At 45.6% G+C, this 72,089-nt stretch overlaps 1 protein-coding gene across 8 annotated transcripts; it reads right to left on the bottom strand.

Annotated features, from left to right (window-relative positions):
- Positions 1-20,223: 20,223 nt before the first annotated feature.
- Positions 20,224-68,040, bottom strand: P4HA2 (prolyl 4-hydroxylase subunit alpha 2). 8 transcript variants are annotated; one of them, XM_066278415.1, is made up of 16 exons: positions 67,583-67,934; positions 67,264-67,401; positions 58,853-58,952; positions 58,003-58,099; positions 57,471-57,622; positions 54,846-54,983; positions 42,978-43,217; positions 41,653-41,846; positions 40,665-40,841; positions 35,748-35,818; positions 35,421-35,520; positions 29,629-29,682; positions 29,014-29,079; positions 27,169-27,237; positions 26,700-26,796; positions 20,225-24,750 (listed from the first exon to the last, which is right to left on the bottom strand). In XM_066278415.1, exons 3-16 carry the CDS (start codon positions 58,950-58,952, stop codon positions 24,680-24,682), a joined length of 1,626 nt encoding a protein of 541 aa, XP_066134512.1. In that variant the 5' UTR covers positions 67,264-67,401; positions 67,583-67,934; the 3' UTR covers positions 20,225-24,679. The 8 variants fall into 8 exon arrangements, with proteins under 8 accessions (XP_066134514.1, XP_066134512.1, XP_066134515.1 ...); XM_066278418.1 differs by lacking the exons at positions 67,264-67,401; positions 67,583-67,934 and adding exons at positions 29,129-29,188; positions 65,605-65,761; XM_066278411.1 differs by lacking the exons at positions 67,264-67,401; positions 67,583-67,934 and adding an exon at positions 67,958-68,040.
- Positions 68,041-72,089: the final 4,049 nt, after the last annotated feature.

Raw genomic sequence — 72,089 nt, 5'->3', positions numbered from 1 at the left:
TTCAGGAATCCCTATGATTAGGATGTTATTTCTCTTCATGTTGTCACAGAGCTCTCTTAGAGTTTCCTCAGACTTTTTGAGTCTCTTTTCTTTTTTCTGTTCTGCTTCCGTGCCTTTATTTATCGTGTCCTCTAACTCACTGATTCTATTCTCTGCTTCTTCCATCCTGCTTTTAATTCCTTCCATTGTGTTCTTTATTTCAGATACTGTATTTGTCATTTCTGACTGATTCTTTTTTATTATTTCAATGTCCTTTTTTTATATTTGCTATCTCTTTATTTAGGTGTTCGTAATGACCATTTATTGTTGTTCTAATATCTTTTAGCATCCTAACAATTGCTATTTTAAACTTTGCATCTTGTAATTTGGTTATATCTGATTCATTTAGGTCCTTTTCTGGGGATTTCTCTTGGTTCATTTGTGTTGCATTTTTTTTTTTGCCTTCACATTTTCTCTGTGTAAAGGAAGGTTTTGGCCACTGGAGTCCACTGGGTATGGCCTTTGTTCCCTAGGTATGGTCTGTCTGCAGGCCCACCACCCCCTCTTCTGTTGCTGCCTAGGGCTTTTGGGTTTGGGCATTGCCGGTGCCTGCCCACTGGGGATGTTGCTGTGGTTTCCACCTCTCCTTCATGGGAGTGGCTATGATCATGTGCTCGGGTGCACAAGCTTTGGTGGCCTTGGCTTTTGCCCCACCCTTGTGGGTGGCGTTATGCTCAGCTCTGAGGGCAGTGGCAAGCACCTTTGCTCAGCTGCAGGTCTCTGCCTGTTTCCAGGCTTTTGCCCCACTCGTGGAACGGCTGCTAGCCTTGGCTCTACCGGCCGGGCAGGACTACGTGCCCACGCTCAGCTCAGTAGCAGAACTCTGCCTGTTCTGGGCTTTTGGCTCCACCCCATGGGAGGAGCTGGCTCCCAAGTCAGGCCACAAGCCTCGGTTCCACAGGCAGGGCAAGGCTGTGCTTCTGTGCCCTTGCTCAAGGGCTGGCCTCCACCCCTTCTGGGGTTCCCACCCTTCTCCCACAGGCTGCATTACAGGCTGCCTGCGGCTGGACTTGACCGCTTTTGCATGCCTACTCCTCCCCAACCGGGCAAGACTGAGCTCACATGTGAGCTCAGTGGCGGCCAGCAGGCTTCTGCCCCTGCTGACAGAACCGTGCCTCCATGTCCCACCGCCACCCACCTTCCAGCGAGCCCTCAGCTGTGTGGGGTGCAGGCGCTACAGCTCAGACCCTAACACTCACTACTGTAGGCCCAAAAGCTCCCTTCTTCTAAGCAACTCTGCTCTGAGTGCCACGGGGGAGCTTGTTTGGCTGCTCTCCTGCTTCCCTCTGCTGGCATTGCTGTTTCCAGGGTAAATATTCACTTCAGATTTGGGGAGTGACTTGTCCCAGGGGTTAGGGTGGCTGTCTCCCAAAATGTTTCTCCCTGTGCCTCCTAGATTACACTCTCTTCCTGCTACTCCGGTACTCTCCTCTCTTCCTATTCCCCAGAGCCCCGGGTGAGTGGTTGTGAGAGAGGTGTTCTGCGCAGTCCCTTTAAGAAGTATTCTGGGTCTGAGAAATCAGACTCTTTCTCACAAACAGTATTCTGACTTGTTTCCTGCTAAATACTGTCCTTATGCCTCTTCTAGGCTCTGGGGCTGCAGGCTGGGGCTTTGTTCCTGGGACTCAGGACCCTCCCCTCTCTGCTAAACTCACTTTCTGCCACACGAGTCTCCCCCAACTATCATTTGCTCCAGGGAGCTGGGCAGCCCCTTCTGTGTTTCCGCTTTTCCTACCAGTCTCGGTGTGGCTTCTTCAGTGTTCCTTGGTTGAAGAGTTCTCTTAGTTTAGTCCAAAGTTGGTTTTTCCAGATGATAGTTCTTAAAATTATTTTGTAATCCACTTTGGTTCTGGGAGGTGGATGTTGGTACGTCCGCCTACTCCGGCGCCATCTTTTCTTCTATGCAGCCGGCATATTAATAAATCTCCTCCTCTAATAAAACTCTTCAGAATTTATCTGGACTGGGTGTCTCTACATGAACTCAATGAAATGAGATACAGTGCCTTTCAGAATTGGGTGCGGTACTTTATAACACGGGATGTTCTATTACTGTGAGGAAAACAGACCGTAAGCTAACATGCAAATATATCATTTAAGAGGTGGCGGTAAGCACTATAAAAATAGTTCAGCTGGACTGTAAGCAGGGCCTCAGGATTAGCAAAGATTGCAGTGGGTCTTCCCTTCAGGGTACATGCAAGAATAAAACAATGAGTACATGAATAAATAGAACAACAAGTCTCTCTCTCCCCCTTCCTCTCTTTAAAATCAATAGTAAAGCAGGGTTAGGGGCAGGAGATTGAGGACCCAGGCCCTTCTTGGTGCTAAGTAAAAGGCTTGATTAACAAGGTGGTATTTGATCAGTGTGAAGGGATTGAGGGCAGAAACTGTCTATCTGAAGGGAGAATATTCCAAGCAGAGGAATCAGCAAGCAAAGGAAGCAAGTGTGGTGGAAGGCTGTGAAGGGTGCTCTCTGCAACCCAGCTGCAGTGCTCCGTGGGAATGTGAGTCTCCCAAACCTGGTAAGGATAGGATGCCATGCCCACACCCTACGCGGGCATGGGAGGCAGAAGCCACATGTCTTCCCATGCATACCGCCTCTCCACAGCCTAACCAGTGGCCAGGGTGACCAGACTTCCCTGGTGGAACAGTAATATTGGCCCAGGAAGCATACAACTTCCTCTACTACTCTGGGTATTTATGTGTAGGGTTGCCAGATAATACACAGGATGCCCAGATGAATTTGCAGTGGGATGCCCTGGCCTGTTAGCTTAGTGGATAAAGCTCTTAGGTTTCGTTTCTTTAACCCTGCTGGCATGAGTTTCATTTCAGGGCTTACAGCAGATGACCAACCACAAAGGAATGTCTGATGTCACAATCCGAGAAGTCCTGGATGATTGAAAACTGCTAGAAATTAAACATACTCAAACTTTCATAAAAGACCATCCTTTGTCCAGCAGCTAATTGGCTAATGTCCCACAACTCTTCCTACTCCCCCTCCCCTAACCCTTAAAAAAGCATGTCCTAGTCTGTACCTGGCGCGACTCTCCCTTACAAGACTGCCGACAGGTTTCCTTTCAATAAAACCTGTTACGCTGGTCTTTTCAGACTCCAATGGATTCTAAAATATGGTGCCAAAACCCAGAACAGGGTACCAGATGCCTGGACGATCCCCTTTACCAGCCAAACTTACTACCAGGGAAGCAGGGGGCAGTGGCAGCTCATCCCGGGCTGACTCCCTGATTCTGTTTGGCTGTGTGAAAGTAGGTTGATTGACCGGCTACCCAACCCTGTCTCGAACCCCTGCCAGACCAGAGGTAAGATGTTTCTGCTCTTTCCTATCTCTAGAAGGCCCCTATTCATCCCTCACCCTCACTATCTCTCCTGTTGGGGTCACTAATTGGGAGGTCTTTACTCTGGGCAGCCTGTTAACACGGACTTCCTCGAAAGCCTAGGCACCTAGCCAGGCTGCTCCACTCTCCTTTGAAAGCAAGATTCCCAGTGACAACCGGCCTTCTCACCTTCCACATACAGTATAAAGAATAGTTGAAAGAGTCAGAAGACACTCTTCTCTATTCTCCACCCACATGGGCTCCTCCCAGTCCCGACCCTCAGAGACTACTCCTTCAGGATGCCTCTTAAAAAAAATCTCATCAAACTTGGCCTTGCAGATAGCATGGCCCCAATATAAACACTACTTTCGATTACAGTACACTCAAAGATCTCAGTAATTTCTGCCACCGAACTGGGAAGGCCTCAGAGATTCCTTACGTGCAGGCTTTCTTCTACCTTTGCTCCCGTCCTTAATCTCTGTGCCACCTGTTCTACACTCAGGTTGTTTATGGACAGAGAAACCTCACCTAAAACCTCTGTTCCTAATATTTCCTTCTCCGTGGACCCCCAACTCTCTCTCCCTCCTGCCTGACCCTGGGGGCACCCCTATCTCGGGACCTCTCTCTAGCCCTCTGCAAATCTCTTCCACTTGAGTCTCTTCCCTCCAGAAAAGCCCTCTCCCTTCAGGAATCCTGTTTCTCATTCACTTGCAAATGCCTTTCTCTTCTTCGACCCCTCCCTCCCCCTCACAGGCTGCAGCAGTGTCTTTCTCTTCTTCCTCCCTTCCCCTCTCCTCACAGGCAACTGGGCCTTTCTCCTCCTCGCCCCCACCCCTCTCCTCAGAGCTCTAAATCATTTTGACTCCTCTGACCACGTAGCACCACCACAAGCACTTCAACCCCCTCCTCCTCCTCCTGAAGATTGTGACCCTCCTTCTTTCCATCCAGCTGTTCATGCTGTCCATCTGTCTGCTTCCTCTCTTCCTCCCCTCTATGCTGACAACTCCCTGCCATCTCAAAAAGCTTAAAAAGGCAGAGTTGTCTATTAAGCTGTGTAAGTAATCTGTTTTGTCTCTTTGTCAAAAATACCTCTAATATAATTTTAATTGAAACAAGTGAAGCATACTTATTTAAATTTTTTAATTTATAATTTATATGTAAAATTTTTGTTTAATGTGTAACTGTGTCTGTTTCTAAGGCCTTAAACCAATAATTACCCACCTCTTAAACCAGGGGTCCTCAAACTTTTTACACAGGGGGCCAGTTCTCTGTCCCTCAGACCGTTGGAGGGCCAGAGTATAAAAAAAAACTATGAACAAATCCCTATGCACGCTGCACATATCTTATTTTTAAGTAAAAAAACAAAACGGGAACAAATACAATATTTAAAATAAAGAACAAGTAAATTTAAATCAACAAACTGACCAGTATTTCAATGGGAACTATGCTCCTCTCACTGACCACCAATGAAACAGGTGCCCCTTCCAGAAGTGCGGTGGGGGCCGGATAAATGGCCTCAGGGGGCTGCATGTGGCCCGCGGGCCGTAGTTTGGGGACCCCTGTCTTAAACCAAGGTTTACTCATCCCCATGGACTCTCCCTGCAATACTCCCATCCTTCCTGTTCGAAAACCTTCAGGGGCTTATCGCCTCGTACAAGCCTTACACCTAATCAATGAGGCAGTAGTTCCCCTCCATCCAGTAGTCCCTAATCTCTACAAGTTACTGTCACACATTCCCTCAAACACCACTCACTTCACGGTCCTAGACCTCAAGAATGCCTTCTTTGCCATTCCTCTACACCCTAACTCTTACTTTCTGTTTGCCTTTACTTGGACTGACCTGGACACTAATGCAGCTCAGCAATTTACGTGGACTGTCTTACCCCAGGCGTTCAGAAACAGCCCACACCTGTTTGGGCAGGCACTAGCTCAGGATTTAGCAGCATGCAATCTCAAAACCAGTACTCTCTTACAATATGTAAATAACTTACTCCCTTGCAGCCCCTCCCTGCCTGCCTCAAGGAGACACACCATCACCTTTTTAACTTCCTCACCATGAGGGGATATTGTGTCTTCTCTGCTAAGGCTCAACTTCACTCTTAGTCCGTAGTCTATCTGGGCTTCACCTTAACCCCCACCACCCAAGGTCTCACCCTAGATCGAACTCAGACCCTCCGCAGTCTCCAACCACCTACCACTGCAAATCAAATCTTTTCTTTCCTCGGTATAGTAGGCTTCTTTAAACACTGAATTCCCAATTTTTCTCTCTTAGCCAAATCCCTCAATGAGATCTCTTAGGCATGGCTTTTAAGGTCTATAATAACCAAGAGAAACAGGAGAAGGCAGACAGCCCAAAAGAGATCAGGCAAAATACCAGCTCTTGGCAACTGCTCTTAAAAGTCTCCAACACCCCTAAGGGGCCTCGTAAGACTCCACCACAGTCCTGTTTCAAGTGTGGAAAAGAAGGTCATTGGGCACAAAGCCTGTTTGGCTCTTCAGCCCCACCAGGGCCTTGTCCTCACTGTGGGAAAAAGGGACACTGGAAGATAGACTGCCCCCTCGCTCCTCTAAGGGAGGGTTCAGTCTCTTCTAGCCCTACCCCAACCACCTGTGACCCATCACCATCAAAGAGCCTAGGGTAGCCATCCAAGTAGCAGGTAAGCTGATCTCATTTCTTATAGACACAGGGGCCACTTACTCTGCCTTGCCCAAATATTCGGGTCCTGCTCATCCCTTAAAGATCTCTGTTGTGGGTGTTGATGGTCTTATTTCCTTCCTATTGGCCACAGATCCACTGCCTTGTCTAATACATGGTGTCTCCTTTGCACACTCTTTTTCCCTCCTGCCTCGATGCCCTATGCTTATTTTAGGCCAGAACCTACCAAATTCAGAGTCTCTCTTTCCTTTCACTTCCCATCCTCAAAGTCAGCCCTGTTACTGCTGCTCGGCCAGCCAGATTTGCCCAATTCTGTTATAAATTTAGCCCTGGCGGGTTGGCTCAGTGATAGAGCATCAGCCTGGCGTGCAAAAGTCCCGGGTTCGATTCTCGGCCAGGGCACACAGGAGAAGCGCCCATCTGCTTCTCCACTCTTCCCCCTCTCCTTCCTCTCTGTCTCTCTCTTCCCCTCCCGCAGCTGAGGCTCCATTGGAGCAAAGATGGCCCGGGCGCTGGGGATGGCTCCTTGGCCTCTGTCCCAGGCACTAGAGTGGCTCTGGTCGCAAAAGAGCGACACCCCGGAGGGGCAGAGCATCGCCCCCTGGTGGGCAGAGTGTCGCCCTCTGGTGGGCGAGCCAGGTGGATTCCTGTCGGCCGCATGCGGGAGTCTGTCTGACTGTCTCTCCCCGTTTCCAGCTTCAGAAAAATACAAAAATAAATAAATAAATAAAATAAAAAATAAAATAAATTTACCTCTACCACCCAGCATAGTGAATCCCAAGGTTCTCCTCACCACCCCCACAGCTGCAAAACTCTAGGGATAGGCCCCCTAGTTTAATGTCTCCAGGTTAAAGAAAACGGAAGCTCCATCTCCACACATGCCTACAAATGACCCTTCCAGTCTACCTGAATCATCACCCAGATATGCCTGCTCCCCCTTAGTGCCCACCATTTCTGACTAAAATCCCAGAAGAAAAACATCCTGAGCCATGAGTAACTAGATTACCCTTTAATAACAGACAGGATGGAGATTCCAGCTTGTTCTATTCTTTCTTATCTCCTTACCCTTAAAAGCATACTCTGCCTCCATACCTTCCCTCTCAAAATCCTCTCATCTAAAAAAAAACTCTCTTAATATTAATTAAAATCTCATAATCAAGACTAACTCCTCCTATGTAGCCAACTGCTAAATATGTCTGTCCATGTCATCTTCAGCTTACTCAACTCTCCCTATTCCTCTTAATAATATTCATCTCCTTCACATCACTCTCATGTACAAGATTCAGAAAGGGGCCACCTACTGTGAGAGAGTCAGCACTCTCATAGGAGATTACCCCACCTCAACTACAAACTGAGCAAACAAGCTATACTAAACCTACTATTCCCAGTTTGACAAGCTCCTTCCTCAGCCCTTTCCAACCACGGACTCACACCTATCAATCCTCCCTGGGGAACAGGTCTACAGGAAGACATGGGAAAAACCCCTCTCCAGCCTACCTGGACAGGCCCCCATACTGTTATTCTGTCCACCCCTACCACCATCAAAGTGGAAGGAAACTCACACTGGACTCACCTCTCCCACATTAAGCCTCATACCACCAATACCCCTAAAACCTACATCTCCACCTCCACAGGTCCTCTGTCTCTCAAAAGCTCCATATGTTGCCCTATCCAAGAAGAACCAGATCAGTCCATCTCATAATGCTTCTCCAAGAGGCCATATCCCACCTGTTGGGCAGATGAAATATATTATGCTCACTTTGTCAAAGATGGAGCTGCCCACGTGGAAGCTGGTCACCCAGGTGATATTAATGTGTGCTGGGGGCTGGCTGTGGGAAGACAGGATCTTTGTAGCTTGGGGCTTGGTTTTAGGACTAAGCCTTTCCCACCCTTTTTGATGTGGGGTGGACTTTGTATCAGAGACTTCCTTATTTTGTATATTGGATTAAAGGTTTTGGTTTCTGCACTATAAAGTGGGGCAGACCAGGAGCTTGCTTTCTCGGTTCCTGAGATTAGCATTAGAGGATAGAGCAGAAAAGGAGAGCAGAGAAAGGCCACATGGCGGAGGCCAGGAGAAGCAGCCAAGATGGCGAAGTGCTGAAGGAAATGCCAGTTTGTGCAGAGTTTGTGCAGAGAGAAGGAAGGAGATGGGGAACAGAGGTGAATAAGTCTGGTGAGCTAGAAACCTTTGATTCTAGGAAACTCGGACAAGTCAGTCAGTAGCTTTGTGAGCACTGAATGAGTGGGTTTTGGAGCCCAGTGTGTTTTTTTACTTGCCCGCCAGGTGCAAGCTAGGATTAAAATGATGGCCCACCAGTTTTTGGCTCCGTTGTTTCTTTACCGACTGTCCTAATCCAATGTGAACCTGTATGGGCTGGGTGGCTGTGATGGGGGCTGTGGATCCTGGCTTTACACCACCATACTGCCCAGTCCAGCAGGCACTCACAACAGGCAACTGCCAATTACCACCTTGCCAGATTCTTCTACTTCCTTCTTCAGGCCTCTGAGGACCTCTCCTGGTTTAGGCCTCACTCCAGTGAAATTGACAAACTCCTCAATTAAATATGGGACTTGGTCTGACAAGGTTCTCTACTTAAATATTCTCCAAGGAAACAGTGGCTTTTCAATTTCTTCTTCTCTTCCTCTCAGTCACCTCTAAGCCCAACCACCATGCCCCCAGTTCTTGATCTCCTAACACCAGCTCTACTTTCTCTCTTACTGGGCACCACATATGCCTCCCCCATCTCCTCTCTCCTAGAGGCCACATGTATAGAATGCTCTCTTAACCTCACTTGAAGACTTTTAATTAAAGCTAATTCTTCCTATGCAGTTAATTGCTGGATGTGTATGTCTATGTCTTCCTCAGCCTACTCTGCCCTCCCTATCCTAAACAACAACACCCACCTTCTATGGACAGTTCTCATATACCAAACCCAAAAAGGGGCTTCCTTCTTTGAGAGAGCCGACACTCTTATAGGGAATTTATCCCACTTCAGCCGCCAACCGAGCAAATAAGCTAATTAAACCTATTATTCCCAGTTCAAAAAATTAAAATCCCAAATTCCCCCTGCTCGGGGACCAGTCACACTGAACACCACCCTGCTTTCTCCTGCCCCTTTATGCTTCACTGCTCAAGGTACTATCCCAGTGGGTCACCTCCCTTCTAACCTCTGCAACACCACAATAACTACTCAATTTCCCAAAGAATCGAGTCAACTATCAAGTTTCTCCAAAAACAAGTGGATTATTTTCTAATCCCATTCGATTCACAGCTTCACAACATAAATGCTCCTATCCCACCACACAGCTATATCCCTGGCTCACTACCCCTACCACATGGTTGCAATGCTCAAAGCAGGCTTCTAACCATGTTTCCCCCACCCCAGTCAGGGCTGCACTTTCCTCCACCTTGACCGTCTGGAGTTCAGAGTCGGACGGACAAAATCAACCCCTTGTCCATCAATTCTCTATCCACCTCTCATCCTGTATCACCCAATCAGGGGCTTTCTATTTGTGTGGGACCAACACCTATATGTGTCTCCCTACTAATTGAACAGAAACCTGTACCCTAATCTATCTCACCCCAAATATCAACCTAATCCCACCCCATGAGCCTCTTCCAGTTCCTAGTACACTACCCATCAATCTAAGGACCAAATGAGCTATACAGGTAATTCCTCTTCTTGTTGCTTTAAAATTTTCTATAAAACTAGGTCTAGGGTCAGGGGGACTGGCCACTGCCCTGTCTTATTCTCTCTCTCTCTCTCTCTCTCTCTCTCTGAAGCCCAGCAAATTCATAAAAAACAAACCGAGACATGGAATCAGTGGTTTTGCACAAACTGGGTGTCTTGACTATTGCCTTTCATTGGTCCACTCACTTTCCTACTTATTTTTCTAACTTTTGGACCCTGCCTCTTATGTTTGTTTACTAGTTTCTTACAGAACCGCATGCAGACCTTCGCCAATCAGTAAAGTGGAAAAATCTACCTAACCCTACACACCAACCCTGAAACATGCCCTTGCGAAACAAAAAATCTGGAACTCTATAAATATACCCCTACCCAACAAGAAGCCATCACTGCACCTCTCTACCCCTCACTGAGATTGATCCTTAGAGAGGCTATAACCCCTCACCGCCCCTACTCAGCAGGAAGAAGTTACAGAAGATAATGACCTCAGTCCCTTTTCCCTTGAGGCCTCTCTAGGAACCACTTTTTTCTTTTTTTATATATCAAATAGTCAGAAACCTTAGGTTTCATTTCTTTAACCCTGCTGGCACGAGTTTCATTTCAGGGTTTGCGGCAGATGAGCAACCACAAAGGAATGTCTGATGTCACAGTCCGAGAAGTCCTGGATGATTGAAAACCGCTAGAAGTTAAACATACTCAAACGTTCATAAAAGACCATCCTTTGTCCAGCAGCCAATCGGCTAAATGCCCCACGACAAAAAAGCACATCCTAGTCTGTGCCTGGCGCGACTCTCCCTTACGAGGCAGCCAGCAGGTTTCCTTTCACTAAAACCTGTTACGCTGATCTTTTTGGACTCCAATGGATTCTAACAGAAGCATCCCCCGGCCCTGCGTGCTGAGTGTCCGGGTTCAATTCCGGATCAGGGCACACATGAGAAATACCATCTGCTTCTTTTCTCCTTCTTCTCCTCATTTTCTCTCTTCCCCTTCACAACCAGCTGCTCTGCTGGTCCAAGCATTAATTAGCCTTAGGCATAGCTTGGTTGATTCGAGTATCAGCCCCAGACAGGGGTTGCCAGGTAGATCCAGGTTGGGGCACATGTGGGAATCTATCTCCCCTTCTCTAATATAAAATAAAGAATAGAAAAAAAAATTTCAGTGGGAGAAGCAATGAAAAAACTTTTTATAGCTCATGTAAAATTATTCTTTGTTTATCTGAAATTAAAGTTTAACAGGTTGTCCTGTATTTTTATTTGCTAAATCTGGCAACCCTAATGTTAGAGTTCAGATGCCAAGTGGGGAAATTTAAGAACCAAGTTCCAAGCCACATAGTAGTCTGAGGCAAAGGGAAAATGTGTGCCTTTGTTGGGCAGATAAAATATATTATGCTCACTTTGTTAAAGATGGCACTGCCTACGTGGAAGCCTGTCCCCAAGGTGATAATGTTGGTTGCCCTTTTTGCTTGGGGTGGGCGTGATTGTTTAATGTGTGTTGGGGGCAGGCTGTGGGCAGGCAAGATCCTTGTAGCCTGGGGCTTGGTTTTAGGACTAAGCCTTTCCCACCCTTTTTTTTTTTTTTTTTTTTTTTTTTTTTTTTTATTTTTCTGAAGTTGGAAACGGGGAGGCAGTCAGACAGACTCCTGCATGCGCCAAACCGGGATCCACCTGGCATGCCCACCAGGGGCCGATGCTCTGCCCATCTGGGGTGTTGCTCTGTTACAACCAGGGCCATTCTAGCGCCTGAGGCAGAGGCCATGGAGCCATCCTCAGCACCCGGGCCAACTTTGCTCCAATGGAGCCTTGGCTGCGGGAGGGGAAGAGAGAGACAGAGAGGAAGGAGAGGGGGAGGGGTGGAGAAGCAGATGGGCACTTCTCCTGTGTGCCCTGGCCGGGAATTGAACCTGGACTCCTGCACGCCAGGCCGACGCTCTACCACTGAGCCAACCGGCCAGGGCCTTTCCTACCCTTTTTGATGTAGGATGGTGCACTCTCATGAGGGATATCATTATGCCCCAGATAAGTGACTTTATATCAGAGACTTCCTTGTTTGTATATTGGATTAAATATACACTAGAGTTTTGAATCTACACTATAAAGTGGGGCAGACCAGGAGCTTGCTCTCTCTCAGTTCCTGAGATTAGCATTAGAGAGGAGAGCAGAGAAAGGCCACGTGGAGGAGGGCAGAAGCAGCCAAGATGGCGGAGTGCTGAAAGAGAAGCCAGTTAGTGCAGAGTTTGTGCAGAGAGAAGGAGATGGGGAACAGAGGTGAATAAGGCTGGTGAGTTAGAAACTTTTGATTCTAGGAAACTCGGATAAGTCCGTAGTTTTGTGAGCACTGAATGAGTGGATTTTAGAGCCCAGTGTGTGTTTTTACTTGCCCGCCGGGTGCAAGCTAGGATTAAAGGTAATGGCCCACCAGTTCGTGGCTCTGTTGTTTCATTACCGTCTCTCCGAATTCAATGCGAACCTGCATGGGCCAGGCAGCTGTGATGGTGGCCGTGACTACTGGCTTTACAGCCTTATATACACATTTTTGTGTATTTTAAAAAATATTTTATTTATGTATTTTACAGACAGAGGGGGAAGAAAGAGTTGGGGGAAACGAGAACTCATAGTTGCTTCACTTTAGTTGTTCATTGATTGCTTGTCATATGTGCCTTGACTCCGCAAGCTGTGGGTTTAAACTGGCGATATCAGTGTTCCAGGTCGATCTGTGCCACCACAGGCCAGCCTATTCTTGTGTACTTTTTAATAATGTTCCCAAAATAGTAAATTAGTTGAAATGTTGTAAAGTTGAAAATTTGGTTTTAAGTATTATACCAAAAATATACATTTTATTTTCCTGGCTTTAGTGGAAGCAAACTCAACAAAATTTTCCAAATTTACTTCCCTTGACCAAGTGAGATCTTAAGCTTTTTAAATTAACTTCAGTTTACTAAAACTTCTTTTGTAGATTGCCACTGTGGCAGGTATTTTTTGTTGTTGTTTTCAGAGAGAGAGAGAGAGAGAGAGAGAGAGAGAAGCATCAACTCGTAGTTGCGGCACTTAAGTTGTTCATTGATCGCTTCTCATACATGCTTTCACCCAGGGGGCTCCAGCTGAGCCAGTGACCTTGAGCTCAAACCAGCACTCAAGCTGGCAACCTCAGGTTTTGAACCTCAAACCTCAGCATTCTAGGTCCACACTCTATCCCAGTGTTTCCCAACTTTTTTTGTGCCATGCCCCACCTTAACCTTTCTAAAATTTTTATGCCCCCCTATGTAACATACATAATTTTTAACATTAAAAAATTGATTTGTTCACTTAATAAACATAAATGATAGGTTCTAGGAAGAAATCACTATGAAATTGTTAACAAAACACAGTAAGTAAAATTTCAAAACATATAATGAAAAACAGAAATTTAAATTCCAAATAATTTTAATACAGATTTTTCTATATTAATTTATTATTTTAATTTAGTGTGATCCTTGCACTTGATGCTTGCTGCACAGAGATTTTATATTAGGTTCCAATTTGGTTAGCTTTAGTCTCAAGTCTCCACGTTGTGTTATATCCAGCCGATTTCTTTTTTTTACCAGTAAATCATTTACAGCACTAAATCCACATTCAGCTAAAAATGAAGATGGAAACGGTAGCAATAGTTTTCTTGCACATTTGGTTGAATTTGGGTATTTGATTTGTTTCCTCACAAAGCCATGCCATCGCTCCTTTGACATTAAATAAAGCTTTAACTGACTCATCATTTTGCAATTCTGTGAGTTCTTCTTGATACTGCATATTTGATATATCAGACAAATCCACTAACATTGGCTGCATCATCCATGTTGGGAAATCAATTTGTTTTAAATCAGAAAATCTTTCTTTTAAATCAGCTGATAGAATATTCAAATGATTGACAATAACAAGTAAAGCAGTATCAGTTACTTCACATTTTTGGAGCCAATGAAACTGTTTAAAGTTTTTGTTCTTAATATGTTTCTGACATAACTCAATATTGGTAATGAAACCAAATATCTTTGCTTTTGCATCGACAAGAGTTTTATTTGTTCCTTGAAGTTGCTTATTTAATATATTTAGTTTTTCAAAGATATTGGCTAAATAACTCACAAATGCTTTACCATCTATTGTTAACAGATACTTCATTTCAGGTTTGTCGCTTAAAAAATCACTAAGAGTATCAAACAGTTCCATAAATCTTTTCAAACAGTTTCCTTTAGATAGCCATCTTACTTCAGTATGAAGTAAAAGTCTCACATGGTCTTCATTTTGTTCTTCACAAAATAGCTTGAAAAGATGCTCACATTTGGCACTGGCTTTAATAGCATTAACACACTTTATTACTGTATGTAATACTTCATTCAGAACAGGCGAGATGTTTTTAGCTACCAAGTTTTCCCTATGAATAACACAATGCACAAGAATCATTTCTGGATTCGCATCTTTCATCAATTTTAAGCAGCCATTTTTCTTGCCCATCATATTGGGAGCACCATCTGCAGCACAAGATGTTATATTTTTCATTGGTATATCATTGACCTCTAAGTAGTTTTTTAGCTTATTATATATATCTTTGGAGGTAGTGGTGCTTTCTAACCTTTTACAGAACAACATTTCTTCAGCAAAATGTCCTTTATCAATATATCTTATGTAAGTTATCAATACTGCCTCACTGTCTCTCAAAGTTGATTCATCCATTTGCAAGGAGAATTTTCTTGTTTTCAGCTTTTCAATAAGTTGTTTTTCAATATCCTCACTCATTTCGTCTATTCTTCTGCTAACAGTATTGTCACTGAGTGGCATAGTTTTTACATCTTTGTCATCTTTTTCAAGAACCGTTTTAAGAAATGCTGATATTGACGGTTTTATTAAATTCTCTCCTATAGTGTAATTTTCTCCAGTTTTAGCGATGAATAAAGAAATTTGATAACTAGCCTCAAGAACACGATTATTAGTTGAAGTATGAGCAGTAAATAGAGACTTTAATGTTCTTTTTTCAAAATTTTTCTTTAAAGTTTTGAAATAACTCAAATCTGAATTAATATGAGCACTATGTTTCGCCTTCAAATGCACCTCAAGACAACCTCGTTTCATTGATTCGTTGGTCAAGCATTGCTGGCATAAAAGACAAAAAGAAATCCACTCATCATGAACAGCAGGTATGAACCCAAATTTTAAATATTCCTCCGAATATTGACGAGTTTTTTTCTTGCTTGCACCACTCATTTTACTATGGGCTATAATAAAAATAAGATCAATTAAAAACTAATATTAAAATGTGTTAAAATATATTCAATGTGACATAAGTAAACGTATACTAAAAATTCATATTTATTTAAATGTATGTAACATTTACTACACTACCACCTCAAATCAAAAGGTATCTATATTTTTTCCACTTGACAAAATTTTCTGGAAAGTTATGCTTCTAAAATTAAAATTATCGTGCATGCACTATTATAGCCCCAATAATATTTATAAAATATTATTGCTTTCTAGCCCCGATGCAAGAAGTACTTAATAAAGAGTTTAATATTGATAAAGATAAAATCAAATACTTACCAAAAAAAAATTAAATACCAATTATATCTATACAATATATATATGTATATTTATTAAATCAATGAACTTTTACAACAGTTTTGACTGACACTTATTTCAAATTAACACCAACTGAATGATGTGAAACACTACAGAAGTTGCGATGGGCCAATTAGGTGAGAATAACTGCGTTGTTTAGCGAGTTTTTACACTTGATCTTAGCCAAAAGGCCGAGAAGCGATTGTTTAGCGAGTTTTTAAAACGTCTGGGGTTCCCTGCGGCAGATGGCACGCTCCGCGGTGAACCCAGGACGAAGTTTACTTGACGACGCCAATCACCCAGTTGATATTTTGGTCTCGTCAAACAAAATTATACTTAATAATTATTTACCACAATTATTTAAGAATTGCATTTTTTGTTAAATTTGGCACCGATATCTAGCATTGCATTTAAATGGCCCGGGGCGAAAGAGTTAAAGTCCTGTCGAGTCCATTTTCAAATTGCCCCTTTAACTATCGAATTGCTCCCCTGTGGGGCGGTTGGGAAACACCGCTCTATCCACTGCGCCACCACTAGTCAGCACTGGTATTGTTTTTTAAAGTTCCCTAGACCACTTCTGTTACCAAACTCAAGGGGTTTGCTGCTGGGTGTGTTCTATTCAAGAACAAGTTGTGGTTATCATTAAATAGTTTTATTTACTTAGAGCAGGGTCCCCAAACTACAGCCCGCGGCTCGCGGGCTGCATGTGGCCCCCTGAGGCCATTTATCCGGCCCCCACCGCACTTCCAGAAGGGGCACCTCTTTCATTGCTGGTCAGTGAGAGGAGCATAGTTCCCATTGAAATACGGGTCAGTTTGTTGATTTAAATTTACTTGTTCTTTATTTTAAATATTGTATTTGTTCCCGTTTTGGTTTTTTTACTTTAAAATAAGATATGTGCATTGTGCGCAGGGATTTGTTCATAGTTTTTTTTATAGTCCGGCCCTCCAACAGTCTGAGGGACACTGAACTGGCCCCCTGTGTAAAAAATTTGGGGACCCCTTAGAGCAAGTAAAGCAAATGGAATTCACATTCGAAGCTCTGTCTCCTTCAAGGAAGCCTAAGGTATTGCTTACATACACTATTTTGTTAATTGCATGTTGATTTCTTCTTTGCAGTTGGCTAAACTTATCAGGTGTGGTTAGGATCAGGGTCAAGATCATCTGCAAAATACTGCGCTGCATTTTAGCATTTAGCAGGAATAGGGTCTAGTAAAAATCACCTAGACCTTGATACCCTTGTACTATCTAACACTTCCAAACTTGGGTAAGATTGTACTGAGAAAAATCTGTGAATCAGTTTTAGAGAATCCAAATACAGTGTTTATTTTATATTATAAATTATTGATATTGCATGCTCTTAAAACTACTTCAAATGAAACAGTCACAGGATTTAAATCACCTATTAAAAAGCTGCTTTTTTGTAATAGATATACTCACAGAAAATTACTTCTCCAGGTAAAAATTCAAAATAACTGAGGACACATTTGGTTTTCCTTATCTCCATTTCTGGGACATCTATTATCTCTTTAATTTATAGTTGATAAATACTTTCCCTATAATAATTCCTATAGTCATCCAGTGATTTGTACATTTCCAATTTCTTTTCATTTTCAAATTCAGGAAATATATTCCTATCCTTGCTAAAGTTTTACTCTAATAAAACATACTTCCAAATTTACATGTTCTCATTTGTTAGAAGCAAAAGACAGGACTTCTATCAAGCATAGAGCTTTATATATATTCCTAAGTTTTTTATTGCAAACCTTTCACTTTTTTCTACTTAATTCAAAACATCCCATACAGATAAATTGCATTAAAATTTTACAAGCTATTTTTTCTATTTCAGCATATTTTTTCATTTGATGTTTTATCTTTTAATGTTTGACAAACATCTTTTGTGTGAAGCACCTTGATTGCATTTGATCTTGATGCCCCTCAGTTTTCGTATGTATGTTTTAATGTAGTTTTTAAAACAGGTATAATAGTCTATCTACTCACTGAATTCACAAAAATATATCCTTTGAACAATACTAAAAAGGTTTATTTACATTCATTGAAGGCAGCATTTTTTCAGTTTAAGAGAATGAAGTGAGCAAAGCACACATTTGGCATAATCATTTGACTTGTACACCCTTGTATACATACTGCTCTACTTGTACCATTATAACACTGGCTTCAAAGCTTTTTTCATTGTCAATATAATCCTTTTCCAATTTATTAAGAATGTCATAAAATTGCTCATATCCCTTTATCTCATCAATAAAATCAATAAAACTTTCCCCTATTGCTATGACATTCTTAATGCAAACACTCTTGTTAATAATGGGTTGGTTACATCTGGCATACAAAGAACAAAGGTCCTTTGCTTCTTTTATTTTCAATAAAAATTCTCATGTTGAAGTCCTAATTCCCAGTATTTTGGATTTGGAGTTAGGGCCTTAAAGAGGTAATTATGGCAAAATGAGGTCATATGGGTGGGCCCTAATCCAATATGACTGCTGTCCTCATAAGAGGAGATTAAGACACAGATAACACACAGATCAAGGAGTCATCATGAGGTCAGAGTAAGAAAGTCACCATCTGCAAACCAAAGAGAGAGACACTAGAAGAAATCAAACCTTGATCTTAGACTTCTACCCTCAAGAACTGTGAAAATAAATTTTCAGTTGTTTAAGCCATCTAGTCTGTAATATTTTGTTATGACAACCTTAGTAAACTAATACACATTGTAAATTTGTTTTTAATTTTATTAGATAAATAAGGCACAGATTCCTTTTTATAATAATTACAGCAACATTTATAATGACTATACATACAATTAAATTAAAAAACACAGTATTTGGTCTTTCAACTTTTAGAATCAACTTATGTCCAAAGTATAACTGACAAAGATTGGGAAGTAGAAGAGCACATGATAATTTTATATGCCAATTTAGGTAATGGTGATCAGTTGTTTGGTCAAACACTAGTCTAGATCTTCTTCTCACACATTGTCAGAGATTACCTGAGGTTTACAGAACAATCAGGCAACCAAGAGGCAACTAGAAATAATATAACCATCAAAATGGCTAAGGAAGGGAGAGGTAAATTGAAGGATAGTGAATATATCTAGATGATCATTTCTCAAATTTCTAAAGTAGAAAAATCAGGAGACAGCATTCTGTAAGTATATAATTTATAGTCAGAACAGTTAAAAACAAAGTTATAAGAGGTCACAAAAGGGGAGGGGGGGGCTAAGGGAAAAGACCAGTAGGTAGGAAGAATTACTTATGGTAAGCTCTTCTGTTTCTTCTTTTTTAAGCCATGTGTGTGTATTTTAAACTGGGGTAGCAACGAAAGCAATTTCTACTTATGCTTCAAGCCCAAATCTAGTGTTGCCTATTACAGTATAAAAGTAGACCCTCACTCTTACTCAAGCACTAGATCGTCCATGATTAGACCTCTCACATTCCACATATCTATTTATGAATCTCCCCCCCATCACTCTGAATAATTTAAAATTAAAGCAGTATTTTATCATCATGTCCACATCTGATCTTTACTAACTATTGAATAAAAATATATAAATTACGGTTTTAGAGCAAAGGCTTTGGGAAACTGCCAGAACAGCGTTTGATTCCTAGGCCTTGGACTAAACAGCAAAGAGACCTTGTACAATCTCAAGTACATTACCTAACCTTTCTGACCTTCAGCTTCTTCATTACCTAAATTATATATACATAACACATAGATACAGATAACAGGACAGAAAATCCCTGAGGGAAGGGGGAAGAAGGACAAAGGGGATGTAATGGGGGCATGTTGTTGGGGGTGACGGTGTTATATTGAGCAGGACACTTGAATCGATGTTAACACAATAAATTAAAAAATTAATTTAAAAAAAAGAGTTGTGAATTTGAAACAGATTATATAATCTCACACACTATTGAAAGCATACTGAAATGCTCACCTCTTTGGTACCAGACTGAACATGTTAAACACTAAGTAGGTTAATAAAGATCACTGAAAACGGTGCTCTTTCTCTAACGTTATCCTGTGTTTGTCTCCAGGACCACAATGGATTGGCTGGCAGGCACCAACACATAACAAATTCCTTAGTGGGTGATTCCATGTTTAATGAAAGAAATGTCCAAGATGAAGGGGAACATGTTACACTAGATAACTAAGGAAGATATCAAACACAAGGTTTTCTGTATCTATTTTTCACATGAAAATGAATTTTAAAAACTCAAATAAACAAGACTCCTGAGTAAAATGGAATAACTTGTGGTAGACCAACTTTCATATCAAAAGCACCATGAGAGCTGGATAAAATCTCCTAGAAATCTGTTTAAGGCAAAAAGGGCTTGTGCATCAAGATCCTGGAGAAGATGAATCTCAGGTTGAGGAGCCAAAGTCTGTAGCCTCTTTTATCCTTAGATCATTTACTGAGTCTAGACATGGGGTAAGAGACTGATGACCCAAGCAATGGGCAACTGCCAAAAGGCAGAGAAACCTTGGCAGTCTCAAGGGGCACTAAAAGACAAAAATTAGACTGTAGTTTGTTAGAATATTAAATAAGTACAGGTGACAAGTTTAGTCAACCACTCAGCCTGTTTACTCACTAAGAAATTTTCTGAATTCTGCCTGGCCTGTGAGGTACAGTAGATAGAATGTCAACCTGGAACACTGAGGTCACCAGTTCAAAACCCCGGGCTTGCTCAGTCAAGGAACATATGAGAAACAACTATAAGTAGATGCTTCCCGCTCCTCCCCACCCCCCTTTCTCTCTCTCTCTCCTCTCTCTCAATCAATAAAATATTTTTTCAGAAAAAAAAATTCCTGAATTCTGAAGCTATGCAGAATGGAAGGTCAAGAAGCTAAGCAGAAAAACCTCTGAATAAAACAATGAGTTTTAGATCCTGAAACTAAAAGGATTAGAACTGCAGAACTGCTTGGGGGTGGGGGGAAAAGATCCAGTGAATATTTTAGGCTCTCAAGTGGAAAACTCTTATAGGACTATATCTTGTAATGGGGGAAATTAGGGTAAACCAGAGGTAGAGTCTTAAGAAAACTATAACCCAGCCTTGCCTGACCAGGCGGTGGCGCAGTGGATAGAGTGTTGGACTGGGATGCGGAGGACCTAGGTTCGAGACCCCGAGGTTGCCAGCTTGAGCACGGGTTCATCTGGTTTGAGCAAGGCTCACCAGCTTGGACCCAAGGTCGCTGGCTCAAGCAAGGAGTTACTCAGTCTGCTGAAGGCCCACGGTCAAGGCACATATGAGAAAGCAATCAATGAACAACTAAGGTGTCGCAACGAAAAACTGATGATTGATGCTTCTCATCTCTCTCTGTTCCTGTCTGTCTGTCCCTATCTATCCCTCTCTCTGACTCTCTCTCTTAAAAAAAAAAAAAAAAGAAAACTATAACCCAGCCTTAATGAACTCAGGCTCTGATTTGGATTAAAGTGATTAATCCCTACTCTACCTAGTAAAGGAAACAGTGAGCCCTTAGTGGAGGAGGTTATTACCATCCAGAGCCTCTGCAATTTGTCATACAGTGTCCATCATACATTCAGTTAAACATTACCAGGCATACAAACAGAGTGGAACAAATGACCAGATACCAAGGGGAAGAAAGACAACAGAAAACGATCCACAGATAATCTAAACCATGGAGTTATGAGACAAGAAATTTTAAATAACTGATTCATTAGTTCAAAAAAATGGAGAAAGCAAGACATAAATTACCCAGAGAATTAGAACTGATTAAAAATAACTGGATGGATATTCTAGAACTGGAAAATACAAGAACTGAAATTAAAAACTAAACAGATGGGTTCAGTAGAAGAAGAGATAAAGTAGAAGGCAGATCAATATAGAAAATATCTAGTCTGAGCCTGACCAGGCGGTGGCGCAGTGGATAGAGTGTCGGACTGGGATGCAGAGGACCCAGGTCTCAAGACCCTGAGGTCTCCAGCTTGAGTGCGGGTTCATCTGATTTGAGCAAAAGCTCACCAGCTTGGACCCAAGGTCGCTGGCTTGAGCAAGGGGTTACTTGGTCTGCTGAAGGCCCACGGTCAAGACACATATGAGAAAGTAATCAATGAACTAAGGTCTCGCAATGAAAAACTGATGATTGATGCTTCTCATCTCTCTCCATTCCTGTCTGTCTGTCCCTGTCTATCCCTCTCTCTCTCTCTCTCTGTCCCTGTAAAAAAAAAAAAAAAAAAGCATCTGAGGCAAGAGGAAGGGAGACAAATGGACCTGAGATACAATAAAAATTTCTAACATCCAGATTATGGGAGTCCTGGAAAGAGAGACATAAAATAGGACAGAAATAATATTTGAATAATGTCTGAGAAATTTCCAAAATTGATCAAAGACATTAACTCACAAATTCAAGAAGCTCTATAAACTTCATATGAAAAATAACAGAGAAACCCACTCTGAGTATTATCATAGTAAAATCACTGAAACCAAAAAAAGAAAGAAAAATCTTAAAAAGCAGACAACTGGGAATGGGGGAGGAGAAGGAATCAGTTCCAAAGGAACAACAAAAGGACAAGCTACTTAAATTTAAAAAAATATTGTGTAAGCCAGAAAATAATGGAATTACATCTTTAAAGTGTTTAAATAAAAACTCCTAAGTGTAGTTAATAAAAGAGAAAATTTGTCAACTAAACTACCGTTGTAAAAATTACCCAAAAATATAGCATAGATATAAAACACATGAGATAGGTTAAGAAACAAGAATAGTATGATATAGTCCAATTTACATTTAATCAGTCTCAGAAAGAACACAGGAAATACTGAAAGCAAATAATTTAATAATTTTCCAAAACTGATTAAAGATACTATTATACAGATTCAAGAAGCCCACAGACTCTCAAACAAGAAAAAATAATAATAAAGAATAAAACCACCTAGCATGCCAGTCGTTTCTGTTGTTTCTTAGCTCTAAGCTCCTCCTTCTTTACTCTGCTGTTATATTGCAGTTGTGACTCCATAAACTATATTTTTCAGATTTCCTGGCCTGCTGTCCTCCTTTCAGTTTCTGCCAATGGAAGGCACTAGAGGAAAATTAGATGACAGCAGGTAGGTAGCAACTTCCCTAACCCAGTAATTTTTTTTACATGAGACACAGTTTTATATATTAAGGCAGTGAGATTTAGAGATTACTTTATTGCTGCAGCATAAGTCTATCCTATCCTAATAAAATATGCAAAAAAGATTTTTTTTAGCCTGACCAGGCAGTGGCACAGTGGATAGAAGCGGAGGACCCAAGTTCGAGATCCCGAGGTCGCCAGCTTCTGTGTGGGCTCATCTGCCTTGAGCAAAAAGCTCACCAGTTTGGACCTAAGGTCGCTGACTCCAGCAAGGGGTTACTCGGTCTACTGAAGGCCCACGGTCAAGGCACATATGAGAAAGCAATCAATGAACTAAGGTGTCACAACAAAAAACTGACAATTGATGCTTCTCATCTCTCTTCCTCCCTATCTGTCCCTATCTATCCCTCTTGCTGACTCTCTCTCTGTCCCTGTAAAAAAATTTTAAAAATTTTTAAAAATTAAAAAAAAAAATTTTTTTTAAATGGACCCTTGCACTTCATACCACATACAAAATTAAAACCCAGGTGTATTAAAGACCTAAAAGAAAAAGACTAGGTGATAATGCTTTTAGAAAAGAATATAGGAAATATTTTCATGATCTTGGGGTATGGAAGAATTTCTTAAACAAGACATAAAAAGCATATCAAAAAGGAAAAACTTGATAATTTCACATAAAAATTAAGAACTGTTCACCAAAAGACAGAACTAAGGATGAAAAGACAAACTAGAAAAAAAGATATGATTTACAAAACATAACCAACAAAGAGCTTGTGTGTATTATATATTAAAAATTCCTATGAACCAGTAAGAAAAAGACTTGAATAAACATTTAAAGAAACCTAAAGACTAATAAACATACAAAAAGGCATTCAATGTCATTAACAATCATGTTAAAATTAATACTATACATGTAACAAACTAGTAAAAATTCAAAGTGGGACAATACCAGACATTGGAGAAGGCTGGGATAATAAGAACTTATTCCAGGTGAGAATGTGCATAACCACTCTGGAATACATTATATTGTAAAGCTGAGGACTCATCTACTAAGACTCAGCATTTTCACTTCTAGATATACATACTACAGAAATATGTGTTTATGAACACCAGAATCATGTATAAATCTGAAAATAGCATTATTCATAATGTACAAAAACTAAAACCAACTCAAATGTCTATGAGCAGTATACTGGCAATATTATGGTATTGCCCTAGAATATCCAGTAACAAAACTGAATAAACTATACAAACTATATAAAACAATCTACAGCTACAAACAACATAGTTGAATCTTAAAAACAACTATTGAATGAAGGAAGCCAAACACCAAAAAAAATTTCTCTGATTCCATTTACAAAAATTTCAAAATCCTGGACAACAAAATGACTACTTGTTTAGGGATGCAGACACAGTAAAACTATAAAGAAAAGCGAAGGAGTGACTGCCACACATTATTAGAAAACGGTTACCACCAACGTACTGGGGTGGGATAGGAGACATGATCCAGGGGCTCTCATGGGTGCCTGAGCTGTGGGTTGGAAAATCATCTGGGTGGTGGTGCTCGCACCTACCTTCAATTCTTTAAACTGTACATCTGTGTATCATGAACAATTCTGTGTGACTATCTCATAATTTAAAAATAACATGTTGTAACAGCATCATAGTCACTAACATACATGATCTTGATACTCCTAGATCAGGAGAGACTATTTCCCTCACTTTCCAGAAAGGACACCAAAGCTTGGAGGAGCTGTAAGTGTTTAAACCAGATCTAGTCCTCAAGGTCAGGGTTTTGCCACTCAGGTAGTCAATACCCAGAGTCTGCCTCCAAAAGGAGATGTACAGAACACAAGATGGAAAACTTGGTAAAAGCTCCCATGTCTTAAAAAATACTCCAAAGAAGGCTCTTTAAGGCTTCTGGCAGGGACATTTTATTTTTTGGTTAAAGCCACATTAATAGAAACGCCATAAAAACAAACATGTAAACAAGGTATCAGAACTTTGGTTCACTGAGACATCTCATATCGAAAGCTTCTGAGGTACAAAAGGCACCTTGCTAGGCGCCAGGCAGCCTGACTCTGCTGCAGCCACTCTGACCCAAGATGGCACAGGCTGACAGAAAGGCTGGTACTAAAATCACCCAGGACCTTCCCCTGGCCACTTGGTCTGCTCCAGACAAACATTTACTATTCCAAAGACCCGCCTGACAGCGGCTGGAACATACAAAGGTGTCTCTCATGTTGAACTTGAAGACAAAGGGCTGAAGGGCCAGGAAGAAGAAGGTCAAAAAGGATGTCAGTCAACTTCCGTTGATCCACACGGCCTCAAGAACTCCTGTCCTCGTTCATGGAACCACTTATTGGAGACTGTGAACAGACAAAAAGTATGTTACAATCATGTTGGTTAAATCAGCCCCCAAAACTAATGACTCCTTCGGGATGAATCCTGTACTGGGCCTGTGGATTCCAAGGTGAATATGACATGGTCTCAGATCTCAAGTTGCTCAGGAGCTAGTGAGGAGGACATATGAATCAACAGATAACGGTACAAGAATCTGCCAGTGACAGATGATATATGTGTGTAAGGTTGCCACAGAAACAGAGTCAAAGGGCATCTAACCAATGTGAGGGAAGAGGAAACCCGAGGGCTGAGCATAGAGCTGAAGAGCAGTTATCCAGGGAAGAAGATGGATAGAATGAGAAAGACATCAAGACATGAAATACCCTGGGGTGTGTTAAGAATTCCAGCCAGTTGATATTATTGGAAAGTGGTAGGTGGGAACTGAAAGGTAGAAGATGAGTTTGAGGAAGCCACTCAAGATGGTGCAGGGGCCCTCAGCCAAGAAGCTCAGTTGGTTAGAGCATCATCCTAATATACCAAGGTTGTAGGTTCGATCCCTGTTCTGGGCACTTGCAAGAATCAACCAATGAATGCATAAATAAGTGGAACAACATCTTCATGTTTCTCCTTCCCTCCCTCTCTCTCCTTTCTTCTCTCTTTAAAAATCAATAAGTAAATTAAAAATTAAAAAAAAAAAAAGATGGTGGAGGGCCTGGATGTCAACCTCAGAAGCTATGGGCCAGCAGATCCAGTCTGTGTGCTGTGGGTAGCCAAGCTGTCAGCTAAAGCTGTGTCTCAGATGGACATGAACCATGATTTCATTCCTCAACACAGACCCTTTCAAAATGAATAAGAAAATTATTCTAGTGCACTACAGAAGTCATAGAGTTTTTCAAAGATAAGTAATACAGGTATTAGTTGAAAAAATCAAATTGTCTACAAAGCTTATTATACTAAATAGCAATCACCTACCTACTTCTTCCTACCACCTGTCCCCACTTCCAGAGGACATTCAATTTGTTTCTTCTGATATTTATCCTCATTTTTCTAAATAACATACTTACAGTGCTATTTCTTGACTTTAAATTTTGTAATTACACTTCTCTTAAAACACATACTTATTACCTCCTCTGTGTCTAATTTACTTAGATCATGTTTTAGTTAAATAAATATTAATTCAGGTTTACATCAGTATGTCATGTAAATATTGTTCACACATGAGCCACCTAATAGATTATACTACTTACATGTCCTTTCTTGTTCCACTTTTTCCTCTCCCTGGTCAGCAATTACCTCAATTTCTTTTTCATTTGTTCAATTTTCTGTGAACTTATCACTGTTTATCCCCCAAATTCCCCAAGAAGGCTATAAACTCTTTGCGATTACTTTCTATCACATGCTGGTTCAAGCCTCTCCATGGCTCACCACAGCTCCCTCCAGATGACGCTCAAGCTTCAGCCTCTGTGGTTTGGTACCAGCCTCCAGCCTCATCTCTTGGCCCCTGTGCCACAGGCTACCTCCTATCCAAGTGACAAAGGCAGCCAGTGCCCAATCCTATGGTGCTTGTTCCATGTGGGCCTTGCTTGCCTGGGACATCTCTTGCCCCTCTCTGATTCTAGTTCACCCCGGCCTCCCTCAGAATCCTTGCCAGAGTCCATCATTCTGAGGAGTCCATCTTGACTTCCAATGCTTATCTGGCTGTTTTTCCTCAGAGCTTCCTCGACCCTCCAGGCATCTTTGAGAGCGATCTCAAATGGTGGTCTTAGCACATACCCTACTGAGTGAATAGCTATATGGCTGGATGGGACTACCAGTTAGCAGGATTAAAAAAACAACAACCCAGAAATTCAAAAAGGGATACAGTCTTGGCTTTGTGAAACTCTAGCAGCAGCTGTCTCCCAGCTCAGAATCTAAGAAGGACTCCTAATGCCCAGACTGAGGCCACCAATGCCAACACTACTCTTCAGCCACTCACCCCACTTGCAGCCCACAAGCACAGGGCAGGCAGCGTGTCTCGTTCGGTAGTCACCTTCCCCACTCCGCAAGAGGTTGTACCAGAATACTGCCGTGCCCTGGGAAAAAGAGAGCCTGTCAGACAACGTTCGGGGCTCCAGAATCTGACCCCTAGCACCACAGAGCCACTCCACGAGCAGAAACACCCTCACTTTCCTATGCACAGGGGACAGAGCTATGGGACTCCAGTGATAGAAGAGTTCCCCAGAAAGCTCCTACCCTTCACGGTGAGGTGGACATGTAAAAACCCATCTGCCCATAAGGGACCTCCTTCCCCATCCCTTCTCCCAGATGGAAGCTGAGGGCACAAGGTCAGAGTTTAGGCAAGAAGGGGCTAAGGCCCCTCCAAGTGACATTCAAGTAGGTCAGGGAACAGACTGGAGGATATAAAGTCCTGCTTCAACACCTGAGCCATAAGAACAAGAACTTACCTTCTTAGGCCGAATTGCAGCCCCCAGATCAGGAAAGACAGTAGCACCACCAGCTTCTACATCGCTCATCTGGGAATACAAGGCATAGAGCTTGGCCCTTTGACCCTAGGCTTTCAAAGCAACTGAGCCACAAAGGTACGCAGATCAAACTCCTCTAGGCATGAGCAGCATGGCCTGGAGGCTCTGCTCCACAGCCAGCCCTTCAGCTAAGAAAAGCTCTTCTCATGCCCTCCCCTCCCTAAACCCTGCTTAATCTGTGTGGTTCATCAGAACAGTCTCCATGCCATGGGCACTTGAGAGCTGTAGGCCTACAGGAGACCCACATCCCAGCTGTCCTCAGATAGAAGCAATCTAAGTCTGTACACAGATGGAAGCAATCTAAGTCTGTACTCAGAAAATGCCTGCCCAACTTCTAGCCCTTGTATCCCCATTCAGCCTGGGCCTTGCCCAAGCCACTATACGCCATGAGCTGCACTAACCAGGAGCTCCTTGATGCTTCTAATATCATCTGTTGTCCCCATTGTGGGCTGTTTCTCTGGATCTAAAAACTTGCTGCTTTAGTTAGACCCTTATCTTCCCAGAACAGTGTCTTTCTGAGGGTCATCTACATGAGCAGGTAAGGCAGTCTCTCTCTAGAGCCCTGCTTCCTCCCATGGTGAGGTCTCAGACTAAACAGAACACAGACTCCATGGGACTGAGGTTGTACACATGCTCAATGTGTCTCAGCTCATGCCCAAAGCACCACTTCTCTCGTCAGCTTCCTCACTTCCAGTGTTTTGACTATAATGTAATACCATTTAAAGCTAATAAATGTTTTCACAGAATACACACCAGACAGACTGAAGGGTTCTCAGCATGGAAATGAGTAAGATCAAAACCCCTGATGGCCACGGCCCTGGGGTCAAATCCAGACTCTTTCCCAGAACCTGAAGGCCTTGTCTGTCTCACCAGTCTCTGCTACTAGCCTCTATCAGTTCATGCTCTGAGCCACCAGCCTTTTTCTTATTTTCCAACATACCACACTCCTTTCCTCTTCCAGGCCTCCACACGCTCTCTCCTCTGCCAGAAACCAAGTTCCACCAACTAATTTTCACTCAACCTTAAGTCTCAATATTGACGTTACTTCCCAACAGAGACCTTCTCTCAACGCCAACCCTGAATTACTGTCTTCAAAGCACTTGTCACTATGGTAACGAAACAATGACCTCTCCTATGTTTAAAATAAGCTCTCATATTAGACCGTCAGCCTTACAAGAGAGAACCACATAAGCTCCACCCACCAGCATGTTCATGGCAGTCTCCAACACATAAAAGCCACACAAGGAAAACTTAAATGAGAAACCAGAGGAAGAAATAGACACAGGCATCTTGTCTTTCAGTTTCTTGACAGCTTCTCTGACTCTCTAGGGCTGGCTCTCTCAGCAAATGGGAGAGGAAACTGTTGCTCATGTAAGAGGAAAACCGAACGGCCTGTGACTGGAGCGCAAGTGGCCGGTGAGAGACAGGACACCACATCTGGGGAGGCAGTGGCAGCTTCAGCTAAGAGCACCTCATGGCTCCTTCCTCAGTCTACTGCAGGGAGGGAACCTTCCAAGGCACCCACGCCACAACTCTAGTCTAGCACATCAAAAAGGAGCCAGGGATGTGAAGGTCCTGGGGGCCGAGAGGATCCTACAGGTGGAAACAAAGGCCAACTCTTCACTCCAGCCAAGAAGGGTACTGAGGGCCAAAGGGCCCAGCCATGGAGCAACGCTGGTGGTATCAGCCCTGACAGGAGATCAGATAAGAGAGCTTTCCAGACACGAGCTCTCCTCAAGGCCCACACACCACACACCTCATACTCACGTAGTTTAAGAATGTGGCCACACGGTTCCCCGTCCCTAAATGCTTGAAAACATCTTGCTCATCGTTCTATAAAATTAAGTAAGAGTGAACAGGTGGGCCTGGACCCAGTACTTACATAGTTAAGAAACGTCGCTAACCTATTTCCCTCTGTTTTGAGGCCGCTGTCAAAAGGTCGCTGCAACAAACAAACACTTTCACCCAAGTTTGCAACTGATTTCACCCACCACCCACTGGACTGGGACCAAAAGGGTCAAGGAAGGGAATAAGTGTGTTCCATCCATCAGCCTAGACGGGCCAAGTGAACCCTGGCAGGGCTCAGAGGAGTGGCAGGAGCAGCTTCCGCAGAGACCAAGTGAGGTGCTCTGCTGTAGTCAGGGCAGAGAATGGCAGGGCTGGGCAGAAGGAACACTCCTCACATCCAAGTGAAAACAGCAGGCTACACTGGGGTCAGCAGGCCCCATGGCTCCAGATTTGGGCTTCTCTGATAACTAAGAGTTGGCCCTAGTGAGGCAGGAGGAGCCTGATTTCAGAAACTCAAACCAGCTGAAAGTGCTTTCAGAAACTCAAACCAGCTGAAACAGGACCCTTTGAAAGCTCCTGTGATTTAGGCCTTACCCTAGAGAAGTCGAAATGTGGCTCGTACTGTCCTCCCATTCCGTAATTAGCAACCTGGCAGGAAATAACAGCGTTGGACCTTGTCAGCAGCATGAACAGCTACGAAGCAGCCCTCCTCCCCAGGGATACTATCTTCCCCAGTCACAATGAGAACAACCTGAACCCCAAACAACCAGAACCCCCAACCAGCTAAGGTGTAAGATAACCATGCCCAGCCAGCGCAAGTGGAGCAAATGCTGCAAACATGTCTACAGCTAGAGGAAGAGTAATGTTGCAGCACAAATGTGGTTTCCCAAACAACAAGATAGGCCACTTGAAAGTGGCCACTGTGGAGAAGCCAGGCCTCCGGGGATACTGGATGGCAGCAGAGAAAGCCCCTGAGACAGGCCCTGGCCCAAGTATTGCGTTTGCAAGGTAATGAGAAGGTAGGTAGTCCAAAGGAAAGCCAACAACAAACTCAAGACTGGGAATTTTTTTTTTTTAATGCTAGTTTGGGAGCTACACAGTGCCTGGCGCTGCTCTCACCACATCTGTCACCAAGGCCCCGGAGCTGCTCCTGGTCAGGCCGGGCAGGGCTAACATCTCTCTCCATTCTCCATCCACAGTGGTCCACGCAGTAGACCACTGGAATAGGACCTGAGCCACCTCAGCTGCAGCAACTTCCAGGTGTCATTAGTTGGATTCGAAAGTGTAAATATGCCCTTCAGAATAGTTTATCAGCACAATGGTTATTTTAGCTTCAGTAGATGGACGACGTTCAAGATAAAGTTCAGAATTTGATATGAAGCTGATTAATCAAGTGGTACCACCACAGGCCATCTGGGGACACTTGGCAACTGTGTCTGACTGAAATCTATGGGGCTCAGCTGTTATTCCTCATAAAATTGGTACTTTTAGTGTATCCTCGGTGCATCCAACCATCAGGTGAAAAACGCTGCAAAATTGGCAACAATGGAGGCCTTTAAACATGAGGTCAGGAGAGGCAGGGCAGACTTCACAAGAGAGAATCTCCTGCTGGAACACAAAGTATTCGTCCAATGCCATCTCATGCAGAATTTGGGCAGCATGATTTTCAGTTTCAAAAAAAAAAAAAAAAAAAGCCCTGGCCAGTTGGCTCAGTGGTAGAGCGTCGGCCTAGCGTGCGGAGGACCCGGGTTCGATTCCCGGCCAGGGCACACAAGAGAAGCGCCCATTTGCTTCTCCACCCCTCCGCCACGCTTTCCTCTCTGTCTCTCTCTTCCCCTCCCGCAGCCAAGGCTCCATTGGAGCAAAGATGGCCCGGGCGCTGGGGATGGCTCTGTGGCCTCTGCCTCAGGCGCTTGAATGGCTCTGGTCGCAACATGGCGACGCCCAGGATGGGCAGAGCATCGCCCCCTGGTGGGCAGAGCGTTGCCCCTGGTGGGCGTGCCGGGTGGATCCCGGTCGGGCGCATGCGGGAGTCTGTCTGACTGTCTCTCCCTGTTTCCAGCTTCAGAAAAATGAAAAAAAAAAAAAAAAAAATTTTTTTTGATAAGAACCAGGGGATAAAAAAATGTTGTCATCCAAGGTTTCAGCCTTCAAGACTGCCACACCAAAAACACCTGGGAACCCTGTCAACAGTGCAGGAGGCCTGATTCAGCAGGCAGCCGGAGGCTGGAGGGGCCCCCTGGAGGGAAACGCTAGCATGGCTCATGAGGTGGCAGCACAGATGCTTTCTCTGTGGGTCCACTCTCGTCAAGAACTCAGAGGAAACTTTGAATGCAACAGTGATTATGGTGCCACTGCACGTGGGAAAGTTCCATCATTGCTTGTTTCACCATGTCCGCTAGTTGGATGGAGTGCTCAGATCCCAGGCACTGAGAGAAGCCACTCTCAAACTGGCTTATCTTTTTCTTTTCTTTTCTTTTTTTTTTACAGAGCGAGAGTCAGAGAGAGGGATAGATAGGGACAGACAGACAGGAATGAAGAGAGATGAGAAGCATCAATCATCAGTTTTTCGTTGCGACACCTTTTAGTTGTTCATTGATTGCTTTCTCATATGTGCCTTGACCGTGGGGCTACAGCAGACCAAGTAACCCCTCGCTCGAGCCAGCGACCTTGGGTCCAAGCTGGTGAGCTTTGCTCAAACTGGCGACCTCGGGGTCTTGAACCTGGGTCCTCCGCATCCCAGTCTGACACTCAATCCACTGCACCACCGCCTGGTCAGGCTAAAATTTTTCTTTTTAATTTATTGTGTTGTCATGGTTTCAAGTATCCCATTCAATATAACACCCTCTACACCCTGCATCGTGCCCCCATGCCCCATGCAAAGTCTCTTCCCACCCCTATTTCCTCCTTTTGCCCACCCCTACTAACTGGCTTATCTTTTAACGGTGGGGGGAATGACATCTGAACATGGTGCTGAAGCTATTGTACTTACACAAGTAAGTATAAGCTATTGCTATTGTATAAGCTATTGTACTTATCTGTCCCCAAATAGTGCAGATGTCATGGAAGGTTCTTGATCGAGTCAGAAGTATCTTCGATCTTAAAGGATTCTAGCAGTGTAGCCTCTCTTTGTCTATCTGGCCCTCATCCAGTTCACAAGAAAATCTCATTGCCCCTTTTCTTCTAAATGATCTATAGCAAATGCATCATCTATAGCTGAAAGAGTGTCAGCAGCTAGCAGAAGACCCAGTCCCTTCCCAGAAGCCTGCAGTGTCCCCACAGGGACCCTGGTGTGCATCTATCACAATGGCAGTAGCCCATGGGCTATGAGCTCTCAGAGACAGGTGCTGAAGCCCAGGTTCCTGTGCCCTAGACCTTGGCTGACCAAAGCTTTCAACACTGCTGGCCGGCAAAGAAAATGCCAAGAGAGCTCCTAGAAGAATACATCCCTCATCTATCACGGAGGTTAGGTTCCAGAACCCCCACAATAGGCAAAAACCCATGAAGTAGCAACCTTATATTTATTTTATTATTTATATATATTTTAAGGCTTTATAAACCCTCCCCACTTTTTTTTTTTTTTTTTTTTTTGTATATTTCTGAAGTGAAAAGCGGGGAGGCAGAGAGACAGACTCCCACATGTGCCCGACCGGGATCCACATGGCATGCCCACCAGGGGACGATGCTCTGCCCATCTGAGGCATTGCTCCAATGTAATCAGAGCCATTCTAGCACCTGAGGCCGAGGCCATGGAGCTGTCCTCAGCGCCTGGGTCAACTTTGCTCCAATGGAGCCTTGGCTGTGGAAGGGGAAGAGACAGGGAGAAAGTAGAGGGGGAAGGGTGGAGAAGCAGATGGGTGCTTCTCCTGTGTGCCTTGACCGGGAATTGAACCTGGGACTTCCACACATAGAGCTGATGCTCTACCACTGAGCAAACCAGTCAGGGCCACCCTCCCCACACTCTTATAAACCTTTCCCACACTAATATTAACCTTTTTCACACTCTTATAAACACTTCCTATGCTCGTAAACACTTTCTACACTCCTAAACCTACGTAATTTTAACAACATTTAAAATTCTATATGGCCTGACCTGTGGTGGCGCAGTGGATAAAGCGCTGACCTGGAAATGCTGAGATCGCGGGTTCGAAACCCTGGGCTTGCCTGGTCAAGGCACATATGGGAGTTGATGCTTCCTGCTCCTCCCCCCCTTCTCTCTCTCTGTCTCTCTCGCCTCTCTCTCTCTCTCCCCCTCTCTCTCCTTTCTAAAAAAAATGAATAAAATAAAATAAAAAATAAAATCCTATATGGGTATTCACCAGTGAATATATTACAACTTGAATGATGAAGATGATGATGAATTAGCTTATTTTAAAATAATGCTTATTTTTTAAAAATGCTAATTTTACTGCAAAATAATTAAAATAAATATAAAAAATACTGACATACCACAAAATCCCATGATATAGTGAAAAATCCACAATACAAAATTAGATATATATAATTTAAAAATCTGCGATATAGTGAGACTGCGAAAAGTGAACCGCAATATGGCGAGGGATGACTATAAAGCAAACAAAAATGGTGTCTCAGCTCCTTGGCAGTAGTCTGGATCTTCCAGATGAGACTTGACTATACCAGCCCTTCCACTGGGAGTTCTGGCATTCTGATTCCCATCATGATACAACATAACGAGAGGCCAGGTAAGATGAAGCCAGGGTTGTGGCAGAGAGGCCAGTCCAAGCAAAAAGGAACCGTCTTCTGGGGCTGTCTGTGAGAGAGGGTACAGCTGGGAGGCCAGCCAGGAGAGTGACAGGACACAGCTTCTGTCCAACCCTCTCAGCTCCTTGGTCCAGGATATGGAGTCAGCCAGTTAAGAAAAATGTTGTACTGTTCAGGAACATGAGTCCTAACACCAGCTCTGATGTACAAGAAGCACTGGCAGATATCTTAACATCAACAAAAACAAACAAACAAACAAACAAAAACCCTGTTCAAGGAATTATGAATCACAACAAAGCCAACTGGGATGCACCTAGTACCCTGGTTGGCAAACTGCGGCTCGAGAGCCACATGTGGCTCTTTGGCCCCTTGAGTGTGGCTCTTACACAAAATAGCAAGTGCAGGCACTACTTCAATAAGGAATGTACCTACCTATATAGTTTAAGTTTAAAAAATTTGGCTCTCAAAAGAAATTTCAATCATTGTACTGTTGATATTTGGCTCTGTTGACTAATGAGTTTGCCGACCACTGACCTAGTATATCGAGAGCCCTTATTTCTCTTAAAATGGTTTTCTCATACATAAGAAGGAAGTGGGAAATGTGGCCAAGTCCTCTATCTATGCGCTTGTCGGCAGATTTACTTAAAAATTCGGCTTAGAAACTCAACACTAAGTTGAGTTGAACTGAAAAGATTACATGAAGTTTTTATAAGACTATAAGGTAATCAGATCAGCATGTTTTTTAAAAGCTGTGGTTGACTTCATACAAATCAATAAAGCTGACCTTCAAATTTGGTTTTCTGACTGCTGATACAGCTATAGACCAAAAGAGAAAGAGAGCGAGAGAGAACCAATTTGCCTGGAGTTCAGAAAATCTTTTCCAAATAATCTTCAGTTCAATATTCTAATGCTCATTCTAATAATGACATTTGTGTTTGATCAGACCCAAATGTCAAGCCTAAAGGTGGAGAGTGAGAGCCTTAGACATGAAGAAACAGTGGCCAAATAGTTCCAGGAGACTCTGGAAACTCCCAGTGTGACTGCTCTGACAGTGTCTCAGGAGAGACCAGGACCAGTGCTGCCTTAAACTCAACAGATTGAGGGTTCACTGTTAGGAGCTTCACCCAAAACTTCTCAGGATAGTGCTGCCATGTGTCTTCACAATCACCTTGAAATAGGCAGGAAGCCAGGGTACATGGCAGGTACTTTGAGAAAAGCACTCCACCTTCACCAGCCAACTGGTCCCAGCCTCTCACTTCTACTAATACATCACAGAACACTTTACCTCCAAGTACATTTGACTAGGACTTAGCACCATGCCCTCTGAAGATACTTAAAAAGCTCTGAGATATCCCGGAACAACTCAGGATTTCAGCTTCTGTGATCATCAAGACATGAATAGACCTGCCATGGCCACCACTGATCCCTAATTCCTAGTGTGATACTTAGCTACATAGAAGATAAATCAGTATTTGCTGAGTAACTGTTGAATGCTGGTGGGCATGTTAATTCTGGCTTCCCAGTGTGAGGTCACTCCATATTCACAGCATTGTGCAGTCATACAGTTTATTGAGCAAGCCTTTCTAAGCCTGGCCCTGGGCACATTGGAAGACCATCCGCCCAGAAGTACCCCTCCCAATCCAAGGCCCAGGGACCAGCCATACCTGCAGCAATTCTGCAGTCTTTACTGTCAGCCCTGTGATGTGCTGCATCCGACGATTCACTCGAGCCACAACAGGATCGTCGTCCTCCTCCAGCCAGGAGCTAAGCCAAAAGAAGAGGGAGAGAAAGAGAGGTAGGGAAGACAGACTCAGATGAGGGCCTGCCTCTGTCCCCAGCACTAACAGGCAGCATAGGGTGAGTGCTCTAAGTGGGAGACGTGCCAGTAGGTAGGATAGGCCAAGCTACCCTCCCTTGGGAATCCTTGGGGAGGGACTGAGAGGCCGGAGTTGAGCTTGCGCAGTTACCCCACCACCATCACCTTTGCTAACCTTTTGGAAACCCTGTAGCTGGCAACAGTGAGGACGCCTGTCTTGGGGTCACGAACAGTGGCTCTTGCGAGCTGGAGGGCAGGAAGAAGAGAGCAGACTTATCCTTCTTTGCCTGGAGTGTTTTCCTGGAGAGACTGGGACTTGATCTGCCAGTCAGGTCAGTGGGGGAATCAGCTTTGCAGGCAGGGGCTCTAGCCAAGGCCCCCTAATCCTGCAGGCCAGGCCAGCACAGTAGTCTGAGGTTCACCTTCCGGCTCTGCTGTCAGACCCTAGCCACTGACCTGCTCAGTCTCTGCCCACTCCTGCTTCTACCCACATCCGTGCTGTCTGCAGAATTATGCTTATAGAGTGCGCCTGTCCTCCCCCCCCATCCACCCAGACAGCCCCCCTTATCACCAGGCCCACGCACCCCCCTATTGGAGCACAGCCCACACATGGCTACTCCTGCTGTTCACACTGGGCCACATTCCTAAGCCTCAGCTGTGCACGCTCCCCTCAACCTGGTCAAGAAAGACCTCAGTCCTTCTGACCCTCAGTGGCCTCCTCTGCCAAGAAACCCACCCAAACACTCTCCTGCTGCCCCAGCTTGCACAGGCCACTGCTGCTGCAGGCCCAAGTGCAGGAGGCAATTTCCCCTCCCTCAGGAAAAGTCTCGCAAGGTCAGATGATAGAATCAGGAAGGGGCTCCATAAGTTGAAATAAGTGAGCTGCTGCCTGGAAGCCGGCACCTCACACACACACTTCACAGATATGCACACTCTCCCTACCTCCACTCCCCCGGGCTCCACAGGCAGGCGCAGACACATCCCAGGAATGACCTGCTGCCCAGGGCCACCCCCCTGTGCTGCAGCTGTGGACTGTGCTAATGAATGCACATGGGTGGGGCCACAGATCCAGATACCCCCACCCACCCCAACAGCACTCCCCCTTCACTTCAGTAAACACCTAATGCATGCCTGCTACATACCTGCCACTATGCTGGTGACTGAGACGTGGCCCCTGCTCTGGTACAGTTCAGTTAAGCGAAGAAGGCAGAAAACCAGCTGGGGCTCTGCATCAAGGGGGAAGAGCTGGAGGGGTGCTTAACGTCAGTGAGAGACTGTCACAGCATCAAGAATGCTCTCCTACAGGAGAGCCCACCTAGCTGAGACTGGAGGGGAAGCAGGAGTTAGCCACGTGGGGTAGCACCGCAGGAACAGGGGAGCAATGGAGAGGGGCAGGGATGGAAATGGGTGTGGCGCTATGACTGGATTAGATGTTAGACATAAGAGAACAGGCTGAAGAGGCAAGTGGGAGCCAGGTCTGGATGTGAGCTTGTGGCCAGTGAGAAACTGGGAAGGCTTTACACGGGGGAGGGACACTCACAATCTGATTGTAAGAAGGGTCCCTGTGGACACTTCGTGGAAAGGTGACTAAGGAGGGGCCAGAGTGGGAACAGCAGGCCAGTGAGGAAGTCAAGGCAGAAGTCAGGGCAAGAGATGATGGCAGCCTGGGCAGGGGTGGCACAGTGATGGAGGAGTAGATGGACCAGAAACCTGGTCAGGAGGTGAGATCAACCAACCTGGACCTCTGCTGCAACAGCATGTTCTGTAAGATGGCCAGTGTACGCTTCCCTAACAGCCTGCCTATACCTCCTCCCTGATGACAACTATGGCTGCAGCTAGACCCCATCCAAGCAGCTGAGCCTCACTGTTGGCCTCACGCCCACACGGGGCTCTGGGCAGCTGTACTCTGCTCCGGGGACAGACAGGGCTATTTTGAAAACAGACTGGGAACTCACAGGCAGCTGCCAAGCATTCCCCACAGGCCAAATTAAGCTCATCCGCCCCACTTCAAAGCCAGCATAGCATCTGCCCCTCACAGGCTCCGGAAAAGGAGAGGTCAGCATGTTTGGCTCTTCACATGGCTTCTGTTCAAAGACAAGTCTTCCCAACATCCCTCCCACCGCCCCTGCCACACACATGTATGCATGCAACTCACCCCTTTCCCAGCATACATACACACAGATGTTTCACTGCCTGACTCTAAGGAACACGTAAGAAATTTCTCAGGACATTCTGACAAAACTTTGCCTCTCTCACCTGGCAACCAGGAAAGTGTTTTGTTTTGTTTTTTCCTTTGGAGGGCTTTGGAACTGATCCAGGGAGTGCAAACAGGTGGGTCCTGGTCCCCATTCTCCACACACACTGGCTAGACCTTCCCTCGGCCACATCAGTGATACACCGATCTAGTCCTCAGATCAAGGTCATCCCAAGATGAGGTCCAGGGGGCCAGTGCAGGAACCTAGTTCAGGTCCCCCATGAGCATTGGGCCTCCTGGCCACTACAATTCCATTAGGAGCAGAGCAATAGAGGGTCCAGTTAAATCCTCCCTTGTAACCACCAGTGATAGGAGAGGGGCACGGACATGGCAGCAAGCAGTTCTCTTTAAAAGATGTCACATGTCCTCTTCCCATTTTTTTATTGGATTGTTTGTTTGATTGTTGTTGAGTTTTATGAGTTCTTTGTATATTTTGGATATTAGGCCCTTATCTGAGCTGTTGTTTGAAAATATCATTTCCCATTTAGCTGGCTGTCTGTTTATTTTGTTATCAGTTTCTCTTGCTGAGCAAAAACTTCTTAGTCTGATGTAGTCCCATTCATTAATTTTTGCCTTCACTTCTCTTGCATTTGGAGTCAAATTCATAAAATGCTCTTCTCCCAGGAAGAAATACAAATGGCCAATGGATATATGAAAAGATGCTCATCTTCTTTAGTTATTAGAGAAATGCAAATCAAAACTGCAATGAGATACCACCTCACACCTGTTAGATTAGCTATTATTAACAAGACAGGTAATAGCAAATGTTGGAGAGGCTGTGGAGAAAAAGGAACCCTCATACACTGTTGGTGGGAATGTAAAGTAGTACAACCATTATGGAAGAAAGTATGGTGGTTCCTCAAAAAACTGAAAATAGAACTACCTTATGACCCAGCAATCCCTCTACTGGGTATATACCCCCAAAACTCAGAAACATTGATACGTAAAGACACATGCAGCCCCATGTTTATTGCAGCATTGTTCACAGTGGCCAGGACATAGAAACAACCAAAAAGCCCATCAATAGATGACTGGATAAAGAAGATGTGGCACATATACACTATGGAATACTACTCAGCCATAAGAAATGATGACATCGGATCATTTACAGCAAAATGGTGGGATCTTGATAACATTATACGAAGTGAAATAAGTAAATCAGAAAAAACCAGGAACTGCATTATTCCATACGTAGGTGGGACATAAAAGTGAGACTAAGAGACATTGATAAGAGTGTGGTGGTTACAGGGGGAGGGGGGAGAGGGAGAGGGAGAGGGAAAGGGGGAGGGGGAGGGGCACAAAGAAAACTAGATAGAAGGGGACAGAGGACAATCTGACTTTGGGTGATGGGTATGCAACATAGGTGAACGACAAGATAACCTGGACTTGTTATCTTTGAATATATGTATCCTGATTTATTGATGTCGCCCCATTAAAAAATAAAATAAAATAAAAAGATGTCACATGGAAGCAAATCTTTTATGGACTAGAAACAGAAAAATAACTTTATAACATGGTGACATCTATATGAAACCAACAGCCTAGTGCACATTTAGCAGTGAAATACCAGAGGAATTTCCAGGTAATTCAGGAACAAGACAAGGATCCCTCTTGTATCAATGCTCCAGAAGTTCTAGGCAGTTCAGTAAGACACTAAAAACAAAGGAACTATAACTATAAAGAAGAAAAAGACAAATTTTCTTATTTGCAGGTGATAATACTATTTGGCCAAGCCAAGAGAATCAGCTAAAAACCAAAAAGGTGTAAGCTCAACAATAAGCTGTGATCTGCACGGGTCAATTTCCTCATGGGTAAGATGAACACAGAGACGCAGCCTGCCTAGTAGACCTACTAGTTAATATACATTAAGCACTTAGAACAGGGCCTGTCATACTGAAGAACTCTGGAAATATTAGCTATTACTATAAAATACACTTTTACAATCAATAGCTTAGCATATAATAGTAAACTAATATAATAATGTATAAGACGCTCCCATGTATAAGACACACCTTAATTTTGAGGCCCGAAATTTGAAAAAAAAAAAAAGTATTACATAAAGTTATCGAACTCAAGTATTATTCATCATAAAATTCATACAACTTCTCATCACCATCAGAACACCCATCCATTAGCTAGCTCGTCCTCATCTGTGTCTGATGACGAATCACTGTCTTCATATATTGTCTTATCCTCAGTTCCATCTATGGCATTTGAAATGCCACAACCACTGTATAAGACGCACCCAGTTTACAGACCCCAAAATTTTCGAAAAAGGGTGAGTCTTATACATGGGGAATATGATAACTAGTAAAAATACAATAATGAAGAAATAAAGTAAAGTTACTACATAGGAATAGATGCAACAAGAAATGTGCAGGCTTTATAAAGACAGTTTTAAGAGTTCTGAGCCAGAAGACACCCAGGAGGCTCTCAGATGAGGAGACTCAGTGTGATAAAGATGTGCATTCCCCTCCTTTGCAATCCCAACCATGGGCTCCACAGTACCCTGCTTGGTAGCACTCTATGGCATGCCTCCTAAAGACTCTCCCCCACACATCAGCCTCACCAGGTGGCTGACACGACTCACAGTGGGCCTGCCCTGCCCCAGTACCCTTCTGTCATAGCAGCTGTGCTTGGCTCAGATGACTGGCTGTCCACAACTGGTTCCTCCATTTTCTTCCCCACGGGACCCACAAGGTCAAACTGCTTCTGCAGCACCTCATTACCCCCACAGGAGACTCATGCCAGATATCGACCAAGGCCAATGGGGTAAGCAACAAACTGCCCAAGGTACCAGGAATGAGTGGCCCCAGAAGGACCTGCAGAGATACCTACTTTGGGTTTTGCGATCTCCTTGATCCTCTGGATTTCCTCGTCAGACATGACATCATAGTACCTGACGATGTGGGGGCTGTCCCACTCGTCCTCCTCTTTGAAGGGGGCAATGAGCAGCTGTGGTGTCTTGTAGCCATGGTGGTACCTACAGAAAAGCCTCTTCTGCCTCTGCGGTGTCTGGGGAGCACAGAGCAACAGATGCTGAGTTGAGTGCATCTTCACCCTCTGCCCGGGCTGGCTGGCTGCAGACACTGGTCTCATGCCCTGTGTCCAGCAACTGCTCCCTCCCACCCCACCACGGAAGAAAACAAAACCTCTCAGCTTGACTGGCATAAAATGACACCCCCCACATCATGCAATGTTTCCTCTTTTCCAAGAATACCTCACACCCACAAGCTCTGTGGCAGAGGGTAACCCACCCCGTGACCTTTTTCACACTTATATGAGTACCTTTAAAGGGCTGGGGTGGGGAGAAGCCTTTCCAGGGTGAAGGGCCAGTGGGAGCCAAGCAGTCAGGGTCATGGAAAAGGCTGAGAGACTGCCTCCCACCTGGACCTCCTTAAGGAAGCATTGGGATCCCGGACTCTCAGAGGCCAGTGATACCCGAAACCAAACTTGAACAACTGCCAAGCTCTAGCACTTGTTGTGTCTTTACTACAAGAACATGACTTCCCTTGGGGCCTGAGGAATGTCCACATCCCCAGTTTTCTTCCCAACAGTGATTCAAGCAGAAACTGGGCACGTTGAGGTGAGGAGGGGAGCTCAGGAATAGCTCAGAGGACTGGAAATCTACCTGGGACAGGAGGGCAGAAAGTCTCCTGTGTTATACCTCAAAGAATGCCCACACGTCAGCCTCAGCAGATATTATAAAGGACGAGGGAAGATGCAAAAATAACCTACAGACACAGAAACATCCTCCCCAAATCTGCCTGTCCAGAGCCAGAGCCTGGTCCACCGCCTGCGCACCTGGCCCACCCACACAGCTCACCAGTCCGACACCCTCCCCACGACAGAGGCTCTCGTAGACATCCCTCTCGGGCAGGTAGTCCACAGGCCTCTCGTAGATGCTGCCCTGGGTCGCTTTATCAGCTTCTGTCTGATTTGATACTATTTTTTCTCTTTCTTCCTCCAACAACTGTTCAAAGTATCGCAGATTCCCTCCAGCTCGTTCATGGCTCGGGTCTAGGAAAAGCAAAGAACAAGAAGGGAAAGGAAACCACAAACATCTGTTAGGCCATTTAGAGAAATTATTCTATAAGCAGTTTGCTCTCCCAGCAGCTCCCTCACACACACCGTCCTGCCCTCTGCAGCCCTGAACCAGCGTTCACGCGGCAGAACCAGAAAGCCAGCCAGTGTTCTCCCGCTATCAGTGATAAGAAGGAAGCAACAAAGAGGACACATGTAGCTGGCCAAAGGCGCTGTCCTCTCAGGCCTCCCCAGGGTCCCACAGACACAGGTCCAGAGTTCTGCCACCACCTCCTGACTTGGCTGTGTCCACTAGAGTACATCATCCCTGGCAACCACATTACATGCTGGTCACAGCTAGAAGGCAGGTGGATATTGGTGACAAGATACCTGACATGACCACAGCTTCAGCTTATAGGCCTTACAACACAAAGCAAGGCTGGCAGGATTCCTGTGCCCCTCCTCAGTGAAGAAACTGAGGCCTGAAGGTCTCCTGACTCCCTGTCCAAGGATCTTACTGACATTACAATTTACAAAGCTCTCTTCCCACTTCAGTCTTGCTGGACTCTGAGGTGCTAGCTGACAGCAGACTCATGAAAAGCATCAGCATAACAAAGTCTTCACTAGTCTGTGAAATTCCAGACCATGGTGCTCCTATATATTACTAAAAGGAGACAAGTGTAAAAACATAATGCTTTGATCTTCAGCCCCACAGCACGAGACACGTAAGACACCAGCAAGGCAAGTCCACTAGTTGGACCTCAGACCCCTCACTAAAGGTCAGGTCATCACTGCAACAACACTGCTATTCAGCTGGCTCTCGGGCTGCGGTGGAGCCTCCACCCTGAGCAGAGGCGCTACAGCATCAGGTTCCTAAGAAAGAGACTCCCTAGCAAAGGGTGTGTGCCTGGGCCACCGTGTATCCATCAGTGATAGGCCAGAACTGACCAGGTTAAGGAGCTAGCTGCAGCTGGACTGGGTCTGAAAGCAGTAAGGCATTAGTCACTGACTAGCAGACAGGCTGGACTGGCTCAGTCCCAGGGCAGTAGCCAGGCAGTGACCAGTAGAGTGACCAGTTTTCCTGCCAGCTGCCCAGCCCCATCTGACCTACCTCTAGAACCTCCTTACCAAGGGAGAGCAGGCGGCGGGTGAGCTCCAAGGCGCGGTGCTGGTCGCCCAACTGGAAGACGGCATAGCTCAGGTAGTCCAGCACCTGGGCCTTGGTGGTGATGGCCTCTTCCCCAGCATCGAGCTGCTTTAGCACCTGCTCCATCCACAGCACCGTGTGGTAATAGTCCCCTTCATTGTAGGCCGAGCGGCCCAGCCCAAAGCAGTCGTCTGCACTCATCACTGCCTGGTGCTTGGTTCCTGCAACAGGAGAGGCAAGCAGTCAGGCTCCAAAGAGCCCCTATGTTAAGGAGAGAGAATCCTACATGGAGGAAGCCTAGGCCACTGGAAGGGAACATCATCCCAAGCAGAGGCTTGCCAGGCCTTCAGAGCACACGCCTCCAAGGGCCATCAGTAGAGTGAGCACAGCCAGGCTGGCCCTACCTCAGGCTGTGGTTCTTAGCCAATCTGCTATTCGCAGACTCCCCTTCTCCCAAGTGGGAAGGGGCCATTGTTACAGAGGAGCCCAGAAAACCTACTACGGAGTAGTTTTGGGGGAAGTATGAAGGTCCTGTGAGCCACACAGAAGATGTCTGCTGGGCAGCAGGACATGTGAGTCTGAAAGGTAAAAAAATTAGTTAAGTATAGCAATTCCAAGATGGCTACAGAGTAGGTGAATGCTACACTCACCTTCTCCCAGCCCCAAACATGATTCACAGCTAAAACATTGAGCATTCAACTGGAATAACAAATTGAAGGCTAGCTGAACTGAAAAATTATAACCAAGGATTTACAAAAGAAGCCACACAGAGACTGGTAAGGAGGGCGGAGGCGTGGAGAAGGATAACCCCTGCACCCACGTGCAGTGGCTGAAAAGCTAGAGGGATACTGCGTCCAGGGAGCTCCCTCCCCCTAGGAGAGTGAGGTCCCAAACCCACACAAAGATCCCCAACCAGAGCAACAGGGATGAGAAGAGAAGCCCTCATAGCATCTGAAGGTGAAAAATCAGACGCCCAGATGCCACCTTCCCAAGTACCGGCACTCCTATTGTCACAGCCAGGGGAATGCACACCCATCCCCGACTGCTGGCAGGGCCACTCTGCCGGGCTCAGTCCTGGCAGTGTCTTTTCCAATGCCCTTTTTCTGGGGAAGCTTCTGGGGAGACACAGACAGTGACTAAACTGGGGAGCCCTGAAAGGAGGGCCAGCCTCCCTACCCCCAATGCACAGCTGTCTCCAGAGAAGCTTTTGTCCAGGAACCAGATGGGCAGGGGCAGGGTATCTGGAGTCATCAAGGATTCACAACTCCTATCTTCCTGGAGAGCACAGCCCTTGCTACCTCCAGGGAAGGGAAGAAGTCCCAGTTCTCCTTCTACAAGCTGGCGCATACCATCCCCAAAGGGGGACAGTTGACGGGGCCTTGGGAAGAGAGCACAGCATGACAGCAGAGTGTTGTGCAGAGAATCAGGGCTTTAGGACCCAGGCTTGTCCACAATTAGTGCACAGAGCACTGAAAGAGCAGAAAACTCCACAGAGAGCCAGGACTTCTTTAGGATCTGGCCTTGCTGGGAGAGCACAGTGCCAGACAGAGAGCCAGGACTTTTCCAGGGGAAGGTTTGATCTGGGAGCCAGACTGGGAACCAGACAGGAGGGTACAGGGGTGTATGGAAACTGCACAGTAGGGTGGGTCTGACTCCTGTCTCCCCTGAGAGCTCAGCCCAAGCTACCTGAGAAGACAAAGAATTTCCCCATCCTTTCTACAGGATTGCAGGCATCACCCACAAAATGAAGCTGTAGGGATTAACCCTGCTAAATCCTGGATACCCAGCCCCGCTGGGCTCCGATCCACAGGGGGAAGGATGAGAAGTTTAGAGCTCAGACATTCAAAGTGTGAGTTCCTTGGAGCCTAATGTAGAGAACCTGATGAAGGCTTAGTCCCCTCTTGGGGGCTGAGCCACAAACAGACCCAGTGAGAGATTCTCTCAGTCTTCCCCACTGAGACCAGAGGCTCCTCAGCTGAAAGGACTTCTGCAGAGGGGACTGCCAGCCCCACTCAACCTGAAACTGCTGCTCACCCCTCTAGGGGACATAAAACAGGAGTATCCATCAGTGGCTGAGGGATTAAACTCTGAAGTAGGGTCCACTTTCTCTTTACCAAGTGTGTGATCAAGAGACAGCCCCCCTCCCCTGCCGCCACCATGTAGCGGTCCCACTAATGTTGTCCTTCTCAGTTGCCCGGCCCTACCAAGCTTGTAACTGGTGGAAGGGTCTGTGGGGTGAAGCTAGTCTGGGCCCACCTGACAGTCTTTCTGCAGAAGGCTCAGCTGACAAATACAGGCAAATCTTAAAGAGCTGGGGCCCTTTTCCATAGCCACTGTGAGCTATTCGCTGGAGGAAATCAACCCTTAAACACAGGTTGACCCTTCCCACACATATCCGGGCACAGTAAACACAGCCACAAACAATGAACACAGTGAGTGTCTATGGCTGGTTACAAACAACGTCTGACATCAACCTGAATCTGAACCCCACCCAAGAAGATCCAGAACCAACACAATCAGTAATGGGTTTCAAACCGCACCAGCGCTAGACTCAACTAGCCACATAAGCAGCACACCTAAAGAGGGGAGTCCAGCAGGCACCAGATCCAGCTGGTAATAACTCCCCCTCAGGGGACAGCCACTGCACACTGTAACCAAAGGTGACCCTTAGAGCCAGCTAGCCTGAAGGGTTAACTCCACCCATGAAAGGGCCAACAGTACTCAAGACTCATATACAATAGGAGAATGCATATAACCCACAAGAAACATGCCTAGAGCAAAGAGGTGGGGTGGCCTGAAGGTTTTTATTACTGAGCCCCAAAAGATACCTTTCTCATAAAGACATCACAAGAAGTTTGGAGCCAGAGCAGAGCTACCTAACACACAAACAAAATAGTCAAAAGAAATATGTCCCACCTGATCAGGCAGTGGTGCAGTGAATGGAGTGTCAGACTGGGATGCGGAGGACCCAGGTTCGAGACCCCGAGGTTGCCAGCTTGAGCGCAGGCTCATCTGGTTTAAGCAAAGCTCGCCAGCTGGGAACCAAGGTCGCTGGCTTGAGCAAGGGGTCACTCAGTCTGCTGTAGCCCCCTCCCCCCCCCCCCCGTCAAGGCACGTATGAGAAAGCAATCAATGAACAACTAAGGTGTCGCAACGAAAAAAACTAATTGATGCTTCTCATCTCTCTCCGTTCCTGTCTGTCCCTATCTATCTCTCTCTCTGACTCTGTCTCTGTAAAAAAAAAAAAAGAAAGAAAAAAGAAATATGTCCCAAATGAGACAACAAGAGAAATCCCAGAAAATAAGTAAATTTAAGCAAAGTGATAGTAAGCATTAAAAATGAAATAGAACCCTGGCCAGAGAGCTCAGTTGGTTAGAGCATCGTCCCTAGTACAGAGATTGCTGGTTTGCTCCCCAGTCAGGGCACATACAGGAACAGGTTCTTCTCTCTCTCTCCCTTCCTCTCTTTCTAATCAATAAAATAAACATCTTTTTTAAGAATGACATAGAAATTTAAAAAAAAAGAACCAATCAGAAATGACGAACACAATATCTGAAACAAAGACTGCACTAGGAAGGAATCAATAACAGGTTTGATGAAACAGAGGATCAAATCAGTGATTTAAAGGACAAAGTAACCGTAAGCACACAAGCAGAGCAGCAAAAAGAAGAAAGACTTAAGAAAGCCAAGGAAAGTCTGAGAGATCTCTGGGACAACATCAAGTGAAACAACATCCACATCATAGGGGTACCTGAAGGAGAAGACAGCAAATAAGGGATAGAGAACCTGTTTGAAGAAATTATAGCTTAAAACTTCCCTAACCCCATGAAGGAAAAAGTCATGCAAGTTCAGGAAGTACAGAGTCCCAGTCAAGATGAACCCAAAGAGGCACACAGTAAACCACAACATAATTAAAATGTCAACAATTAAAGACAAAAAGAGAATGCTAAAAGCTGCAAGAGAAAAGCAATTAATTACCTACAAAGAAGCTTCCATAAGACTGTCATTTGATTTCTCAACAGAAACACTTCAGGCCAGAGGGATTGGCAGGAAATATTCAAAGTGATGAAAAATAAGAACCTACAACCAAGACTACTCTATCCAGCAAAACTATTATTTAAAACTGAAGGAGAAATGAAGATCTTCCCAGACCCCCCCCCCCAAAAAAAAAGGCTAAAGGAGTTAATTACCACCAAACCAGAACTGCAAGAAATGTTAAAGGGCCTGCTATAAGAAGAGGAAATAAGAAATCGAGAGAAAGAGGACTATAGGTTTAAAGGATATAATATCAATAGATAAGTGTTCATCAATAATAACCTTAAATGTAAATGGATTAAATGCTACAATCAAAAGACAAGGTAGTCTACGGTCATACCACCCTGAACGCGCCCGATCTCATCAGATCTCGGAAGCTAAGCAGGGGCGGGCCTGGTTAGTACATAGATGGGATACAAAAGACAGGGTAGCCTGACCAGGTGGTGGTACAGTGGACAGAGCGTTGGGCTGGGACACAGAGGACCCAGGTCCAAACTCCAGGATCGCCAGCTTGAGCGTGGGCTCATCTTGTTTGAACACAGCTCACTAGCTTGAGCCCAAGGTCACTGGCTTAAGCAAGGGGTCACTTGCTCTGCTGCAGTCCCTCAGTCAAGGCACATATGAGAAAGCAATCAATGAACAACTAAGGTGCCACAATGAAGAATTCATGCTTCTCATCTCTCTCCCTTCATGTCTGTCCCTATCTATCCCTCTCTCTGTCTCTCTGTCTCTGTCTCACACACACACACACACACACACACATACACACACACAAAGACAGGATAGCTGAATGGATAAGAAACAAGGCCCATATATATGTTGTCTACAAGAGACCCACCTCAGAACAAAAGATACACATAGATTGAAAGTAAAAAGATAGAAAAAATATTCCACAAAAATAGAAATGGAAAAAAAAAAAAAGCTGGGATAGCAATACTTCTATCTGACAAAATAGTCTTTAAAACAAAGGCTATAGTAAGAGACAAAGAAGGTCATTACATAATGATAAAAGGAACAATTCATTAGGAGAATATAACCGTTGTAAACATTTACGCAACCAATATAGGATCACCTAAATATATAAAGAAGATTTTGATGTACATATAGGGAAAGACTGACAGTAATACAGTCATAGTAGGGGATTGACATCAATGGATAGATCCTCCAGACTAAAAATCAATAAGGAAACAGTGGCCTTAAATGACACATTAAATCAGCTGGATTTAATAGATATCTTCAGAGCATTTCACCCAAAAGCAGCAAAATATACATTCTTTTCAAGTCTTCATGGTACATTTTCTAGGATAGACCTCATGTAGGGACACAAAACAAGTATCAGTAAATTTAAGAAGACTGAAATCAAATCAAGAATTTTCTCTGACCACCATGGTATGAAACAAGTTATCAACTACAATGAAAAAAATTGAAAAATATTCAAACACTTAGAGGCTAAATAGTATGTTATTAAATAACACATGGGTTAACAATGAAATAAAAACATTTCCTTGAAATAAATGAAAATGAACATATAACAACCCAAAATCTATGGGGCACAATGAAAGCAGTCCTGAGAGGGAAGTTCATGGCATCACAGGCCTATCTCAAAAAGCAAGAAATGTCTCAAATAAACAATCTAGCCCTACATCTCAAAGAGCTAGAAAAAGAACAACAAACAAAGCCCAGAGGAAGCAGAAGGAAGGAAATAATAAAAGATCAGAAATAAATGACATAGAGAATAAAAAAATACATAAGATCAATGAAACCATGAGCTATTTCTTTGAAAAGATAAACACTGATGAACCTTTAACCAGACTCATCAAGAAAAAAATAGAGAAGACCCAAATAAATAAAATTAAAAATGAAAGAGAAGAAGTAACAACTGATACCCCAGAAATACAAAGGATTCTAAGAAAATAATATAAAGAACTATATGCCAACAAATTGGACAACTGGGCAAAATTAATAAATTCCTACAAATATACAATCTTCCAAAACTGAACTGGGAAGAATCAGAAAACCTGAACAGACTGATTACAACCAATAAAACTGAAACAGTTATCAAAAACTCCCAGCAAAAATAAGGTCCTGGACTCAATGGCTTTACAAGAAAATTTTACCAAACATTCAAAGAAGAACTAACAAACCATTTCAAAGGGTTCAAGAGGAGGAAACTTTATGCGGTTTATTTTATAAGACAAGCATTATTCTAATTCCAAAACCAGGTAAAGACACTTCTAAGAAAAAGAAAGTGTAGGCAAATATCCCTGATGAACATAAATACTAAAATTCTCAACAAAAATATTAGCAAACCAGACCCAGCAACACATTAAAAAGATCATACACCATGATCAAGTGGGATTTATTCCAGGGATGCAAAGGTGGTACAATACTCACAAACCAATAAATGGGATTCATCATATAAACAAAATAAAGGATAAAAATCACATGATCATATCAACAGATGCAGAAAAAGCATTTGATAAAAAAAAAAAAAAAAAAAAAAAAAAAAAAAAAAAAAAAAAAAAAAACCCGGTGCCCATTTACGATCAAAACTCTCAGCAAACTGGGAATACAGGGAACATACCTCAACATAATAAAGACCAAATATGGCAAACCTACAGTAAACATAATACTCAATGGGCAAAAATTAAAATCCCCTTAAGATCAGGAACAAGACAGGGGTGCCCTCTTTCACCACTCTTATTCAACGTAGTACTGGAAGTCCTAGCCACAGCAATCAGACAAGAAAAAGAAATAAAAGACATCCAAATTGGAAAGGAAGAAGCAAAACTGTCATTATTTGCTGACAACATGATACTGTACATAGAAAACCTTAAAGTCTCCACCAAAAAAACTACTAGACCTGATAAATGAATTCAGCAAAGGAGTGGGATACAAAATTAATATTCAGAAATCAGTGGCATTTTTACATACCAGTAATGAACTGTCAGAAAGAAACATTAAGGAAACAACCCCATTTACTATTGCAGCAACAACAAAAGTACCTAGGAATAAATTTAAGCAAGGAGATAAAAGGCTGTACATGGGGAATTACAAGACATTGAAAAAAGAAATTGAAGAAGATACAAACAAGTGGAAGCATATACCCTGTTCATGGATAGGAAGAATTTATTTCATTAAAATGTCCATACTACACAAAGCAATCTACAGATTCAATGCAATTTCTATTAAAATACAAATATTCCAAAAATTTATATGAACAAATATCCCCAAAATTTATATGGAACCAAAAAAGAACCCGAATAGCTTTAGCAATCTTGATAACGAAGAACAAAATGGAAGGTATCATACTACCTGACATCAAGCTACATACTACAAGGCCACAATGCATATCACCTCACACCTGCCAGAATAGCTATTGACAAATCAACAAACAGCAAGTGCTGGTGTGAATATAGACTCATATAGCCATTGTGGAAAACAGTATGGTGTTTCCTCAAAAAAATTTAAAATTTACCTGCTTTTGACCCAGCTATACCACTTCCAGGAATATATCCTAAGAATCCCAAAACACTAATTCAAAAGAAAATTTGCACTCCCATGTTCAGTTGCAGCATTATTTACAGTAGCCAAGATCTGAAAACAACCCAAGTGTCTGTCAGTGGACGAGTGGATAAAAAAGCAGTGGTACATATACACAATGGAATACTACATGGCAATAAAAAAGAAGGAAATGTTACCTTTTATGACAGCATGAATGGACCTGGAGATTATTGTGCTAAGTGAAATAAGCCAGGCAGAGAAAGACAAATACCAAATGATCTCACTTCTATGTGGAATCTAATGAACACAATAAACTAAGGAACAATATTGGAAGAGGCATGGACACAGGAAATAGAGGGAAGGGGGAAGTGGGGGCTGATTCAAAAAGGGGAAGGAATTAGCCCAAAAGCATATATACCTAACACATAGATACAGAAAACAGAGTGGCAATAGCCAGAGGAAAGGGGAGATGTGGAGGTAGGGGGGAGTGAAAAGGGGGGGTATGCTGGCAGAAAGAGACTTTGCTTGGGGCCATTGGGGGCGGCGGAGTGTATGATGCGGTGGGCAGATGGCATTATATTGAGTTGTACACTTGAAACCTGTATAGTTTGGTAAACCATGTCAACCCAATAAATTTAAAAGTAAATTAAAAAAAAAAATAAACACTACTTTGCAAACAGGAAAGAAAATTAGTTGAATGTAAAAAAACAGAGCTTAGATAGCATTAAAGCCATAGATGAGGATAACTGCTTCCAGGAACAGTCTGAGGAAAGAGTAGAGAAAACAGTTGAGACCAGAGCCCCAGAGAGCACCTATACAGAAAGGACAGAGGAAGACTAACACTGAGAAGGACCTAAGAGGTAAAAGAAACAGGAGCAGGAACCACAGGACAGACACCAAGGGAGGCCAAGAGCCAAGGCTGCAGTACCAGCTTTGGCCATCAGGGGGGCAGGAACCTTGCTGAGCAACAATTCAGCAAGTCCTTTGGCCAAAGCTCATCCATCTGCTGTGGGCTGAGCCCTGGAAAGTGGCCATCAAGATAGTTTCAAGTCAAGAAAAAGATGTGGTGTGTTTGCCATGGGGAGATGCAGGGTTTAACGTGGGGGCACGGTGGGAGTGCTCCTCAGAGAACAATGAAAACAAGGTCCTGTGGAGAGCAAAAAGGGGTTGTGACCCCAGTGAAAAACAAATGTGTCGCCCTGGCCGGTTGGCTCAGCGGTAGAGCGTCGGCCTAGCGTGCGGAGGACCCGGGTTCGATTCCCGGCCAGGGCACACAGGAGAAGCGCCCATTTGCTTCTCCACCCCTCCGCCGCGCCTTCCTCTCTGTCTCTCTCTTCCCCTCCCGCAGCCAAGGCTCCATTGGAGCAAAGATGGCCCGGGCGCTGGGGATGGCTCTGTGGCCTCTGCCTCAGGCGCTGGAGTGGCTCTGGTCACAACATGGCGACGCCCAGGATGGGCAGAGCATCGCCCCCTGGTGGGCAGAGCGTCGCCCCATGGTGGGCGTGCCGGGTGGATCCCGGTCGGGCGCATGCGGGAGTCTGTCTGACTGTCTCTCCCCATTTCCAGCTTCAGAAAAATGAAAAAAAAAAAAAAAAAAAAAAAAAAAAAAAAAAAAAAAAATGTGTCTCCCTAAGCCCTGCTAACAGTAACTGAGACATGGCTGACACAGAAGAGCTGTCTCTGAGTGGGCTCCTTCTGGCTCATGCCCAAGATGGGGCTCTGCATGGCATGAAACTCCTGCTGCAATGGGTTGGCTGCTTCAGACACCCGAGTCTGCTCCCCCTGGTGGCTCAGGAACAATGAAGAATAGGAAGTTGTGGATGGTAAATACTAGATGGAGTTAGTATGCATGCCAGAGATTAGGGGGTTCCTTGAGCCCCTGTCCATGCTCCACAGGCCTCCAAAGAGCTCCTATGGCTCTGCAGGCCCAGGAACCCAAAGCGATGGAGGCAGTACAACACAGCTAAGTGAGCTGGGGATCTGGGTCTGCGTCAGGGTGGGTTTCACTATGGCACCCACCAGCTGTGTGACTATGAACAAGTTACTTAGCCTCTCTGACTTTTAGTCCCCTTATCTCTAAAGAGTGATAATATCATAAATTTTAGGACTTGTGCCAAGAATTGAAGGAGATGCTGTATAAAGATATCTATTATTCCCATGATTCAAATAATCTGCAGCTTTTATCAGCATATCTCATTGATCCCAAGAGTGTCATGAATGGCTCTCAGATACTCAGCATCCTCCCCAGAAGCCAACTCAAGTATCTACCCCTGCAAAGTGCTCCCTGGAGAATGCCAGCTGAGCCAACTGAGTGCTGGAGGACAATCAGACATGGAGCCCAGCTGATATGGACAAAGGTACTCCTGAACAAAGGAGCTGAGAAATGAAGAAGTTTAGTGCAATCCATGGGCAAGGAGGCCAGGGAGATGAGGCCATGCAGGACCTCAGAGACCACACACAGGTGGAATTTAGGTTCAGCCCTGAAAGTTAAGCATTGTGAACAGAAACTCACATAAACAGATGAGTATTTAAGACCACATGGTGGATGATATTCAGGAGTGAGTTGGAGGTACACAAATCACAAAGGTATTTCAATAATCCAGTTGAGAAAGAAGTGATCATGAGGCTGGAGTCGGGGCCTCCAAGCACAGAAGACAGTAGGGAGGTAGACTCTACTACAGGCTTTAGGATTCTGGTTTGGGCAGCAATGGATGGAGGGTTTTTTGTTGCAGAGATGAGGGCTGAAGGAGATGAGTGGCAGCCCAAAAAAGGATGAGGATTTCAGTTTTTGGGACATGTGAATTTTGAAGAGCCCAATGGATCATTCAAGTAATGATATCCTACAGGCATTTCTCTACACTGGCTGAAAGCTCAGGGGAGAAGCCTTGACAGAGAACACAGATCTACATGTCATCATGTACAGGTGATAACTCAAGTGATGGAAATGGCTGGGCTCACCTGCAGGTGTCTAGGGAGAATGTGAGGCAGGGGTGGAATCCTGGGAGTAACCCCCTTTCACCTCTCACTCCTCCAGACGCACATGGGTCTGTTACTGAATGTAAAAGATCAGTGCCTGGGTGTGGCTCCCTCTTCCCTCCAATCATTCTCACAGCCACAGGGTGAAATGATCTTGTAGGTGCCCCAGGCTGCCTTCTCCCTCTGGCTTCACAGCCTGGTTGATCTAAGAACTGACTAAGGCAGGAATAAGGAGGAGTCTACACCCCTTTGTACTGGTTCAGATTCCTCAGCATCAGGGCTCTAGGCCTTGACCACCCACCACTCTAGCCTCTTCCTCCCACACACATGATTCCTTTGCTTGTACTGCCTCCGGGGCCCACTGGGTGAGGTAGCAGCCAAGGACAATGGGGTCTAACTGAATCCCTTGGCCTCTAACAGTCCCCCAAATCCAATATATCTTCTTATAAATACACTGGAGTAATCAGTGAATAAGGGGCCTTGGGGAAAAATGAAAGAGAGAGAAAGAAAAAGAGAAAGAAAGAGAAATGAGAGAGTATGACCACAGAGTCCAAAAGAGAAATAGCCGAGATCAGCATCCTAGAATACAAGGGGAGGAAGAATATCAAGAAGAAAGGGACAATCAGTGTACCGAATGCTGCAGAAAAGTTAAAGAACATTGTGCCTGAAATCTGTCCTATGCTTTTACCAGCTGACCCAGTGACCTTAGAGCTGCAGGACTGACAGGAAGGAGGGGAAGGCCAGACTTGGTGCATTCAGGAGGACTTGGAATCAAGGAAGTGGAGAAGGGCTTTAGGTGACTGCTCAGCAGCCTCCCCAAGAGGGAGAAGATCTTGATAAGCAGTTGACATTCAAAAGGGCCTTTGACCCTGAGGGTGAGGTTTGTAAGATGAGCAAGAACAGAGCCTGTGTGTGAGCTCAGGGGTAGAGCCCAGACAGGTACACCCAGAATGAATGGGGCAGGGACCACAGCTGAGGGCACAGAGGACACAGGTCTGTGAGTCAGGAGATCTGTCTTGGGCAGGAAGAAATCAAAGGAAAGGGGACAGAAGCGGGTCTGGGCAGATGCTGGGGGGGTTGTGGGCAGCAGGTTCAGCTATCTCTGAGATGAAGAAGAGAAGGATTCAGCTGATATATGGAGGGAGGCTGCGGGAGGCAGCTGTCATGGGAAGGGGGAAATGGCACCAACTGGAAACCCAAGAGAGGCTAACCACCAGAGGTGACAGTGCACCTGGGGGTAGAGACAAGAGTGGACAGTGGCTCCAATCCTGTCCAGACACTGTAGCGGAATCACAGTGTACACTGCACAGGCAAAGCCTGGAGTGGTGAGTTACCTGGAAGTTCCCCTTTGGAAATCGTGTCTGGGTCCAGCTTGTACGTGTCCTGAAGCCTCATTAGGGCCTTGGCGGCTCCTACTTCATCCTCATCGGTGGGGAAGAACTGTCGCTGTACCGAGAGGTTGGCAATAAAACCTTCCAAGTGAGAGAGTGAGAACAAGAGGTTACACCCTTGATACAGGTACAGAATCCCACCTGGGACCAGAAAGGTACTCACTGGAGGGTCTCTGGCTAGTGCAATTTCCCTGCCTCCTTCATCAAAGGTTGTTTCCCTTCCACCAAGAAGCCCTTCTGATGGCTCCAGACCACAGAGATCTCTCCTTTCTAACTCCTCACTGTGCTGCTCATTTGCAACTGAACAGAAATGGCCCCATCCACTGGTTAACATCTGAGAGTCCCGGCTCCAAAGCACTCAGTCAGACCAGTGGAGGCAGAAGGGACAGAGGTCAGAGAGGGTAATGAGAGGGGCAAAGGAGAGGACTCAGGGAGGGCTTGCTGACCCCTCAGTGGGAAATAAATCACATGGAAAACCTTGATCCAGAATTCTTGGGCTGACCAGGTAAGACTTCCAGCCCATATCGCAGGTTGAGAAACCCAAACAGAGGTAGTAAACTCAGGGAGCCCAGCTGGCCACTCATTACTGGCAACTGGTCCTTATCATCCAGAAAAGTGATGACGACAGTCTACATCCCCTCGGATGAGGGACCAGGGCACCATGTGGCCAGGCCAAGCAGGTAGGGCTACACCAGCTAAGCCTCATCCCCTGAGAGACCTTACTGGGCCTTGCTTTGCATTAGGATACTCCTCTACCACTCAGAGCGGCTCTGACCTTAGGGCAGGAGCTCCCCAATTGTGGTGCTCAGGAACACTCCAAGGAGGCTGTTCTGGGACTCTAAGCCCTTGTTATAAAGCAAGAGAGGCACCTCTTGCCATCTCAGGACTCCAGTAGGGGCCAGGCCCTTTCATGCTGATTCAGGAGCCACAATTCTACCTGTGAGCTGAGAACTGGGATGGAAACTCCAAAGCCATTTCTCCCCAGCCTCTTCACCCACAGCCACCTATTATCACAACTCAAGTCAAACACCCAGTCCTAGCCATGCGTGGGGACCCAGGGACCAAGAAGCTACCATGCTGTCTTCCTCATGATTAACATGGTCAGGGACTCTAAAGAGTTCAAAATCCAGGAAAAAGAAAATATACCCTCAGGAAAAGCCACACTGTCAGTATGTCCCTCATCTCAGGGGCAAGAACTCTGAAAGTTAGAGTCTCTATGGGCCTATCCTGTCTCCTCCAGGTAATTACAAGGTTTTCTGAAGAAAAAAGATGTTGATGGTGGAGGTGAGGCATGGAAAACAGGAATGGAAAGCAGGAGTCAGCCAAGTAGGTGGTGATCTGAGCAGGCTTATTGTCCCACAGGATAGGCAGAACAGTCAGTTCTGAGCCCCAGGCCGAGGCTGGGAGGCAGGGGTCTGGGAAAGGCAGCCACAGCTCCTGGAGGCAGTGAGCTCACTGGGCACAGCTCCAACCTGGCTGAGCTCACCAATCCCTCCCCAGAGGCCACCCTGTCCCCGCCAAGCCCAGCCCAGTCTGGCCACATGGGCTGAAATGCCTAGGCTAGAGAAACAACTAGCCCGAGGTTAATGAGCACTCCTAAAGCAGGAAGAAGAGGCAGGAGAGTCCTGGAGTCTCAGTCCAGGGCTGTGAGGCAGGAGGGCCCTCCTTACCATCCCGGGTTGAAAGGAAAATGTTAGGGCATAGAAAGCTATCAAAGTGAAAGCACCAAGCACAATTAAAGCTTTAAAAAAGTTTATGCACTGACCTGCAAATACCACTTCTAGGAATGTATCCTAAGAAAATAACCAAAGATGCATGTGCAAGATTGCAGATGATTTGGAACCAATGACGCAGCCAATGACTTGACCAGTTTTTAAAACATCAGTATAACGTATTACTGCCCAGCCATGAAAATGATGTTTCAGAACATTTAATGGACATATAGAGAAACAACAAAATTCAGGAAAACAGTATATTCTTATGTCACAAACCTGCCAATAAACATATCTTATTTCTAAAAGATAAACAGGAATGAATTTAGACAAGGCCCATGCTCCCCAGCTTGCGCTGGCTCCACCACCAGACCACTTAAGTCACTTTTACTAGTTCATTTGACTCCACAAAGGAGTGAGTTTGCATCCCTAGTATATATGTATGGTTCCATTTTATTTAAAAAATGTACACGTGTAAGTAAAACAATGGAATTTGAATAGTGCTTATCACTAACTAGGCAATTGGATTAAGAACTGTAATTTCCTTATGTGATTGCTTTTGTATGATATTTTCCAACTTTTCTATAAAAATTATTTCTAAAGTATAGTTTTTAAAAAATCACTACCAAAACAGAGAAGTAAAAACACTAGGAAGAGGCAAGAGTTAATTACTGATATATATTAAAACATGAAGAGTCGATCGCCAAGTCCCCACAGAGGAGGGACAGAGCCAGGAGGGTCCACGTTCACACACCACACGTGCCCATTCAGACCCAGGACAGGCTCAGACACACACTCCTAGGCACAAGCACGTGAACATACTAGCTCACCCAAGCACCTGCTCACTGCCCCTCACCTGCAGCCGAGTCCTGCAGGACAAGGTCCTCCAACGTGGGCCACTCTGTGTTTAGCCGCTTTACCAGTTTGTAGGCATTCACAGGGTGGGCCAAGTAGCCCTCAGGGTCAGCGGCCGACTTGCTGGTCAGGGCTTCCATTCTGTTGGCCCAGCTGCAGAACCAGAGGTAAAGGAAGACTAACATACCCACCCACACAGGTCTGGACCTGTAATCATTTTCCTGTTGAGATTTAAGACCCTTTTCATCAAGAGACAATAAAAAACTGAAACAGTAACTCCCATGGACCCTTCCAGCCCCTTAATCTAAATAGAGCTGGGGGCCCCAGTGTATATAAGAAGGCTCTTAAATAGAAAGGAACAAGCAATGAGTCCTCAGCCCACACAGACCCACTCTGGAAGACTGGCATGAAGTAGCCTCCTGGCCAGCATGCAGTGCGGTCTCAGTGGCTGTCTCTTATGGGCACCCTGGATGGGTTCTCAGGGAGCAGGAGGGCCAACGCAGGGTGGGGGTAGGTACTTAGACATCGGACACCTCTTAATCTTGGAGAGCTTGGCTTCCTCGACAAGGATGTATTCCTTCAGAGATTGCACAAGGTCCTTCTCTGCATAAATTAGGTCTGTCATGTGCCCTGCAAGGCAGAGGAGAAAGGGCCATTGAGAAGAAACACATGACAGATATCCAGCCCCCTTCCCTGGGGCACACAGCTCTAGCACAGAGGCAAGTTTCCTGGGCCACATCAGCTCTCTTGGGGTCATGGGGACTTGGAGTTAAAGGTGACCTAGGCACTCACATGGTCCTGGCCCCAAGCTTCAGGAAGAAAGAAGCAGAGGACCCAAGGGGATGGTGAGGTAAGTGCACTAGGGGCACCTTAGGAAGGAACCTCACATCTCATCTTCCATGATCACCCAGATGGGCCATGTCACTGGGTCATGGGCACCTTGGAAGCTTCATCACATGGAAGCAAGCTCTGAGCCTGCAGGTCAGAAGGAGCAGAGCAGCTGGAACCACCAGCCATAGAATGTTCTCTAGTCAAGGAGAAAGACAGTCAGGAATGCCTGGCAGCCCAGGAACAGCCTGCACTTCTCAGAGAGGGGGACCCAGTTGAGACAGCTGGTTCCCAAGACATCCAGGTCATCAGGGACTCATCAGCCTGCAATTCCCAGAGAGGGGGACTCAGTTGAGACAGCTGGTTCCCAAGACATCCAGGTCATCAGGGACTCAGGGTGGGGAACGGCAATGCTCCAAGTCCCACTCTCCCTAGAACTGGTCAAAAACAGTGGGTGAGGCCACCCTATGCTAAATGAGAACAGATCTCAGCCAGGGCATCCCAGCACCTGAGCCAAATATTGCTCAGGTAGGTGATAGTCCTATGAGCACATACCGATAGAGGTGAAGAATTCAGCCTGCACACAGGCCAGGACAGCAAAACAGGCAACCAGCAAGGTGGACACCTGGAGTTTCATGGTTGCAGAGGGCAGCATCTGCAAGGTATCAGTGACAGTTACTAGAACAACAGTTTTTTTTAAAAAAAGCAACTTCGATAAACACACACATAGGCACACATAAACATATACTCACATCGAAACATGCCAAAACCCTAGCACACAGAAGCTAAAGATATTCAGGATCCCCAGGGGGCACACCAATGATGTGTGCTCAATTCTGGCCCCTGTTCTAGGAGGACATATGCCCTCTTGGCTTCTGATAGCCAGCTGGTAACACAAGAAGGCTAGATTGCAAGGGAGACAGTCGCTTCTTTGTCTAATAGTTTTAAGTCAGAGATTCTGGCTCACCTCTTTTCTTTCACAGATTGCTTGTCTGTTTCTGTCTTTCCTTCTAACACATGTGCCAGGACAGTGCCAGGTGCTGGGACCCAGTAACATGCAGCCCCTGCACACAAGATGACTGACCTCAGAGGGGAAACAATGACAGAAAAAGAGACTGACACAATATGCTCCTGGGGACCCATATCTAATCTTCAGCACACAGCAGACAGTGCCCTCCAGTCTGCGCCAGCCTCAGCGAGAGCAGTCTGGGAGCAGGCACTCTGGGCAGAGCTGCTCTTGCTGCTGTGAGGCTCCTCGGCACACGCTGTCCACACTGGCAAGTCCATTCACAAATATTTACTAAAGACTCACATATGCCAAGCACTGAGCTAGGCACTCCAGATACAAAAAAGACTCAGCCACACAGGGCCAACATCCCAGGCCGGTGGGGACTGTGCTATTGACATGGGTAGGAGGCCAGCCACTAGTTTCTCATCAGCCCAGAATAGCCAGACCAGCTCTGAAGGCAGCAGGCACAACCTGGGGCAAACCCCCTGGCAGTGGACCTACGTACACATAGGAAGTTTCGGACACCATTTTTAGCTTAAGCCACACAGCCTGGGGCATGCTGGAGGACCAGCACCCATCTGAGTCCAGCTTGGCCAGTCCCCGCCTCTTCCTGCTCTACTTCAGCCAAGCCCCACAGGAAATTTACTAAGAGAAAATAAAGGAAATACCAATGCTTCCCCCTTAAAATGTAAGCCTTATCTAACAATTCTAAATCTAAGCTGACTAATAGCAGTTCATCAACTTTTTCTGGCCCACCATGGGGATTAGACACAATCATACCCACCATCCTCACCTCACTCTTTCAGAAGAAATTCCAATCCACTGCGGTTCCAGGTTAGGTTCAAAGAAACCCCACCACAAGCCCAACCATCAAATGGGTTCTTGCATCAGGAAGAGTAGAGAATAAGTGAATGACCTCTTTTGTGCATGGCCTAGCCCAATGTCTACAGAGCCAGCAGCACATCCAGAGTGACCTCGGTGTTAGGGGCCCTGAGCTACATGGGACAAGGTCTCCAGCCCAGGATCTGCTGCAGGCTAGGAAGTACTGTGCTAAGGAGTGACTCATGGAGGGAGGGCAGCGAGCGAAGGCAGGCACAGAGAGGATGGGAGCAAGGCTGGCAAACTCTGCGGTGGGGTCCAGGTCCTTCCTGTTCCAGCCACGGGTCTGTTCCCAGGCTCACTACACTGCATCTGTCCCCAGGATTCCAGAAGGACTTTCCTGTTGTTTATACAAGCCCCTTTCACTAGGCATGGTGTCTGTTTCTTCTCTCTTAAGAGACTTGACTAGCTCAGGAGAACACATTCTATGTTTGTAGGAACAGGACAGTAAAAACTCAAGGCCAGAAGACGATTGTGTGGATAGTGACAGACCCGCCAACTGCCCATCTGGCTGGTAGGAGGACGGGGCACAGGCAGGAGACCAGCCCAGACATAGCTGGAAGTGGGGGATCCTGGCGCTTCTTCCCTATGTGTCATCAGTTGCAACGGCAAACCTCTTCAGAGAACAGGTAACAAATTCCAGGGAGGGAGAAGCTTCTTCACTCCTTTAAAATCACCCTAGTGATACTGTCCATGGTTCATGCCATATAGCACATGGGAGAAGGCATCCAGGTTCCTTTATTATGTGGACACCAGCTGTCATTTCTCTGGAAAGTACTACCTGTCTTAGCTTGAACACATGCACAAATCCCAGACTGGTGGCAGAACTCCAGAGACCCTCAGACAGGGTCTGGGAAATGGCTTCCCAAGAGCCAGCAAAGTCCTGCTCTGATGGAGGAGGGGGACAACAACTCTGCTGGTCCAGAGAGCTAGACACCCAGCCTGCCACACTCAACACCGCCACTGCAGGCAGGGGTGCCCTGCAGCCCACCCCATTTCTCCTGATCCTGGGCCCCTGGACACTAAAAGCTTAGTACAAAAAGGGTGAGGTTGGGAAGAGGCAGCATCCGAAACAGACTGTGCCTACAGTGTGGACAAGGCCAGCCCCACACACCGACCATCCCACCTCACACTGTTATCAGAGCTTACTTGGAAGAGAGTAGGCAGGAGTGTATGTGCCTGCCCCGTGCCCCCACCAAGGGTCCGGGGCTGCTGAAAGCCCTCTTGGGTACCCTCAGAAATTCATGCTGAACAGGCCTGGAAGAGGGCAATGTCAAATCTCTTTTTATGAAAAACAAAGTGGCACCAAGCCTGGGCAGAAAACCAGCACTGATTTTATTTGAGCTGCATCCCAAGTTTAGAAGTGCATCTGGCCTATGTCAGGCATTCAACAAATAAAACTTCACCACAGTCCTGTTCAAGTTAATAAACTACCAAAACAAATATAGGACATTTCTCCCCTGCAGTGGACTGTTGTGGATTGTATAAGAATAGACAGCACATGCATATTAACATGGAGTGAAGATCAAAGCACACCATTAGCGAGAAAAGCAGGCTCTCAAACAGTATGCACCCTATGACTTAATTTTTACAAGGAAAAAATTTTTTGTATATGCATATATACACAAATTTATGGATATATATAGATACATATGCAAAAGGAGAGTGATAAATCTAGTTGTGTCTTGGCAAGAGAATTTTATTTGCCTCTTTATGTTTATGCCTCCAAAGTCTATACAAGGAGCTCTATGGGAAATTTGAAAATATCTTCTAATTATGCTTAAAATGAAAAGAAAACAAAGCAGGCCCCCTCAAATGGAATCCAAAGCAGCCCTGGCAGCCCGAGTCTGGACCCCCATAGGGAGGTCCTCCAAATCCTGCCAACAATCAGTGACATGATTCACCCACCAGGTGACCGGCACTGTTTCTAAGCACAGGGTAATTCCAAGACATACAATCAGAGTCCCAAACAAACCTTCTCTTTGGAAAGGACATTGACAGCCTGGCCAAGATGTTTCCAGCTGCAAACCAGCAGAGTCCTCAGCTTCTCCCCTTACCTCATCAGGCAGGATCCTCTGCCAAGCTCCCAGCTGTAACCCAAATGCAACAGCTTGTGTTTTAACAATGTATTTAACAGCACAGAGACAGAACATGGGTTTGCTGAGAACACGTCTTGCTTGGCACTGAACAAGAGGCTGCCTGACTCCTGTGAAGGAGTCAAACCTGCCTGAACAGGGCTCTCCCCCCGCCCTCAGTGGCCCTGCCTCCCAGTGGTATGGCCAACTCTGGGATGGCAAAGCCAAGAGGACAGGCGTGCTCACACTAGGAGCTGTGCATAGGTTCCCGCAGGCCCCGCTAGGTACGCAGGTGCATGTCCACTGAGGCCCCTGGGCTGCTGGCACTGCACCCAGGGGAGGGTGGGAGACACCGTGCTCCCTTGACCTGGTGTCATGTCTTAGTCCTCACCTGGTCTGAGCCACCACAATCCTTCCTGCAGCCATGCTGGCCCAGCCTGTACTGCTCTCTCATCTCACCTGGCCTCCCTCCCACCTCTGCTCTACAAAGCAGCCAGCACGACTTACCTACCGCAGCCCCTGCTTTAGTCTCCCACTACCTAAGGACCCTTCAAAGGACCTCCACCACCCTCAACATAAGTCCTCAGCCCTAGGGCCTGTTGGACTCTGCATGACTTGGCCCCACTACACTCTCCAGGCCCATCCCATGACTCCAGGTTTCATACCTTCAACTACTACCTTAGATGAAAAATATTTTCTTTCATTGCAAACCTAACAAAGCCCACGTATTCATCTAGATTTATCCTTACACCTTCTCTGTCCAGTCCATGAACACATATACTTGCATTTCCCACTTGGGTACCGTGCAGCTTCCTGCTTCAGTCAACAAGAAATGAAACAGCAGAGAAGCCTGTAAAAATCAATCTCAAAATCCCAACTGGGTATTCAGTTACCATTTTGGCAGAGATATGGCAGTCTAGGTGAGACTAACTCACAAGAACGAACTCACACAAGGATAAAGTCTACAAGCCGTTGTGTTGGATGCATCTGACATTCTGCCTCGTACTCTCTCAGCCTCACCTATCTCCTGGGCCACTAGCTCGCCTCCGACCCAGTGGGGGAGACTGTCCAGCCCCAAATCTGTCTCCTCCCACTACTTTGGACTCCAATGACATGCCACGTTTGCCTCCCCTGATGCTGCTGGCAGGCCCCAGTAGTGTATCCCAGCAGCGGGGGGAGCTAAGGCCTCATGAAGCAGCTCTGACCAGTGACGGGCAGAAGACAAGAAGAGGTCAGCAGATGAATTTCCTCTCCAGGCCTCCTCTGAGAGACTGCTCAGTGACCAGGACTTTCTATAGCTCACCCAGAGAGCCTGCGGGCTGAACCACCACTGCAGCTCTATGCCAACAGCCAGTTTGCTAGAGTGTCCCCCTGGATTTGCTTCCTCTCCTCTGCCCCCCTCCTTTTCTTCACTGTTGCTGCCCTGCAAGTGCACCCTCTAATAAAGCATTCAGCACTTAAGCTCTGCCTCAGGCTGTTTTCTGGAAACAAGACTAAGGTAACCACTATTTATGTTTCTAACAATCTTTCATTTCTACCTTCTAATCTTCACCCAAACTTTGTAAACAAGACAGTCATCTCCTTTTCAGATATAGATAGATAACTGAAGCTGAGAGCGTCCTGCATACCTGACCTCACTGGCAAAACTGAGACTCAAAACCAAAACATACTTCCTACTCAATACTGCTGCCATTCAATCCTCCTCACTGACATCTGCTGGCATATAGCACAAGGGTCTCCCAAAGACGGGAACCACACTGTGTCCCAGCACAGCAGGCATGCCCAGGTCAAGGACTTTATTGTGGTGCACAAAGCAACTTCATGACATCCCTGGCTGGACCCTGTCAGATGGCAGACAGTAACATGGATCCAAAAGACAGGAACATGGTGCCCTGAGATCAGGTGACAGACATCTATCCCAGCCATCCATCACAGCCTTTATGAGTGACCAACCAGCCAAGGTCAAGGCAAAGCAGTACAGTCCATTAAACAGGTACACCCATCTTGGGGTCAGACAGCACCAGAATTAAATCTCAGCTCCACCATCATTTCTTGGCTTTGTGACCTTAGATAATTTACAGGTCTCCCTGAGCCTCAGTTTTCTCATCTCTATAATGGTGATAATAGTAGGACCTACATCTCATAGGGCTGATGTAAGGACTGAATGAGATTACAGGTGTCAGTGAGCAGGCCAGCAGCACCAGGCACAACTTATAACAGTCATTAGCACCAAGGGTACTGAAGGAACATCAATGGACCTGAAGCAGCCAGCTGCTAACTGATCCTTAGAGAGGAAGAAGGTCCAGTGTAGGGAACAGTGAAGATGAAACAAGGCAGAAATTCAGCAATGTCCAGATTCCAGGAGTGCTGGAACAGGTGAAACATTAATTCAGGAGAGTGTGGAGTCAGGGGTAACACAGCATACTAGCCATGGGGGAATAACCCTGGAACTAGTCCATTTCTGGCTCTAAATCTCTCCAAGTAAGGGAAGTTCCCTGGCCAAAGGCAGGGCACTGTACCAGGAGCTCACAGATTTCTATGCCTCTTAACTGCTCACTCCCAGTTTCTATCAGTACAAGGCCTCAGGATCTTGGTCACACCCTGGCCCTCAGGAGTGCCAGGTACAAAACAGGCTATACTCTAGCAAGCACTTCCTGAGAAGTCTAGAGCAGATGCTGGTGTGTGATCAGGTTCAGACAGACCCTATCTGAGCTGGAGTACTCACTATCCAAACACTTAATACTTGGCCTTGCAATAACACCACCTGAATAAAAACTTTCTTCACAGCTCCTAGATGACTAGTCCATACTTTTCATTCCCCTCTGCTCTTTCTAAAAATAAAAACCCATTGCCCTCGTTCCACATCCCCAGCACAAACCCAAGGCCACAGGAGCCACCAGCCTCCTCTGCTCTAGGACATGTCCCACCCTGGAGCACTTCAAAAACTGAAATTGCTAGATCTGAGCAACTTTTTCAGCTTGGCTCTCACTCCAGCACTCTGGGCCTGCACGTGCCTGCATCACAGCATTTCCTGCCAACCTCCATCTGCATTAAATTAAACTCTTGAAAGATCCCTAGAGCCAGGGACACACCCACCAGCCCAATGCACACTATCAGCCAGCATGGCTACAAATGGGCCTCCAACAATGTAGGAGGGCAGAGTAAAAAAGTGAGGCTCTCTCAGGAAATGAGTGGACCCCAGATTCCCTCACCCCACTCATTCCTCAGGGCTGCACCCTCGCAGTCTTCCTTCTGATAAGCACTCACATGCTGGGCTCCTCCCCCAGCACATGGCCAGCTGCCAGTGTGAAGCAGCAATCTCAGAGAGATTATGAGCTACTCACGGGCAAGAATAGTGCTGTCACCTCATCCTCCTCCTCCCCCATTCCGGCCCCAGGCATCTTCTAAGCAGAATCCAGGCACACAGGAGGTACTCAGGGAATAAACAGATCAGCTGGAGCCAGACTAAACCAGCAAAGTAGGTAGTCTCTTAGGCACCCCATTCCAGAGCCCGCAACAGGGCAGAAAGGCCTATCATAAGCCACAGACTGACTAATCGTCACCATGTCTGCCTGCTGAGCTCTCCCAGAACTACTGTAGCCCAGTATGACAGCATCTCTAGGATGAGGCCCCAGCCAATTCACTCCATCCTTGCTATGTGGCTTCCTTGGCAGGGCCGCACAGTGGACATGCTTGGCCATCTGTGAATAAGAAGGCACTAGAAGAGGATTCACCACCTAAAGATATCGTGAGTAGAAATGCACAAAGAGGCTGAGCCCTGAGGTCCTGAACCTCAATGAGTGAACTGCACCCTGGACACTTCAGAAGTAGTTTAAGTACAAGCCAAAGGAAATCTTGGTTCATTTAACAAAGAACTAAACCATGGAATCTATTGCACCAGATGTGACATGGGCTAAAAAAAAGCAGCAGCTTACAAAAACATTCTATAAATTCTTAGGTGGACAGTGAATCTCTGCAAAATATGAGATATCTGAAAATACCCTAAGCTACAAAGTGACATTCCCCAACCCTATTCTCAGGGCCAGGATCTCCTCCTGGAGGACTGAAGCTGTCAAGTTTCAGATAGTTTCCATCAGAAGCACAAGCCTTAGGTGTCACTATCAGCAGAAGACACAAATTTCAGTCATGGAAGGGACTTCTAATGTTCTTCTACACCAGCGGTTCTCAACCTGTGGGTCACGACCCCGGTAGGGGTCGAATGACCAAAACACAGGAGTTGCCTAAAGCCATCGGAAATACATATTTTATTTAAAAATGTATTGTATAATAAATATGTATTTTCCAATGGCTTTAGGCGACCCCTGTATTTTGGTCATTTCCGATGGCTTTAGGCGACCCCTGTGTTTTGGTCGTTCGACGCCCCCCCCCCGGGGTCGCGACCCACAGGTTGAGAACTGCTGGTCTACACTATCTTAAAGGTGTCAGAGGCCAAGGGTCCACTTCAGCTGACTTGATCCACTTTCATGCTGCAAGGGTTCACTGAGCACCCTGCACATGCAGGGCACAGTACTAGCACTGTCCTCTCACTTGAAGTTCTTGTGAACAGAGTCCACAGGCAGCTACCCTCTAAAGCAGCCGTCCCCAAACTACAGCCCCTTAGGCTGCATGCGGCCCCCTGAGGCCACTTATCCGCCCCCGCCGCACTTTCGGAAGGGGCACCTCTTTCATCGGTGGTCAATGAGAGGAGTACTGTATGTGGCGGCCCTCCAATGGTCTGAGGGACAGTGAACTGGCCCCCTGTGTAAAATGTTTGGGGACCCCTGCTCTAAAGTGTCCCTTCCTCCATCACCTTGCTTCCACTAAAGTGCCAGGGTCTGCTCCCTCTCACACAGGCTGTTCCTCTGCCCAGGTTATCCTTTATTCAGTCTTCATCTAACAACTCAGCTAATGAGTCACCTCCTCCAAGAAGCCCTCTGGCCTGAAGCATCCTGTCCTCTACCAACTGCCCACAGCCTGGTGTTCCCTCCCAGCACAGCACTCACCACATCGCTCTGGGCCTGGGCTTTCCTTGTCTTTCAGTCCAGGCAGTCTCCCCCTGGGCTAGCAACTCCTTACAGTTTCTGACACAAAGAAGGGTCCGTTCGCTGAATCAATTAACTAGTTCTCACAGGTCTCCGCAGCTGTTGAGGAAAAACAACGCTGATTCGCAAATTGGAAAGGGATGTGTGCAGGGGACGGGGGAAAAAAACTTTCCCGTCCAACAGCCCGTCTTTTAATCAGCACCAAGCTAGATAGACCTCGGTGGGTCAGAACACAGACGCCCAGGCGTTTGATCTGTGGAGGGAAGGAGGTGGAACTCACTACAAGCAGCGGCCCCTAGGGGCCCGGCCGACGCTCCCGACTGTGTCCAACTTCAGGCAGCCTCGGGGCCAGGCCTCCCCTTCCCGGGGAGCCGGACTCACCAGGGCGGCCAAGTTCCCCGCCCGGCGCGGCCGCCGAGGGGACAGGCAGGAAAGGCGCCGCTGACCTCACCACCCTGGGCCCGGGGAGGGGACGAAGGCGGCGGGACAGGAACCCAGATGGGTGTAGAAACGGCGAAGGGCGCGGGGCCGCGGCGGGGCTCCGCTGCGACGACGGGACCCTCTGTCCCGCGGGAACAGAGCGCACGACCCCGCGTCCCCGACCTGCGCCCGAGCCCCGCGCCGCACCCGGCTCCCGAGCAGGGACTGCGCTCACCTGGACACGCACCGCTGCCGGCGTTTCCAGAACCTCCCGCGGCGGCGACCGGCCCTCCCGGCGCCTCTTCCCCGGGCGGCTCCGCCCCCCGCGCGGCCGGGCTCCACCCGCTTGAGCCACAGCCACGTCTCCACCTCCCGCCTGCGGGCGGGCCCGGCCTCTGGCTCGGCGCCCGGAGAGCCTCGGCCTCAGGTCGCCACAGCCAGGGACCCCCCGGGAAGGCTCGGGCCGCCCGACTACCCGGGAGCCGGGAGAGGGCTTCAGGCCACGCGGGAGCGGGCTGCCCGCCCCTCATGCCGCCCGCTGCCAGCCGCACGTAAACGCCGCTGGCCGCCCCTCACCGGCTCCCACCTGTGGGCTTCGGCCCGCCCTCCTCCCCTGCCCTCGCGCGGCCGGGAGGGGCCCGCGACGCGGTCCTGCCCCCTGAGCTGTGGGGGGAGCGTCCCTGGATGCCGGTGTACTCCCCCGGCCTCAGCTCGTGCCTGTTTCCTTGGTGGTCCTGCTGGGGACTGGGCTCTGCTACTGCCCCTCCCTATCTGTATCCCCGGCAGGCTGCGTGTGTGTAGGGGGTGAGGTAAGGTGGGAAATGTCACCTGAGGCAGGAGCCGGGATAGCAGGGGAGAAAGGAGACTGTCCAGTGAAAAAGGCCCTTAAGAAAACTGGGGGACCTGGTGTCCACCCCCAGGGCCAAACTCCCAAAGGGATTCAAACTGTCCCCAGCTCTTGAGTCAGGCACTCCTCCTGATTTATGTGTAGGTGATGGGTTGATGAAGGAAGGGAGAGAGTGTTGGCACACTGGCGCCAACCTTCGGTTTGCCCAAACCTGTCCATACTACATCGTCCAAAAACAGTGGATGCCCCCTTTAGCCAGTCCAGCCTGGGAGCAAATGAAGGCAGGGATGCAGAAAAACCTCAGCCTGAGCTGCAGGAGGCCCTGGTGGCCAAGCAGGTTCCCACGCCTGCTCTGTGAACCTTCCTGGTCATGAATGAGAGGAAACTCATCTGAAAATCTCATTAGGGAACTCGCCTGGAATGGGAGGTGCCCAGCCTCTGCCCTGGCACTGTGGGGATGTTCCCTATGACACACTGTCCGAGCTGGCAGCCCAGATCTGGAGGAGGCACGAGCACACTCACAGAAATACACACAACACATAAAATACGGAGTGAGCCACTGTTCCAGCCTGGGTCAGCCACCAGCCAGAGCTTAGGTAAAACAGAACAGAAACCGTCCTGCATCTGCTACATCCTGTTAAGCCATTCTTGGTCTTGCCATGTGGATCACCCTTTCTCTGTCCTGAAGGGTCAACCTCCCCCTCTCAACTGGATCCTTCCCTTGTAGACCCACATAGCCTTTTCTTCGTGGCCATTCAATAGAAGAACTCATCATCTTCCCACATGCTACCTACCCCACACCACCCAAAATACTTCTGCTTCAGCATTTCCCTTACCTCAGGAACTGAAATCAACATCTCTCAGACATTATCAGCCCACATTTAGGACACTACCACCTCCACCTCCTAGACAATCCATCCTGGCCCACTGCTTCCACTCAGCTCCTCCCTCCAGCCCTCCTGCACTCCACAAGCAGAGTGATATTTTACTTTTAATTTTTAATTTTTAAATTTTATTTAGAATATTCATTTTAACATGAAATGAGTAAAGTTAAATTAACTTTGACTTTAACAATTAACTAAATTGATCAATAAGAGTACATAGATTTCAGGTAAACATTTCTATAGCATTTAAACTGTTGATTATGTTGTATGCCCATCATCCAAAGTTGAATCATTTTCTATCACCATATATTTGTCCTTCTTTACAACCTTCCTCGCACCCTATCTACCCTCCCCCTCCCCCACATCTCCTAGCCCCTGGTAACCATTTTTATCTACGTCCATGAGTCTCAGTTTTATATCCTACCTATGTGTGAAATTATACAGCTCTTAGCTTTTTCTGATTTACTTATTTCAATCAGTATAATGTTCTCAAGGTCTATCCATGTTGTCGTAAAAGTCACTATGTCATCATTTCTTATGGCTGAGTAGTATTCCATTGTATGTATACACCACATCTTCCTTATTCATCTCTCTATCGAGAAATACTTTGGTTGTTTCCCTGTGTTGGCCACTGCGAGCAATACTACGATGAACATGGGGCTACATGTGTCTTTACGTACCAATGTTTTTGAGTTTTTGGGGTAGATACCCAATAGAGGGATTGCTGGGTCATATGATAATTCTATTCTTAATTTTTTGAGGAACCACCATACTTTCTTCCATAGTGGTTGTACTAAATTGTGTTCCCACCAGCAGTGAATGAGGGTTCTTTTTTCTCCACAGCCTCTCCAACACTTGTTAGTACCTGTCTTGTTGGGAATAGCCAATCTAACAGGTGTGAGATGGTATCTCATTGTAATTTTGATTTACATTTCTCAAATAGCTAGTGAAGATGAGCATGTTTTCATATATCTGTTTGCCATTTGTATGTCTTTTTGGGAGAAGTGTCTGTTCAGGTCTTCTCCCAATTCTTTAATTAGATTGTTTGCTTATCTGTTGCTGAGCGTTGTAAGTTCATTTTTTATATTTTGGATATTAACCCCTTATCAGAGCTGTTGTTTGCAAATATCATTTCCCATTTAGTTGGCTATCTAATTTTGTTTTGTTGTCAGTTTCTTTTGCTGTGCAGAAGCTTTTTAGTTTGATATAGTCCCATTTATTTATTTTTGCCTTTACTTCCCTTGCCTTTGGGGTCAAATTATTATAATAAATTGTTCTCTACGGCCAAGATCTATGAGCTTAGTATCTATGTTTTCTTCTATGTAATTTATTGTTTCAAGTCTTATATTTAGGTCTTTGATCCATTTTTATAATAATTAACTTCTGTTCAGGGGGACAAACTGTAGTCAAGTTTCATTCTTTTGCATGTGGTTTTCCAATTTTCCCAGCACCATTTATTGAAGAGAGTTTCTTTTCCCCATTGTGTGTTTTTGGCTCCTTTGTCAAAGATGATTTGTCCATATATACGTGGCTTTATTTCTGGGCTTTCGGTTATCTTCCATTGGTCTGTATGTCTGCCAATACCATACTGTTTTGAATATCATGGCTCTGTAGTATAATTAGTCAGGTAATGTGATACCTCCAGCTTCATTCTTTTTCCTCAGGATTGCTTTGGCTATTTGGAGTTTTTTGTGGTTCCGTAAAAACCGGATGATTTTTGTTGTTGTTGTTCTATTTCTTTAAAATATGACATCGGGATTTTGATGGGGGATTGCACTAAATTTATATATTGCTTTGGGTAAGATAGCCATTTTAACTATGTTGATTCTTCCAATTCATGAATATGGAATATTTTTCCATTTCATTGTGTCTTTTTTCTATTTCTTTCAATAATGTTTTGTAATTTTTCAGTATATAGGTCCTTCACATCCTTTGTTAAGTTTATTCCTAGGTATTTACTTTTTTTGCTGTTGTTGTTGTTGCAATTGTAAAAGGAATTGTTTTTTTTAGTTCATTTCCTGATGTTTCATTGTTGACATATAGGAAAGCAGTGGACTTTTTTATATTGGTTTTATATCCTGCGATTTTACAGCATTGGCTTATCACTTCTAATAATTTTTTAGTGGAGTCTTTGGGGTTTTCTATATACAGGATCATGTCATCTGCAAAAAGCGATACCTTTATTTCTTCTTTCCTGATATGAATGCCTTCTATTTCTTTCTCTTGCCTGATCACTCTAGCTAAAACTTTCAGAACTATGTTGAATAAAAGTGGAGGCAGTAGGCAGCCTTATCTTTTTTCCTGATTTTAGAAGGAAAACCTTCATTTTTCACCGTTTAATATGATATTAACGTATGATTTGTCATATATGGCCTTTATTATGTTGAGGTACTTTCCTTCTATTCCATTTTATTGAGTATTTTGAACATAAAGGGATGGTGTATCTATTTTTTTATTTTTATTCATTTTAATTTATTGTGTTTACATAGATTCAAGTATCCCACCAAATATATCCCCCCCAACCCCGTGTTCCCCTTGACACCCTCATTGCCCCCTTCCCCAACACATTTCCCCCCTTCCCTCCAGGATTTGCTGTCCTGCTCTCTATAATGCTGTGTTATGTATACATAATTTCA

This window comes from Saccopteryx bilineata, chromosome 4 (genome assembly GCF_036850765.1).
Source record: "Saccopteryx bilineata isolate mSacBil1 chromosome 4, mSacBil1_pri_phased_curated, whole genome shotgun sequence".
Taxonomy (NCBI): domain Eukaryota; kingdom Metazoa; phylum Chordata; class Mammalia; order Chiroptera; family Emballonuridae; genus Saccopteryx; species Saccopteryx bilineata.
Note: the sequence above shows the minus strand (reverse complement) of the source record. Positions and strands in the feature narration are given on the sequence as shown.

Coding starts and splice junctions, on each gene's coding strand:
- P4HA2 (XM_066278418.1), bottom strand. CDS start 65,661: ATGCCTGGGGCCGGAATGGGGGAGGAGGAGGATGAGGTGACAGCACTA. Junction 57,623..58,002: donor AAGCTCTCCAAGATTAAGAG/GTGTCCGATGTC, acceptor CTGGTTCTGCAG/CTGGGCCAACAGAATGGAAG. Junction 41,847..42,977: donor CCGCCGCCTGCTCTCCCTTG/GTAAGGAGGTTC, acceptor TGCTTTTCCTAG/ACCCGAGCCATGAACGAGCT.